The sequence below is a fragment of the Pelobates fuscus genome, chromosome 2 (genome assembly GCF_036172605.1).
Source record: "Pelobates fuscus isolate aPelFus1 chromosome 2, aPelFus1.pri, whole genome shotgun sequence".
Taxonomy (NCBI): Eukaryota; Metazoa; Chordata; class Amphibia; order Anura; family Pelobatidae; genus Pelobates; species Pelobates fuscus.
The window spans coordinates 405,013,852-405,085,940 of NC_086318.1; the positions used below are offsets into that span (position 1 = coordinate 405,013,852).

Consider the following 72,089-nt stretch of genomic DNA (forward strand, 5'->3'; position numbering starts at 1 on the left):
TCCTCATTTCTGCACAGTACCTTGTTTAGTGAATACACCTCAATTATTTTAATAATAACATAATTTGTGGGTATCCTTGGGACCACAGGACATTTTGAATTATGACCTCGTTTTAATATATGTGGATAAGCTTTTTAAAATTATTTAACATTTTGTTAAAATGCTTTATCGTTTTGATATTTTATGATATATTTTGTATTATTTTTTTTTTTTTAGCTCAGCGTCTATATTTGTTGAAGCGCTATCTGAGATGGCCGGGCTCAAAGGTGGTGAGGAGTGCTCAGACTGGGATTCCGCCGGCATCTTGGGGCCTGTCTCCTCGTAATGTTGCGCTGCATTGTCTTTGAAAAATTTGTTTAATGCGCCCGTATTTGCTCCAGATTGTTTGTTGGAGAGTTGGGCAGGTGCAGTACCTTTTTTGGGGTGTCCCATGTTGTGATATGTGCCCGATGATCGCGGATTGCCCGAGTTTCCCTCCGGAGCTCTGCTAGCACACGTCCAGCTTGTCTCGCGGTTGGCTCCGCCCCCTATTTTTTATTTATTTTTTTATATTTTGAAAAATTATTTTTAAAGTTTATCCAAAAATATTAAATCACTTTAAATGCTTACCCAAAAATATTAAATCAAAGCCTTTGTTTCCCATTCTGTTAAACCACTTTATGTACAGTAAGTAGTTTTGTAACGTATTTGTGAAAAGGTTGCCCATTATTGTATGCTATCAATTATTGTATGCTATTATATGCTACCTACATATTACTTTTTTTATTTTAATTTTTTTAATAGCCATCTAAGATCCATAAGTGGGTGCAACACATTTCATTGAGATGGTTTAACTAGGGATATTTTTTTTTAATATTGTGGAATATTTATTAAACATTTAACCATCTTCAGGGTCATTCCTATTTATAAAACAAGTAATGTAAATGTTATATTTATATTAAATTATGAACTATACACTAGTAAAAAAAAAAAAAAAAAAAAAGGCAAAGTGTGTTTTCATAATCTTTATCTTCAGCCGGACAATCAGTAATTTTCAATCGACCCAAGAGAAGGCACAAAGTTAAATGGAGACAGTGTCTTAGCACACCTGCGATACCTGTGTTAAAACCCTTAAAACTCCATTCAGAACTCTCCTACAGCAAATATAATTGCAAATTTATTATATCTGACACACGTGTGTGTTTGTTTTATTAAACTTCTGAATAGAATCCCAATAGTAAAATGTCCGTAACAGCTACAACTTTGTAGCAAAATATTTAGCAATAGATTAAAGCAGAATTTTATTGGTACAATTCAAAAACATTTTACTGTAACAGCTTCAGCCAGAGTTCTTCTCAACGGTTGTCAATTACAAGGCTGGGAATTAGGATGGCTATTGCAAACAGGATGCAGTCTCCGCTTGGATTAATCCACCCAAATCACTGCTAGACGTTTTCCTTTTCTCATGCTAAAAAATGTAAGAAAACATTATTAAATTATATTAAAAAGAAAGACATCCTCTCAGCGTGCAAAAAATATTGTTTTCTTTTAAAATGATTGTTGTCAGCCCAACCATGTTTTTTTTTTTTTTTGAATGGCACCTTTTACTTAAATAGCATCATTTCTTGGTTCTGATAGTCAAAGCATTTTCCAAAAATATGACAATATATTTTATTTCTCACACAATACATGTATATATGTAAAAAAAAAAAAAAAACCATTAATGAACATATTGAAAAATATATGGTCACATATTTAAATGTCATTATATTTGTTAAAAGGACATTCTAATTAAAAAAAAATATATGCACTTTGTTTATTGCCCCTTTTTTTAAAAAAATATTTATTTATTTTTTAAATATTGTCAATAAACTTTTTATTACACATCTGGGGCAGACTCCTCAATGCGGCCCGATAGTCCTCCTGCAAGATCGTCAAGCTGGATAATTTGTGCCCAATCAGATGTGCATGTGATAGGGGCATGTTCGGAAATCATCACAATCTTCCAATCCAATGCTTCTCTCAGAGAAGCACTGATTCCAGAAGCCAGAACATCATTTATGCCCCCAAATAACTTTAATTTAATTGAACTAATTAATTTAATTTACCTTTTAATTTTACCATTAAAATTTCAATATGTTTGGTGCTTACATTGTCCCCTTAAAGGGTGGAATTCCACTTCTAACTGAACAACTTCTAGCATGACATTTCATTATCGTTGTTCGGACGTAGGATACACTGGTGTATGATCTGGTTGGTTTAAAGATACTTTTCTCTATTTTGTTGTTTTGGGGGGGTTGTTTGTTTTTTAATGTGTGTATTACTATTCTAAGAGAAATAAAAAATCTTAAATGAAGTAACAGAGCGAAGCATCGCTAGGTATTTACCAGAATATCACCATTCTTCTAGTGATGTGTAGGTCTATGTTTGTGCTGATCACCTGAGAACTATCCACTACACTGGCAACAAATATACACTGCTCTGAGAACGGCACAATAGTAATGTAGATTGTTATAGTTGTTGTGGGGAGAAAAAGAAGCATTTTGGACTAGCTAGCACAAACTTAATCTGTTCAGTGCTGCAGCCAGGAATAGCAAGTCTCCACTTGGCTGCAACACATTGAAACACATGCAAATATATATATTTACAGTATATGATCATGCAATGCATAAGCCTGTCACAACATCAATGGCAGGTCCTATCCCAGCAACCTAATGCCTGTTCTTATGCGATTAACCCACTTACTTGGGAAATCGTTCCACTTGGGGCTCTCTGCAGTGCAAGGTAATACAGGGTCCTAGACTGAGGCACCTGTGAGAGGGAGGGATGCAAAACCATGGTGTTGGCTTGGGCTCCAAAATATATATATATATATGTGATGGATCCCTATATAAAGAAAATATATAGTGGTAGCCAAGAACTCCCTGACATATGGTCCCCTGGCTGGGAAAAAGTAACAAATATTTTAGGTTAGCTAGTTCCAAGTCCCCTAGCCAAACGATTCACAAATAGGAGGATGCCCAATTCACGAGCTCTAATATAGCTTGGTCCAGAGAGTCTTCATGCCTTCATGTAATAATAAAAATATTTTGGTAATTTTTTGGAGCAAAATTAGAAAATGCATCTATTCAGAGAATTGCTGTTTTTTTGGATCATCGACAAAAATGTAGATGTTAAAAAGGTTGATCTTAAACGTGTGTCTTTTATTTAATTTACATTACTAATTTATTCTATTTTTGATAGAAAATCCATGTCTGTATTTAGTGCTTGTAAGGCCACATTCTGTGTCTGTAAACATGTTCATGTTTTATTCAATCTGCACATTTCACACCCGCCATTGGTTGATGAACAATGGGGCAAAAATTTCTCAAGGTCCTCTATAGATGAAGTTCCATGTTTCCTGTAGGACACAAAACCATTGTCTGCCATTTGACTATGTATGTTAGAAAGCAGCTAATTAAGACACATCCCAAGGTGCCCACAATGTATAAATAAGAATAAATCTGTGATTAATATATAATTATGAGAAATCCTATTGAAGTGTGTAATCATTCATAATATTGTTAATTAATAATAATGATTATTATTATTATAATGAGTGGAATCATTATGTCCCATTGCAATTAAAGCGTATCCCTCATCATGAAATTCCACTCCTATACTGGCAAATTACATTTTGGTGACATTAATAAACACTTAATGCTGAATACCTCATTTTGGAAATGGTCCCCTGTCTGCAATAGAGTATACTAGGTAGAAACAGAAAAGAAAATGCATCTTTATTAATATACAGATTGAATTCAAACTGAAATTCAAATTTTAGGCCAAATTAGCTGGACTGCTTAGCTCCCAAGTGTTCCTCTTTAGGAGGAACAATATTTACTTTGGGCCCTCTTTTCTATCTTAATGTTCCTCTTTGCTAGGAGCTCCATATTGTTGGTGTGTCTGAGTGTATAACAGTTCCACAATAATATGTATTTGAAGGACAATAAATGTGTTTAGAAATCAGTCTGTGTAAATACTACATCATTTTTGTTCTAAATTACATTTTAGTTGCATAAATTATTAGTAAGTCACCGAAAATTTCACAGAACACCCCCACCCAAGCAGGGCCGTATTTGCCATAAGGCCTCGGGGTGGCAGGCAGAAGGGGGTGGCACAGCTGCTAGGGAGATCAAAGATCTCTATTGCCTCTATAACCCCACTATTGCCAGCATCCCCCATTCAATGAAACCACTATCTATCACCCACTGCAGCCATTATTTGCATAAAACAGCCACTATCACCCCATTACAGCCTCTACATCACCCCCCCCCCCCCCCCCCCAGCCCCTCCCCCGTCACTATATAACCTATCGGCCTCTATAACCCCTATCCCTAATACAGGGCTTATTCCCTTCACTCTACGTCCTCTATCCCTCCTTCTATATTATCTAAATCTCCACTATGGCCCTTTCTCTCTGAACACACACGGCAGCCTCTACCAGACCGAAAACGCACACTACTGTCCCTATTCCCTGCATATATACACTACAGCCTTTTTTCCTCCTTAAACATAAACTACAGCCTCAAATGTCCCACATACACTCTGCAGGTCCCAGTTTTCTTCCCAAACATTGTAGCCTATATCCTCCCAAATGCACCCTACTGCCCCTTTGCTCAACAGCACACACACTGCAGCCACTATCTACATACAGCCCCTACTTATAAGCATATACTACACAGCAAACAAATGTACTGACACACACAAACCTACAACAGCCTTGTTCCCACACATGCAACCCTACAAACATCATTCCATCAACACCTGCAAACACACAAGCAGTCTCCCCTCTCAAATACAACCCAATAAGCAGGATCCCCACACATGTACACAACCCCACAACAGCTTCCTCACACATGTACACAACCCCACAATCAGCATCTCCAAAAACAAGCAACACAAGTAGCTTACCCTCACAAATGCAACACATTAAGCAGTCACGCCCACACACGCAAGCCCACAAGCAGCATCCCCACAAACATACAACTTCACATGCAACTTTCCCCCACAAACACACCACATGCAGCCTCCACGCACTTATACACACACACACTCCCAGCATTTATCATCCAACCACTGACCTAGTTACATTCACCATTCAATCATACCCTAAACTATTCGCCTTTTTGCATATATATAGAGTGGGTGGGGATGCATTTAGGAAACTGGCCTCGGGGCACCCTAGAGGATAAATCCAACCCTGCGCCCAAAGCCATAACCTCACACCCCTAAAATCAAAGTCCATTACGAATCTCAGGAGGTACAAAAGTGAAGAAGAGCTGATTTGGAGATTTTATTTTAACATAATTCTGTTTTGATTCACTGGGAATTTGCAGGAATCCCCACTTTAATGAATTTCCATGATAATGTAACAAATATAAAGTTGGGTACTTTTTTATATGGTAGTAATAAAAATATAACGGGGGCGTACAATCACTCTATCTAAGTCTTAACAGAGAGAGCCAAAGATATAGAACGCACATAGAATGAGGTCTATTGACTCACTAATTATGAGCTTGTTGTGATTTGAGAACTGACTGTTACTGACTATACTCGTCCCTGTATCATAGGGGTTTTCACTTCACTGCTAAAAGCAAGGTTGCTACACTAAACAACTTCTTGAATGCATTGTCTGTTCCTGCCGCCAGGACACACGTAAGTGACATGGGGACCAATTTTTGTGTCACAAACCAAGGATTAAAAAACACTGACTTAAACGTACTTTTAAATGTAGAAAATGCATGCATGTACTTGTCTTCGGCACTATCTGTCTGGGTGACTACTCATGGATGTAATTCTGAGGATGGTGTAAATTGCAGCTATGTATAATCTGTTATGGTCTTTGTATAAAAAGTTTTTCTATTTTAGTATTTCACGATTAAAGAGTTGTATCTAGCTTTTTATGAATCAAAGGAACTCTCTTTGGTATTTTTTTTATTTTATTTTTTTTTCGTTTCTTTCTATATACTGAATAATAAATATACTGGTAAATCGTTTAATTACGAATTGATAAATATGATACCATTTCTTGAGAAGGTAACATCTTTATCTTTCACAAATCTTGGCCTATCATTAAATATATCAGGACAGCAATGCTGGGTCACCCAGGTACCAAATGTTTGAATTTTAATAATATTGAAACAAAGATATTTAGATTTCACAACCTTTTAGACCAGGCATTAATTGGCATCATTTAGTGCAGTGGGGATTGGCCTTTGTGCTTGTGCATCTTCCTGTCTTGTTTATGCATTTTAATTGTTAATTAATTGACCTGAATCAGCCTTCAAAGTCCAATATTTATCGCAGAATGGCCAAATTGAAAAACCTTTCCATGTTACCTGTTTTTCCGTACTGTCAGAGTTTTCTTTTCTTAGTCTTTTACCAGATGTAATTCAAAAAAATAAACAAATACAAAAATGTTAAAGAAATTTTTTTTTTAACTAAATTACACATATATATGTACATACATACACACACATGCACACTCCATAAAGGCGGCATGCAACATTATAAACATTATATGCGTATTGGTCTAGGATTATTTTCCTTGCAATAGAGAAAGGTGGACAATATGTTACCTTTGCATTCCAATAATTATTGCGTGCTTTGTCATTGAGGAATGTATTTTACTTTTGAAACCACGTGAAATTATTTTGTGTATTTTGTTTCATTAACGAGACTGTCTGAAACCAAATTTAGAACGCAGGCCCTCCCATGGACAGTTCCACTCACCCCTGGCTGTATCCAATGACGCAGAGATGCTGTTTGTTTTCCATAGACTGGACCATTTCATAAAATAAGAAAAACAAACATTCCGTCAGCTGATGACACCCATAAAAAAAGCTACTAAAGTAAAGAAAATGGGCACATCCTTTCTAGGAAGGAAAAGGGTTGTTTGAAGAAAGAAAACAAAGGAGTCAATAGTCTTGTAACCCTAACATGAACCAAGAATCGTGTGGACACATTCTTTGGTTTAACCTCCCAGTAACTTCCCATCACCTTTCCCTGACACTCTACTAATTCTTACACAATGGAGAACAGGGCTTTGCATGTATACAAGTTGAGCTGTGGCTTTGCCCAAGAGAGTAGGATTCAAAGCAGCTTCTTATGTCATCGAACGCTAACCAAGTATCACACTATGTGGGCTATTTATGGACTGGTTCCGGTCTGAGCCCTGGGGGTCATGGTAATTCTAAAAAATCCACAGAGAAATAATGGACACTTCACCAAAAAAAACAAGTGGACATTCAATGCAACTTAAAAGGATTGGATTTATCAACCAAGCATAACTGGTTTTAAGGTAACATTCCAATTACAAAACTGGAATATCTGCAGTCTTAAGCAACAAAAAATTAGTAGATGTGCTCGTTATTAATTATAATATAATAATATGTTTAACTGTTAAATTATTTGCTAGAATGTAATGCATTCTGCATCTATACGCTAAAATGTGAGCTGTCAAACAGCTGGCAACACACAGGGTATCTGTTCACTAAACAGTAGTATTGATTAATAATTGCAGTGACTCTTAGTAAAATGATAACTAGATTTAAAAATTATACCAAAATAGCTGATTGGGACAATACCTAACTCCGCTACGGTGGCAGAATGCCATTTGTAAGATAATTTTTTTTTTAGTACACCACAAATCACTGTTTGGGGAATAAATCCCAGGAAACAGTGGGGAGTTGGTGAAGTCGATTGTACTATGGAATCACATCATTATAAACTTGTTATTTAGTTTACGTAAGGCCTCGGATTTTAGAGAGGCCTCGAATTTTAACATGCTTCCACCTCCGCTTGTCCTCCATGGCTGCTAGTTGGTGGGTGAGTGTAGTGTGAGCCGAGGTAAGGTCTTTGACCTGCTTCTGGAGCTTTGTCACCTGTGCTATTTGCATTTGAGTGATCTCCTCCACAGTCGTGAGGCGAGCGGTGAACCCCTTAACATCCCCCCGTACTTGGGAGATCTCCGCAGAAAGCGTCTAGCGCAGACCTGAGAGGGGAGTGGTGAGTATATCTGTGGTGACTGGGAGACCCGCTGTCGGCTGTGTGGGCTTATGAGGCCCCCGATATCCCAGATTCTCAGGGCTGTTCAGGGGAAGGTCATCCGAGCTGTCTGAGTATTCCTCGATGTCGGCCGCCATGTTAGGCCCCATCATGCGGTCTCCTCAATAGATCGCCAATATCCACGGATTGCCTAGGCTGGTCTGGGTGCGGTTTTTCGGTTTTCCTCTCCATCAGCAGATGTTTCCTGGCTGTCAGTGTGGTAAGTTGTCTTGGGGGGTTGATTTTAGGCTGTTTGTGGCTTCGATCGTCGGAGAGCAGCAAGTATGCGACTGATCAGCAAGATCATGAATGCTGACCAACAAGGGTGGATGATTCACCAAAAGCACCAAAACTGTCTTTGATGCCCCAAGACCAGTTTCCTTAATGTGCCCCAGTTCGTCATATATGTGAAGCTTGGTTTATGTGTTTGGAAGGATGAATGCGACTAGTTTGGTGTATGTGATTGGAAGGATGAATGTGACTAGTTTGGTGTATGTGTTGTATGTGATTGGATGGATGAATGTGACCAGTTTTCCCTCCTTCAGGCAGCTGGAAGTTCAGGAGGTCATGCAGGGTTTTGATGCTGACTTCATTTCCGGGCACTCTCCTGCAGTTCCTTTGGCTGCTGGCTGGGTGTCAGGACCTGCCGCCACGGCCTGCTGAGCACTCCTGCTGTACCACCACTGATACAGGGTTTCAGCAGGACCTCCCCAAATTTCGTGTGGTGCCCCAAGACCATGGCCTTGGCAGCCTTATGGGAAATCCAACCCTGACCATAACCACTACAGCCCACTGTAGTGGTTATGGTGCTAGGAGTACACTGGCCTTGTATCTCAGTAATGGGGCAAACCTTTTAGCATCAGTTTACCCTCTTACCTGGGTTACAAACCAGATGCTGATTCGTCTCCATTCATTGGCTGAGAGCATCAGTTGAACGCCCTAAACCAATGAATGGTATTCTGTGTATAGAAATATGCAATGGACTGACATTAGTCAGCTCAGACCTCTTATTCCAGGCTGGCTAATGACCCCCCTCCCCCTCCCTAACCCCCCCATGACGCTGACAGAGGTGGAGGTAGACGTCTGGCAGCAAGTTGGTTAAGATAAGTTTTTGCAGTATTTCATAGCAAAACTCTGTACATACAGACTCCAGGTACCATGACCACTTTGAATCAATGCAGTGGTCATGGTGCTTGAAGTAACCCTTTAAATATTTATACAAGACTTTTATTTTTTTGCACAGAGCAAAGCTTAGCACATAAAGGGTCACCCATGCCACCAACAGCTTGACATGTACTGCAGTGCTTTGCAAGGAGAAAAATGTTTTAACAGTCAATAAGATTACTCATAGCCTTACTCAGGGGCAAAGAGACTGCCAACAAGTTCTAGCCTATTTCTGATGCACTGCGAATTCTATTAATTATTCATGAACAATATTGGTATAAGTGAATCACCAACTTCATTAAAGTACTTGTTTAAATCGGGCCACTTCTAACGAAACAGGGAGATGACTATTTCAAACAGCTGTCCCTCGTACATATTTCATTACACAATCAGATAATGCGCTCTACCACCTTCTCAATTATTCACAGATAAACATTTTCAAGACGTTTTGACATCTGTTTTAGTGCCTGCTATTAATTTAGTAATCACTCTATTTAAATATGTATGGCATTTTCCTTACCCAATATCTGGTGAGAATTGAGTGTACAGAAAAGTTCGATATTTTTTTGTTCAGACGAATTGTTCCAACATTATTGTAAATAAAAAAGACGAATAGAGGCTCTTTTTGCTGTTTATTTTTGTTTTTTTTAGTTTTTATACAAAATCTAATTATGAAAAAAATGAATAATTGTCACATAACTGCGTGTCACATAAAATAAGACTCTAAATTAAATTCCACTGGTGACAGAAAGGGTTAACCCTTCACTGCCAAAAGTGTATTTGCTCTACATTTTTTTTGTTTAGTTATTTTTTTTTCATGAATTAAAAAATGACACATCACAATAAACACCACATACCTTCACTTCTGATCCAGTAATGGTCCTCACCAAACTGAGACAAAAAATGGTTAGACAATAAATATCATCTTCTAGAGCAGGGGTAGGCAACCTTTGGCATTCCATAATATTGTGGACTACATCCACCACAATGCTCTTACACCTATAATGCTGGCAAAGCATCATGGGAGGTTTAGTCCAAAACATCTGGAGCGCCGAAGGTTGCCTATGCCTGTTCTAGAGCAACAGAGGACACGGCAGTGATCAATGTATGAAAGCTCACATGGGGCATCCAAGAGGGTTTTAGGGAGGGTTCTGGCTACTCAATAGAGCATACATGATAGTTGCTCCTCCCTGCTTGAAAAGCATACTGAAATATCCTTTAAAATACAGATGCCTGGATTTAGCCAGTCAGCTGTATTTACTGTATGTTAATGAAAACATTCTGCCCACAACAGTCCATAATGTTTGCATTATTCTGGAATTGTAGGAATGTTGCAAGAATATTTTTGTTCTATTTTGCTCATATGTATTGCAGTATAATAGATGCATTATAATCTCTATTTTTTTTTTTAAATCCCAATTCCTTAAATTTACATAATTGTGTTTTTCTAGGTATCCTTAAGTATTTAAAAAAAAAACACAAAATATACACAATACTGCAGTGTTATCGTTACTATATTTATAAGCTATGTGTTTAAAATAAATATTACTTATTTTTAAAATTATACACAGTGGTGAAGTAGTTATTTTTCTCTTAACCCTCTTGTTAAGAATGTATCATTCTAACACTGTGATAGTTTTGCTTCTTGAACGAGAATAACATCAAGCCAATATTCTGTTTATACAGCTTTTTATTAGCTATAAGCAGCCTTACTGTGACAACATGCAGATGATGCCAGTAATAGATTAACACAATTTACCCTTCAAAGCCTCATAAACATAATGGAAAAAGACGTAGTCGTGATATAGTGCAAATTATCATTTTATTTTAAGTACAACATGGCTGCAAGGGACACTCCAGGCTGAGGTTATTCTTATGATTGTATTCTATAAAATAACATATTTACAAAAACATAAAATGTTTACAAAAATATTTTCAAATTAAAAGAAATTGTAATTGCTTGAAAAACTCTGGGATTTGCAGTTTCAACAGTAAACTCTGCCAAGACAAGGAAATGATTCGGCCAATCATGATGTTCCGTTAATTTAAGACAAGGTATTTAATGAAACATTTTTGTATGAAAACAAAGAGACAGAAATAGTTTTTGCACGTTTCTGCTCATTGCATCACATTTACCATTTTGACAAAGAATTGCTCAACAATTATTTATTTATAATATATTTTACCAGAAAAGATACATTGAGATTTCTCTCGTTTTCAAGTATGTCCTGGGTATTGGTTTGATGTATATTTTATCTCCTGAGATAATCAGGAGATAATATTTTTGGGGGAGTTTGGAAGGGGGCAGGCCATCATAGAATGGCTACTCCAATAACCGTGTTTTTTTAAAATACACTTTTTTGGTTGGAGTAACTCTTTAAATTAGCTAAATAATTATTATGGTATATAATGCTGCACAGATGGGTCATATGAGGTTGGTTGTTAAAATAACTGTACTTGTCAGAAGATATTTTCATTTTTAAGTTTTCAAACATACGTCAGGCCCCAGTTATAGAAACTTACACATTTCCTTTGGACAGAAAAACTGGACCGCTGCATAGTCACGGCCTTTGAAAGACCAAACAATGATAAGGAAGGCCAAAATAGTTTTACATTAAAAAAATAAATAAATAAAAAAAACAATAAAAACGTACACGCCACAATGCAAATATTAGACAAGGGGGAGCAAACTAAAGTTTAAATAATTACATTTTGACCTCTTAGCATTTTGTCAACTGTTTGAAACAGTATAAATAACCAGATAACCAGTACCAGAATTGATTAACATTGGTAATAAAAAATGGTAAGATTATTTAATGTGTTAAATGCTGCTCTTTAAAAATAATGGCAGCGAATGCCACACATTGACAAACTGCATAAACTACAATAAACATTGTCCCCACAAATCCTAGACAGAGATTCATGATAACACTTCACAGGATAGCTGTTCAATGCCACAAATATATCATCTCGAAAATGACCATAGAATTTGACTGGAACCTCTGTGATCGCTTCTCCAGAACTCAATAATTACTTCCTCCACCCTCATGGTGGGAAAAACACATGCTGAGACCACATGGACGAGCGTCCAACTGGTCACCGAGGCAGCGACCTAGCACAAGCATTGTTACCAAAACACTAATTTTCTGATGTTAGACAGTAATTGCAATTTTCCACTAACTATTAATCAACTTGTCTGTAACTAACCCAATAACAATTGAGACCTGCATGTCTAACATGTTGCTTAAATGTGCACGGAACCTGCGAGTTCCATGATTCCACACTTAATTGATACAGACCTGCGTGTCGTGTCCTATGCTGTTCTATGTTATATTTGACACATACAAAAAAAAAAAAAAAATGACGTGAGGACCTATTGGCAAAATAAACAGATATTTACAAAAAAAAAATTAGAATAATAATTACTTCCTATTCTCAACCTCTGTAACAAATACAGAAAATATGAATACAGAAAATATGAATGCATTTGAATATTTTTACTTTAATTTTATATTTAGATTTTTGTACTACAAACACACCTATGGGACAGAATTTCAAAACAGCCCTAGATTGGCATATACGAGCTAGTCAGTGTGCCTTATTTTAAATCTCCTGTTTGCATTTTATTTTTGCATAAATTGTACAGTGCTCTGGATAATACAGCTGCATAGGGACTGTTCAATAAATAAAATGAATTCACCAAAAGAAATATCCTAAATTCCTGGCTGGTATGGTTGGTCTTCAGAACAAATCGGAAGAATACTGACCTACGGTGCTGTGTAGTTCCTGGTTCTAATAAAATTGCTGTGTAGTTCCTGGTTCTAATAAAATTGCCTAATAAAATTGCCTATATTTTGGAATTCGTTGGAGGGCCTGGATTACTTTCTACATTTAATATTTCATATTTGGTCCATCTGGTACTGGGACTTTTCCATTGGAGCACCCTGGATTCCAAGACAGATGGGTTGAGTGCACTTCCACCTTCTATTGTATATGAATACTGACCTACAGGCTTATTAATTAAAGTAGGAATTCACAGTCAGTTCAAAGTGAATTTCAAATTTAATATAAAAATAACCAGAAATGAAAAGATCTCTGAGTCAGTTATGCTTTCAGTTCGGCTACCCCGGACCTAAATTTGAAATTCAATTAGAATCCACCATGAACTCTCAATTTATTAAACAGCCCTGTAAGACTGTAATTCTTCTTGTGAATATGCACATAGTGTTCTAGTGTGTCTATACTTGCAATGTCCTCAGGTGCTAGTTTCATCTGTCAAACCTTTAGATAGCTCTGTGTATATGCTGAAAAGAATAAGCAAACTATAGAGAGTGAAAAATATATATTTTTTTTTAAACTGTATTGTAATGTCAAGTCCTTTTTTAATTTATTTCTCATGTCGAGCATGTTTTTTAAAGGTAAAATTTACAAAAGTTACAAAATATCTTAATTCAAATGTGATTGCGCTAAAGGAAATCTGTCAGAATTTGTATTATTATTTAAAATAAAGAATAAATGTTTTGTAGCCTGGGTAAGTATAAATGTGTAATACACTCATAAAAGTTAGTACCCTCTCAACACCCCATGAGTTATTCAATATTGTTTTTTTATTCTTTCTGCCTTTCCTCTTATTTTCTATTTCCCACAGATTGATATATTGTTCTAAATTGAGTACACCCGGTAGAGTTTGATGTAAGTTATAAAATGTGTTGCTTGGAGTTCCTCGATAATTCCTTGTAAAAACTGAACTCAGATTTTTATGTTACTCCTATAAGTATTGCATGTTATAGTAAGACTTTTCCCCATATCTTTAGGTGTGGATTATACCACCCATCCGATTTGGATACTAAGAAAAATCGGCTTGTCCTATTAGATTTGTCTGGGAAAAAAAAAATTGGGGTCAATTTGGGTTTCTCCCACATGACTTTTTGGGTTGCACAAATTTCTTTCATGCAGTTATTTCAGGGGAAAAAATTCAGATGAATAAAACTGGCATGAAGATTGACCAATAAGTGTCCTGAAAGATAGACTTATTATGTATATATTGTGCAGGACAATGATAGGCATGTTTTCATGCCATCTGGTTCTTGGAACAAATAAGAAGAATTAACCAACAGAAGGAAAAAGAGAAGGAACAGTAAAAAAATCTATATCTATTTTATATTTTATATTTTGCAAATATTTAATATTTAAATATATAAACAGAGCTCCAAATTTCCACTCGCTCTAGCTATTGGTGAGTGAACATTTACCCTGGCAGGTAGAAATTTGACCCTGGTGAGATATGGACCGTTCAGGTTTGTAATGATGAGTAACTTCTAAGGCCTGGCTAGTAGCGGAGCACTTGAAATTATCAGCTCTAAAATTGTGTAAATATAGATTTTTTTATTTTTTCCTGTCCTCATTTTTTCCCTCTATTGGGCACTTCTCACTTGATCTACAAAATAAAATTAGCATTTAGTGCTGTCCCCTAACCATCAATTATCTTTTTTTCCCATGAATTATCTTTTTCTTTTTTTTTGCTCCATGGATTCAACTTCAAACCATAAAACAAGCAAAGTTGTTCGTCCATTGTCCTCTCCGTTTGTTTTGTGATTCATCCAAATGCCATTTCAGAGTTAAGAATTTTGGACAAGTTGCTGATCACTCAAAATTCAGACAAAATGTGATTTGGGAGAAAATGAACTAGCAAGTCTTCCACCTAATATATTTGAGCTTCTCGTAGCTCTTTTAAGTGTGAGTGCTTATTTGGCTTTTTTTTTTTATTTTATTTGTATATATTTATTAATACAGTTGTGCTATTATTTTCTTTTTGTTTTAGTATTCTTCAAAGCATTTACACACTAATTCAAGAAGACTTTATAAGTATGTATACTGCAAGATTTTCACTTTGTTTAATTTGAGTGATTTTTTTTTGCACGCGTTTACTTTTCTGATATCTTTTTTTATTATTCCTAAGTTTGCAGAGTGACTGGGATCCCTGTGTTCTGCCTTACTGAGTTATTCATGGAGGCGTTGTGTTCTTACATTTAATTTCTGTGTTTTGCTATTGTACAAAATTGTATGCAATTGTAAAATGTCAAGCTAATTTATTATGGTTTATCCAGTTAAAAATCCTATTTTACATAAAGATTGTTCCGAAAAGTGAATAAATGCTTTCAGGGCACATCCTGGCATACTATTGCTCCATGAGACAGCTATGTTTAAGTTCTCTTTGGTTAAAAGCACCACTTGTCCGTATGGCACACCATATGTTGAAGAGCATGGCATCTCAAAAATATACTCTGGACTGGTTTCAGCTGTTCAAATTATGTATTGTTTTGGCAGATAAATGGCAATTTTGCCCAAAGAGGTTTTTGAGAACCTCTGCATGAAGCAAGAGTAAGTCCAGAGATGCTCAGAAAAGGAATACTAAGGTTTATATCAGCAATAAAATAATACAAAAAGAGGATAAAATACATGCATTTTTTTTTCAATAAGTAAGAATGTAGACCTTGAAAAACGATATAATAGATAAAAGGTTGCATGTGACAATATGTGCAAAAAAATATCAAGTAAGTGAAGGCGCTTGTGAATAATTTGCAAGTGAAAATAGCTCTAGAGAACACTATGTATACAAATAGAAAAGAAAAAAGTGCGCTGTGCCTTTAACCCCTTAAGGACACATGACATGTGTGACATGTCATGATTCCCTTTTATTCCAGAAGTTTGGTCCTTAAGGGGTTAAGCGATATGTGCATACATTTATTAAATGTATGCACATATCGCTTAAAGGCACAGCGCACTTTTTTTTTCTTTTCTATGTGACAATATGTGTGTTAAAGGAAAAATGCAGTTTTAACCTCTCCAGACTTTTCTAGAGGTTTATTCATTACACAGTGGGTGGAGGTACATTGACACCTTAAACGCACTAATTCAGCCAAATTGTATAATAACTTGAGGGAACTTTTCCAACATGACTACATTGGTCTAGAATGTGTCAGTGATTTGACATTTCACACTAGGTCAATTCCTAGTAAAGAAAACATGCTCTTTCAGCATCTATTACATTGCTATTAATATTATTGGTTATAAATCACCATCATATTCTGTAACAGAGTGTAAATTGGATAGAGGAAAATAGATTCAAATTATTAAAAACAAATGTAGGAAATGGGAAGAATAGATACTCTGGTCTATGAAATCTAGGTTCAAATATTGCAAACATTTCAAGTGCAAAGGTCAGATGTATGAGCTATTTGTAGTGTTTATATATAAATGACTTCACATATAAAAAGTTGTAGAATTAAAGGGCTTTTCTTGGAATAAGTATTGTGACATGAGAAAGACTAAACTGTAAGGAGAGGAGTTATACTCTTATAACACACAGGAAGCCAGAATTATTATATAAATAACTTTTACAATATCCAAGTCTACCATGCTAAACCATGGCCCTGCAGATATTTCTATGCATTATACAGCAACCTTTGAAGGTCAAACTTCAATGCTTCATTCTAGCATCCAGGTAAGGTAAAGAGGGAGGTAAATCTCTGAGGACAATAGGGGTTAAACTTGCTATAGCAGCATGTATGCAGCTATTTGGTGTAAATAAATTAATTATATTTGAATATTATGCTCACATACAGATGTTATATTAAGATTTTGGTGATTTTTTTTTTAAATCTCCTATCCTAGAAACTCCCATATCCCTTTTAAAATACCAATAAGGAAGGATATAATGCTTTTTTTTATTTATCTATTACTGTATGTTACTTCTTCTGTGCCTGAAAAAAAATTATATTGCTGCTTCTACACTACTATTTCAGACTCTTGTCTGAAATGTTTCAAAATAAGGCAATGATAAATAAATAAATGTATACTAAAATTGTCTAAATTAACTGAATTATACATGTGTTACAAAACTGCAAATGGAGCACAATATTAAATGTTTAGCCAATATTCAATGTTAAAATTATCCCAGGTGCCAATATTTTTTGAAAGAAATAACTTGATAGTGGATTGGGTTAAATATATACATTTACTAGAACTTGCTGTTTTAATGAAAAATTGCTATTTTTCGCCAGCCTACAAAGTGAATAAATAGGAACAATAGCTGTCTAAATAGCTAAAAGTAAAAAAAATTAAATCAAATTTTAAATATATTTTATAAAATTCATCCGGATGTTGATGTTGCTTTTGCTTGTTTCTTTGTTTGTGTTTGTATTTTTGTTTGTAGTTTTTTTTTTTTTTTTTTTTACTTAAAAATGATTGTGCTTATGCAGTAAACACTGAGTTGGCTATTTTAAAAATTAAGATCAAACTCTTTGAGTTTTAAAAGTTTTGCTATTCAGCTCTAAACTGGCCTTAAATTTTAAATAGTTTATCATCAATTGGCCACAGCTTACTGCTTAGGGAACAGACCCCTTAATAAATAGGTCCCATAGTGTCTGTTCAGATTAGTCTTAGCTGAGCTCAGGGCTAATATATGTGCCTGTGACTGAATGGTTTCATTAGCAAGGCAAATATTTACACCTCACTTATTTCTATCTCACTTTCTTTTCATTTATAAATCAAAATACTATTCCAGATGCTAATGTAGTCCTGATAAAGTCCACAAACCTACACAATTAAATGGAAACTCTCTTTCTATCACAAAAGAATACATTTTTCTCTAGATCCCCCTCCTTAAAAACAAACAACCAAAATGCTAAATTTGAATTATATATGATTACATTTATTTCATTTTATTAATTTGTTTATTTGTGGCTGATTTAGTTCTGTTTTGTTTCATATTTTTAAGTCACTAGAAGTGAAATACTGTTGAATAGAACACATATTTCATTGTAGAATTGTAGAATACATTAGAACATACAGTATATTTATCACAGATCAGGCAATATGTATGTAACATTTACAAGGTGCTGTTTTGGAAATATGGGCTGTGAAGGACACAAATCTCTAACTTTAAAAGTTGGCTATTAAAATTACAATTCTAACTATCCTGAGTCAGCCAAAATATCCAAAGTAGCTAAACTGGCTGCCTTTAGTTATTTAATGATTCTCTCCATAAAACCCCTACAATTTCACTATGGCGCCCCATGTGACACTTTCTGTGTAAATCTCTATATAAGGGATTATATTCACTAAACAGCGAGTTGTGCAGTTGTGAATCAGCTTCAAAAATGGAAGGTAAAAATAAAAATTGGCGTGGGGGGGGGGGGTCTCCATTTCATTTCAGCAGTTAAACATTTTTTTTTAAATATTAATGATTTGGCCTTAATTTTAAATTCATGACAACTGATTCGCATTCCTTGTGAGCTGTGAACTATTTTCACATGTGGTTAAATAGTTTGCCAAACATACTCCTTGTTAAAACTGGCAGGGAAAAAAAAACTATTACCCAAAAAAATTCTATTAAATACAGAATCTCATCTTGTTACTGAAAAAAAAAAGTCTGATTCATTAATTGTTATTTAATAATTATTATAACCCTGTTCCATTTCTTGCAGAACATTCATAGCAGGTTGAGAATAAAAAAAAAAAATATATATATATATATAATGTTCTAATCGGTTACTGGATCCTAGTAGTGGGTCAATGATTTTGGTTTGTGTTTTGTTCTGCCACTCTTCCTGGCACACTAAGGGTTAAAAGGCCCAGGTCATATATAATGTATATATAAGAGATCCAGGGGCAGAGACCAGGAGACTGTAAAACGATTCACTCGACAGTCAATATTCCACGTGTGCTAGTATGATACTGTATCTCGGCAAAGAAGTGAAACGTGTGGAAAAAGTCCCAAGAGTGGCCGAAACGTTAAGCAATCATTTTCTACAATATCAGAAGGTTTGGAAAAATATATAAATATTTTTAAAGATATACAGTATTCAGGTGGAAATATACATGCATGCATACTTGCAGTGGTGCAACAATGCGTACAGATATGTATATATCTTTTTATTTTTTTTAAATAGCTATGAATGTATCTGTTTTGGGATAAAGAGCAATCAAGCCATGTGATATTGTCAATGAATACACAGACACATACATTATCTATTTATGAGTGTGTGTTTGTGTGTGTGTGTGTGTGTGTGTGTGTGTGTTTGTGTGTGTCTGTGAGTCTGTGTGTGTGTTTGTTTATGTAGCTGTGTATTTATTTATAACAATTATTTTCCTTCACTTACAGCTTTTGGCAAAATATTTGTTTAAAAATATATGCCTCCTCCCCATCCCCCCCAAAAAACACCTTAGGGCAGCTGTAAGATATGAAAATTGCCCCTTATCTGTCTTTTTTCACTCACATCCACACACATGCACACATACATAGCGTTGTGTGTATTGAATGCTAGCTTCCCTGATGAGTAGTGATTGCCCAGCCTTTACCTGCCCCTTGTTCTGTCTGTTTATCACTGCCTGAAGACATCCTTCAATTTATTGATTGCTCAATCCAAACAGAGCAAAAGAGGAAAATAGTATTGGACAGCTGCTGCTCATTCGTGAGTAACAGGTTCAGTGCAGGCAGAGCTCGACCATTATCCTGTAACTTAATATTGAGTAGCAATAGCTGTCTAAATATCAGCTCTTTTTCGTTCTAGATTCGACCCCTGACTTTTCAGTCTGACCTTCAAATAATGCAGCCTGTCAAACTGGTCCAATATTTTTAATTGCACTAATGTCTTATGGAATCATTGACATATTATATATGAATCATCTCTGCTTTATTTAACATCATGGTTATTTCCGAAATGTTTTATCAAAATATGTTTGTGTGTGTGTGTGTGTGTGTGTGTGTGTGTGTGTGTGTGTGTGTGTGTGTGTGTGTGTGTGTGTGTGTTTTAAATCTAGTTTATCTTTAGCCTCAAATAATTTTCAACATGTAAGTATATACTTAATGTATATATATTTATTTATTTATTTATTTATTTATTTATAACATGACTTGATAACTTGTCTTACATTAAAACAAATCTATATTCCTGCAAGTTACATATGAAATTGTATTTATATAGTCCCAGTACCATCTGATATTTTTCTTTTTATTAAAATGTTCTATTTTTATTTTAAAAAATATATATATGTGTGTGTGTTTTTTAGATTTGTGTGTAAAATCTAGATATGTGTCCCTAGCCATACAAAGCAAACCAGAGGTTTCTAAAGAGTGCATACTATGGGCAGTAGTGTAGATCTGATCTCTATTTAGGGGATATATATGTCCTGTGGCAAATATCAATGTTAAAACGCCACTTGCTGAAATCACAAACAAAATAGCAATTTCACTGAACTCCTGACTTGTCTTTAGCCAGTAATAAGCATGGTTTAGTGCAGTGAAATGTTTCTTTTTTTCTGCATTTGTCTATAATAGATATATGTATATAAATATATTATCCATTCTCAGTAATATCTCCTAACTCAAACCTCTTACATTATAAATAAATATCAACATTTTCCGACCAGCTGCTAGAATTAATATTACATCTGCAATCCAGGGTAATAGTGCCCTGTAAATGAACAATGTTGAGAAGAGAGTATGCAAAAGGTCAGAAAAACAATTTGTCTCTTTCCTGTTAGCCATCTGTACATATCAATGTACAGTGTATGAAGGGCAGTTCTGCTCTCACGTTAGTGGGGTGGAGAGCTCAGTGGAGGAAATTTATTAAACAAACAACCTTACTCTATATTGATAATATCACAATAAGACAAACCCCATTGCACGCAATGCTGAGATTCGGACACTCCACTCAGAGAATTCTAAGCAACATTGTATCAATCCCAACGTTCTATTCCCTGTGGAACTTTAATAATATTATTACAAATGTGCTTTATTTTTTGTATTTATTTTTTTATTTGTTGTTTTCTTTTAGATAATTGTTAGATTGTTACGGATCAAAGTAAAGGACATCACGGTAGTCCATCTTTTCATTAAAAAAAATACATCTAAAATACTGCAAATTCATATATTCAAAAGGTGTTCTCTTTGTAATGAGAACATATTTATTTAACCTGAATTCTTTATCAATAGACAGTATTATATTAAGATATCAGGAGCTAACTGCATGGTTCCGGCTGCTTTTGCAGAGTACAGAGCCAGAAAAAAATATCATTATGATAATGCCATAGATTTAAATATTTGCTGGTTTGGTGAAATTCCCTTTATAGATTGGGAGTCACATACATTTAAACAGGCAGGATATATTTTAAATAAATATGGTTAGAAAATAAATAATTCGATAAATCCAATAATTACAGACAATATATATAATTTTAATTTCAATTGTATAAAATGAATAATTAAAATACATGCATAAACATACAAGCATATGTATATATTATTACACACTGCTATAATAGCTGTACTGTCTTTATGTCATTATTTTGCAAATGCATTCTATCTAATAGTCTATTCATTACTTTATATGCTCTGCTGTATGTTGGGTAACCAATAGGTGTATATATGTTTTGATTACTGAGAATGTGATTCTGGTCGGAAGTAATAATTTAATAAGGTATATCGAATTATTTCCCCAGTGTTTCGTATAATTCAATAAACAGATATCATATTATCGTGGTCTCATATAATGGGCTTATATAACAGAAAACATAAATATTAAAAAATTAGTTCCTAATACTATATGAGATATAATAAAATATATTTATATATAGATATCAGATTCACACATAATATCAATGTCAGTCGAAAAGATACTAAACGAATAAGATTTAAAAAAATATATAAAATATGTTGTTGTTTTTTTTATGTTCTACAGAGAATAGGAAGTTTTCAGTGTTTCCATTATTTGTTATATTAATCGTAACAAAAAAGTATAGAAAATAAATAAATAAAAATAGTTCCAAAAAAGAGCTGTGTTTACCCTCCCTTCTCCCTCCTCTGACCATCCCTTACACACATGCACAAATAAACACCCACAGACACAGACATACAAACACACACACTCCCAGACAGCTTCACACCTACACACAGATCTGTCACTCACAGGGTTAATAAAATAACTTACCCTAGTTAAACTCACCTGTCACTGGCTGTCAGCTCTGGAATATAGGTTCAGGTATGAAACGTAGCACAGGCAGTCAGCAAGACTTGCAGTTGTGAAGCCCTTTGGCTAATGTGATGCTCAGTGAAGGTGAAGACTATTGCCCAAACTGCAGGTGCTTCAGATAACTTTGTTTCCTCTAAAGTGTCTTTATTTTCCCCTGGTTTTCTCCAGCGATCTCTACTCAAACAGACAGATTAAACCCTAGCGCTAAACTCCAGATCCTTTGTAAAAAAAAATAAAAAAAAAATAAAAAATAAAAAATAACTGCTAACAACTCAAGTCTATCTCTGATTTTCCTCTGCGGCGTTTCTTGGCCTGAATTCGCCCCACTTCGCTGGGGCCTGATACTTTAAACTTTCCTGCAGATTATCTGGAACACCAGTTTGACATAACACCTTCCCAAACCTGCCCAGTCAGGGGGGTGTTATTTAAGGGGGGGATTGGGGGATTTTTATTTTTTTTGGAGGGGGGGGAGCGTTTGCTGCTGTAATAATTTCTGGTTGTCTTCATTAATATGGATATATATATATATATATATTTCTAAAACCTGTAACCCAAGAAAAAGCTTTCAATTTGGCATCATTTACATAATGTAACAATATAATGTGTTTCACATTCTAAAATAAACATTGTTAGAACACATTGTTTGAGGGTGAGAAGAGCAGGTGATTAAAGATGGAGAATGGGGTACCAACCAATAATACATTCTTCAAATGTTTAATATGTGTCTGTAGAAATATATGATGGATGTGTGATACACACATACATGTGTGTGTGTTATATCTATGGCAAATACAATAAAAAAACAAGCAGAACACAGACATATACAAACAAACAGAAAGATTGTCTAACCTTTGACATTTCTTCTTTGTGTTCTTTTTAATATATATATATATCATCCCTATACACACAAATATATATATATATATAATCTCTATACACACACATATATATATATAATCTCTATACACACACACATATATATATATATATATATATATATATAATCTCTATACACACACACACATATATATATATATATATATATTCATCAGATGGTGAAGTGAAAAGATTCAGGACTTCTCTAGAACAGAATGTTAAGGGAATGTTACTGCAATCGACCCAGTTAGTGTCAGGAATCTAGATAATAGTAATAGAATGCCTGTATTCTTATGAATCAACTTCCAAGTTTATACATTATTATTATTATTATTATTATTATTATTATTATTGTTATTATTATTATTTCTTAATAACAAAAATCACATTAATAATTTGTTTTTCATGAGATATACAAATATTTTTTTAAAAACTCATTAACAACTCAACCCATATATTGCATGCCCCAACCCTAGTATTTACACACACACACACACACACACACACACATACATACACACACACACATACACATACACACACACACACACACACACACACACACATACATAAACACACTCCTTGTTGAGGATGATGATGGGTACAGTCATTTAATTAGAGATGAACTGATTAGCAGATATCTCTCCCGGGTCTACTTTTTAATGGAGAAGGGATATAGGAAATAAGCCTCATCAAATTCTTTTGTCATGGCCCAAGTATCCCTTGGGATCTTTTAAACATTGAAAATACTAATTGATTTTAAAACACAGACTGGAAGAGGGAAGAGCTGGAGGCTGCAAATTATAGTCATAGGAGCATCTGAGGTTTTAAAGGATCCTTATCACTCGATGAGGTGTTCTGCATAAGTCTGTGAACTGCAATTCCCATGATCCTCAGTGAGACATCACACTGAAATGTAATTTAAAGACATTTGCAGTGCTAGTATCATGTACTGTGTTATTCAGGAGGAGACAGCTTTATTGGGTATAAAATAATATTTTATGTGTTCAGTTTGTCACTCTCTCGTTCTAACTTCCTATTGTCCATTTGTGAAATATTTCATTTAATACACATTTTTATTAGGAAAAAAAAAAGCTGTTTAATTAAAATATTGGAAATTTTGAATATATTATAAACTAGTTTATTTACTAACTAGCTATTTGTGATGACTTGAAAATCTATTGGTACACAATTAGGCCTACACAGAGAAATTAATAGACTTGACTAATTGCCCCAAACCTTTCTGTTTTAACATTACTTTTAAAATAAATCTGTTTTAATCCTGGTTTTATTTTAAGGAATTCCCTAAGTGTTGTTCATGAATTAAAATAAAATAACACTTTTAATTTGTTTGTACATTTTAAATCCATGTGTGTTATTGTGATATTAAGATACAGTGCATTGTGGCATTTTAAATCCAAGTCAATAATGGAAAATCAGCAATCGCTCTCCCTGCAAGTTAGTCCCATTCAGTCTCCGATTGTGACTCAGTTCATTAGTAGTAACCAGTTGACATAAGGTAAATGTATATTGAGAGGGCCTTTCATTCTGTGTAAGAGGGGGCCCTCATTAAACATCTCTAACAAGGCGTGCAAAAGCTCTGATTGGGCAGTTCTCATATAATGCCAAGGCCCTAGCAGGATGTCTACTTAATGAGGGTCCCCAAAAAGAGGCTGATACAATATTCAAATTTCCTATCACACTAGAAACTATATTTCCTAAATAAAAAAAAAAGACAAACTTAAATAAACTTTGTGTTTGCTGTTGATACATTCAACAATTCTATCGAGTGTCTCAAAAGACACATTTGAATTTCTAAAGTTTCCAAACAGTTGATGGTTTAACCCCTTTGCTGCCTTGAATATGGAAGGTGGGTGTTCAGCATTATCAGCATTCACCATTTGTTTGCCAGAGGTGAAATCTGGCACTCAAATGGTTAAACCCACCTCTCTCTCTCCCCAAACCATGAAAGAGTTAAGGGTTTCCCTTACCTTGAAAGTAATTGTGTTTTCGAGGGATTCGTGGGTTAAAAATGTACAATATGATGGGGCATTTTCCTAGTTTGTGTCAGAATTATTTGAATCAGCAGGGTGTCATAATGACATGTCACTTTACAGAGTGATGCCAGGCGATGTTAAACACCCCTTTGTCTATCTCACTGTTAGCGTTATTACCTTCATCAGTCTTCATGCTAATGGCTGGTTCGATTTATTTTCGTTTCGGTGCTAATATTTTATGTCACACTGTAGACTCTCATTAAATGGCTCGTCGTCCTCTTCATTCCCCGAGCTATGACTGGAGTGGGAATCATTGGGAGTTTATTTGTATGCATTCTTTTTAATAATATTTGCTCTTTCTGCCTTGGTACTTCAAATAAACCCACAGGGAACAATATTTCTGGTAACTGCAGCGATTACTGGTCCCTGACCCATATTAGTCATTGCTTGTCAGCTGTTTGTTACAAGAATGTGTGTGTGCGTGTGTGTGTGTGTGTGTGTGGTTACATTGGTTAAATAGCAAAATACATGTAAGTAAAGAATCATGTATAAATATTTGTAATCTGTATATTTATGCACAATTATATGGGTGTGTATTCTATAAGCACAAATTCTGCGTATAATTAAAATATGCACATACACACACATACCCATATGTATAAAATGCACTAGATCATTAAGTACATAAGTACACGTGTGTGTGTGTGTTGTTACATTGCACAAATGATGTGTATAATTAAAATATGCACACACACACACACATATAATATATAGATATATAGACATTCTGCATCATGCAATTGCAGCAAACACAATACAAATATCATGTACATTAGGTTTAGGGAAATGCATGTATTTATGTGTAAATGTGTGTGTGTCACCACATGCACAATTCAGACGTATGTTAACATTATCTAATAACAATATAAACAGACTGAAATTAAATGTTAAGAGAAGACCTAAAATTACAAATAATAAAAATCAGAAATTGTTATCCCTGGTATTAAATAATAAATATCTATATATACATACACACCCACACACACATACATACATACATAAATGTGTATGTATTATATCTATGGCAAGTACAATAAAAACCAAGCACAACACAGACATATACAAACAAACAGAAAGATTGTCTAACCTTTGACATTTCTTCTTTGTGTTGTTTTTGGACAAAGTCTTGTTACTTTTTGCTCACACTTTACATTATCCCTTCTAGTTATGTGCCCACAGAGAGGGTCCAACTGCTTGCTCCATCCCATGATCTGAGCGCTTTACCAGGAGCTGGCTTGCAGTCGAGGCAGTTTCTGGACCTTAAAAAGAGGACAATTCATCTGCAGGAGAAAATGTTCTCCAGCCAGGCAGAGGAACAGGCATGCAGAGCACAAAAGCAGACTTCAGTAATAAGAAATACAGGCAAGTGCACAGCACCTGCAGCCTGCCTAACCATTCACCCCCCCGACCCCCCCTTTTTTTTGCCTATTATTTTTATACAGGTTTTCCAAAGTGTCGTTTTAGACCGACTAATAACCCCTTGAGTGCCAGATTGGTGTAATGCATTGGCTAAAAACCCTCTTGTGATCGAGGGGTTAACCTAGCTAAATTAATTTTAAAAAAAACTTAAAATAAATATATTTATCCACACCCCCCCCCCCTCCCCCACCCCATCGCTCTCACCCAGTGCAGAAAATAAGAATCTACACACACACACACACACACACAAAAACCCACATTTGAAATTCTCAACAGAAGTCAGCTTTAGTTAAAAAAAAAACCACACACACAGACACAGACACACACTCACAAACACACACAAAACGCAAATCGCTTGCTCTGTATAAAGGACCTGCTGTGTGTTTTGTGTCGAAAACGACTTACAGGATCCGGAAAGGATTTGCTGGGCTAGTGATTCCTCTGTGAAGCCCTCTTGCTTGTTTCCCTATGTATGAGACTTGCAGACCAGACCTCCCTCTCTCTCTCATTCTATCGCCCTGTCGCTTTTTATTTCTGTCTCTTCCAACAGAATTTATAGAAAATCTAAAAATAAATCCCAGATATGTCTTATTATTATGTTTTTGTTTGTTTAACTCGGGCAACGAGCATATTTGAGGGATGCCATTGACAGGTCCCAATCAGCAGCTGCAATCATTACAGGACATTTACACCCAGGCCTCCTCATACAAAGATAGAACGCCAACAATTATCAGCTTGTGCATTTAAAGGACAGAAAAATGTGTCCCTAACAGGCTTAAAGGGGAAGCCCAATCGCACGAAATGCATCTTCAGTTTCCCTCTTCACACAGACAACACAAGACATATAGAATTTCAAGGATAAGGTTTTGTTTTTTTCAGCAAGTAACAAGAACCTGTATTACAACATGTTGTTGGGTTTAATGCTTTTTGCATAATTATGCTCTTATGTCTTTTGTGTTGTAGGTAAATAAATGCCATTTATAATCCACATAACCACTTCATGCATTCACATCCTTCAATATAAACAGAGATATGATGGCAATACAAACTCACATTTATTTTATATCTTATGTATCCCCTCATATGTATTAGCAGCAAATATTAAGACTATATAATAAGCTATCTTGCTACCTAGCTATAGAATATGTATATATATGATTGGGATATTTGATACCTTAGAGAGAGTTCAAAGAAGGGCTACTAAACTGGTTCATGGATTGCAGGATAAAACTTACCAGGAAAGGTTAAAGGATCTTAACATGTATAGCATGGAGGAAAGACGAGACAGGGGGGATATGATAGAAACATTTAAATACATAAAGGGAATCAACACAGTAAAGGAGGAGACTATATTTAAAAGAAGAAAAACTACCACAACAAGAGGACATAGTCTTAAATTAGAGGGACAAAGGTTTAAAAATAATATCAGGAAGTATTACTTTACTGAGAGGGTAGTGGATGCATGGAATAGCCTTCCAGCTGAAGTGATAGAGGTTAACACAGTAAAGGAGTTTAAGCATGCGTGGGATAGGCATAAGGCTATCCTAACTATAAGATAATGCCAGGGACTAATGAAAGTATTTAGAAAACTGGGCAGACTAGATGGGCCGAATGGTTCTTATCTGCCGTCACATTCTATGTTTGTTATTATATAAACACACCCAAAGACAAACACGGCAGAATACACATACACATACAATCAAGCACTGCTACGTACACATACCAAATCCATGCTGCAAATGCAATTACACACATGCACACACAGAGGAATCCGCATAGACAACACAGAGCTATACAAACAACATAAATACATACGTAGCCCCACAGAATAACACTCAGTAGAAAAAAATACATCAACACACAGCAGTATGCATGCACACATTGTGGACACAAACATAGATCAGAATGCACACATACACATGCAGCTTACACGTACAAACAGCATACACACTGACAACAAACAATCACATATAATGATTCACGCTAACACAACTTAGATAGATTGACAGACTGACAGATAGATGATATATAGATAGACAGACAGACAGACAGATAAATAGATAGATAGATAGATAGATAGATAGATAGATAGACAGAAAGATAGATAGAGGGATAGATGGATAGATAGATAGATAGATAGATAGACAGATAGATAGATAGATAATAGGTAGATAGATAGATAGATAGATAGAGGGATAGATGGATAGATAGATAGATAGATAGATAGATAGATAGATAGATAGATAGATAGACAGAAAGATAGATAGAGGGATAGATGGATAGATAGATAGATAGATAGATAGATAGATAGATAGATAGACAGAAAGATAGATAGAGGGATAGATGGATAGATAGATAGATAGATAGATAGATAGATAGATAGATAGACAGATAGATAGATAGATAATAGGTAGATAGATAGATAGATAGATAATAGGTAGATAGATAGATAGATAGACAGATAGATAGATAGAGTGAGAGATAGATAGATAGATAGATTGATTGATTGATTGATTGATTGATAGATGTATCTATAGATATGTAATTTTATATAAGAGAATGTACAGTTAATGTTTGATTATATTCCAGTGTTTAATCACAGAAGCACATTGCTGCATGTAATGGGCCTGTTATATATCATTAAATATTCTGTAATAACCTGATTAACACTAATCTTGTATTTTACCTTCTAATGGTGTTTGGAGATGATGGCAGAGACCGAGGCAGAGGTAAATAGTTTGAACTCCCACACCCTTTGAGTTCCAGCTCTCCTGGGGTTAAGTGCCCCCTATATCAATGTCCTGGGGAGCTGGTGCTGTATATGATCCCCTGCACCTATAGCTGTATTATTGTGCTCACACAGGCCGTGTCACGCCATGCTACCTCTCTTAATTGTAATATCTGCTTTCCATTGATGCTGGAGGTGGTTCGGGCTCTATATGCCTGTAGATCTCCATCGGAATGCAGAAAAGATCCTTTAAAAAAAGTTTGAATTCCTGAATGATTTTTTTTTTCTTGTAGAAAGGCGGCTTAGGATAATTATTGCAGCTTTATTGAGAGCAGATTAGAAGAAGTCTGGATGGAGGGCTGTACATGCCTTTACAATGTAGGCATTGTTTGCTACTGTGTGTGAACCTATTCAAAATATACACTTTTTAACACCAGGCAAAGTCCTGTCTAAATATACACAGTTAGGCTGGAAAGACTTCCATGACCCGTACAAATCTCTGTAAATCACACTTCCATAGCTACACAAACTAAACAAAGCGCCTACCAGCTCAAGATGAGGATTAAACCGTCTTAAAAGCGACATAGCTAATAATAAAACCAGTTGCATGGTAGCACAGACCGGTGGGCAGACACCAACCCTGGGACATGGCAATTACTGCTTCTAAAGGCATGCACATACATGTACTAACAGCTAACACCCAGGTACATACATGTACTAACTTCTAATACACAAGCACATACATGTATTAACTTCTAATACACAAGCACATACATGTACTCACTTCTAATACACATGCACATACATGTACTAACTTAGAACTCCCAGGCACATACATGTACTAACAGCTAACACCCAGGCACATACATGTACTAACTTCTAATACACAAGCACATACATGTACTCACTTCTGATACACATGCACATACGTGTACTAACTTATAACTCCCAGGCACATACATGTACTAACTTCTAATACATATCCACATACATGTACTAACTTAGAACTCTCAGGCACATACATGTACTAACTTCTAATACATATGCACATACATGTACTAACTTCTAATACACAAGCACATACATGTACCAACATTTAACTCACAGGCACATACATGTACTAACTCCCAGGCACATACATGTACTAACTTCTAACTCACAAGTACATATATAAATTAATTTCTAATACACAAGCACATACATGTATTAACTTCTAATACACAAGCACATACATGTACTAATTTCTAACTCCCAGACACACACATGTACTAACTTCTAATACACATGCACATACATGTACTAACTTCTAATACACAAGCACATACATGTGCTAACTTCTAAAACACAAGCACATACATGTACTAACTTCTAACTCCCAGGCACATACATGTACTAACGTCTAACTCACAGGTACATATATAAATAAATTTCTAATACACAAGCACATACATGTTTTAACTTCTAATACACAAGCACATACATGTACTAACTTCTAACTCCCAGGCACATACATGTACTAACGTCTAACTCACAGGTACATATATAAATAAATTTCTAATACACAAGCACATACATGTTTTAACTTCTAATACACAAGCACATACATGTACTAACTTCTAACTCCCAGGCACACACATGTACTAACTACTAATATACATGCACATAAAAACATGCATGTACTAACATTTAGCACCCAGAAACATATATGAACTAATAGAGGTACATGCATGTACTAGCATTTAGTACCCAGGCACATACATGTGCTTACACTAAGGCACATACATGTACTGACATCCGACATCCAGGTGCATGCATGTATTAACATCTGGCATACAGACACATGCATGTAGTGACTTACAGTATCCAGGCACAGATGAGTCGTTAGTGTATTTGTATATTTTGGACTATTCAACACTATAAGGAAAATACATGAAAATAGTGAACTACATATCCCATGTTGCAGCTGGATAAGCATGATGATGGGACTTGTAGTTTGCATGCGCCTGCTGTGTCAAACTTAGCCATCACTTAATAGATTAATTTGGCAAATAATGGTTGTATTTATTTTTTTGTTTGTTTTAATTTAAATGCAGAATGCATGTAAATACAAATACAGAGCAGAAATAATAACATTCCTACATAAAGAAGAAGTAAACAACACGTTAGAGCAATCAATGTAGATGGACATATAAGACACATTTACAACTTACTGTAGACGTTTCTAGTAATACAGTAAGTGCCCCCTTATCTACATGTGTCTAGGCTGATCAAGACATCACAGCATAATTCAATCACTGGATGAAGTCACATGATTCCACAGGCAATGAGAATAGGTGTCTAGGTTTCTTCCCTATTAGCTGTGATAACAAAGTAGCAGATAATGATACATTCAAGGAAATGGCAAGTTCTGAAAAGCACGTGAAAATCAGTCAGTGTGTGTGTGTGTGTGTGTGTGTGTCTGTGTGTCTGTGTGTGTGTCTGTGTGTGTGTGGCTAAACAACACGTTAAAAAGGCAAGACGCGCAAACAAAACGAAACAACAACAAAACATAACAAGGGAGGCAGGCTCCTGCAAACTTTAAACCCCTTCAGCGCCAAGATTAAGGAGCAGCAAGCACGCCTGGCACCCAAGGGGTTAAGAGGGCCATGTCTAAGGGAAGCCTTGCCCAGCCAGCAGGACTCAGTGCCAGGGCTCTCCTTTTCACCCCCAGCCTGGAAGCATGGGCTGCTGACAGGGTCACCCACATGAGGATGGCTCTAATGATCTCATCTCTCCTTTCTTCCCGGCACTATTAGTGTTCAGATGGGCAGAATGAAGGGAAACTACGTGCAAATCATGTGTAAATTGTCTCAGTCAGAAGCCCTTTATTCCAACGTGTATCCCAGCCTGGCCCATTTACTCTGCCCCCCTCCTAACCCCTCCCATCCCCCCATATCTCCTTTAGCCTCGTTAAGATCACAATAATATTCCACCCACTAATTGCTCATCCCATTCAAGAATCACATTATTTGATCCCTTATTTAGGGGAAGGGGAGTAACAGATTAGATAAACCTCCTCCACCAACACCACAACCTCCTCCCCCCCCCCCTTCCCTACCCAAGCCTAGCCCCCCTCTCCACCCCCCCTCCCCTTTCCCTCCTTTTTAGGGGAAGTGGTAACAGTCATGACGTAGTAGGAGGTGATTGGAACACTTGACAGTGATTGGCAGCGTCGCCATGGAGACCACACAACGACACCTGGCAGACCAATAGAAAAGGGTAACAATGTTTCAATGCTGCACTCAGTGTGGATGTAGGGGAGATATTATGAGGCCGGTGTCATTAGGCGATTGCTGTTCAATGATTGAATGTTGGATGTGAGTGAGTCTGTGTGGGTTTGGTTTTTTTTTTTTCCCTTCTTCTTTCTCTGTGATTACTCCTGGTCTGCGGTCAGTCCATGGTGTTCAGATCTCCTCTAGAGCTCTATCCCACCCACTTCTTCCTGCCCAACTTCACTGAGCGCTCCCTGCTCCTGGCCAGTGGCTCCAGGGCCCCAGAAGATTTGTCCATGTTCCAGCTTCCCACCCTCAACTTCTCCCCGGAGCAAGTGGCCAGCGTGTGCGAGACGCTGGAGGAGACTGGGGACATTGAGAGGCTGGGGAGGTTCCTGTGGTCCCTTCCTGTGGCCCCTGGGGCATGTGAAGCCATCAACAAGCATGAGTCCATCCTGAGAGCCAGGGCTGTGGTGGCCTTCCACACAGGCAACTTCAGAGATCTCTACCACATCCTGGAGAACCACAAGTTTACCAAGGAGTCCCATGGAAAGCTACAGGCCATGTGGCTGGAAGCTCACTACCAGGAGGCTGAGAAGCTCAGGGGTCGACCCTTAGGACCAGTGGACAAGTACAGGGTCAGGAAGAAGTTCCCCCTACCTAGGACCATCTGGGATGGAGAGCAGAAAACCCATTGCTTCAAGGAGAGGACTCGCAGTCTCCTAAGGGAGTGGTACCTACAGGACCCTTACCCAAATCCCAGCAAGAAAAGGGAACTAGCCCAGGCCACTGGCCTAACACCCACACAAGTGGGGAACTGGTTCAAAAATCGGAGGCAAAGAGACAGGGCAGCAGCTGCTAAAAACAGGTCAGTACCTGCAACTTCCTGGGGAGTGCACTTATTGTATATCAGCATGTATACTTCACTGAGAATACCTATAGATGCATGGACAGGGTTCTGGGCTTTGACATACAGACATGGAATGCTTTATAATAAATTAAACTTGTATCTTCAATGTGTAGATTGCATTAAAAAAATAATTATAACATTAAAATATTATATGTCATATTACAAATAATATTATAGTTCTAGAATAAGTATCGCCACACTTCAAATATGCTTAATTATGCATAAATTAAACTAAGTAGAAGGATCCCTTGATACAGGAAATTAATAAACACATCAGTGAGTAAATATTTATTATATAAACATTGTACAAATAATTATCTCCTTTTAACACGAGAATGAATCCCACTTAGTACATACAGTGAGCTTCTGTAAGTGGCTGACAAATTAAAACTTACCTACATTTTAAAATACTAAAACCTCTTTACTACCTCCCCTCTAGCTGTTTTGTTTTTGTTTTGTTTTCTTTAATTAACACAGCAAGTTTAGCACAATCTTCTTTACTTGTACAGCAAGAATCACATTGACACAAACTGTTTATATCCCTTTTATTTTTGTCAGGGCAAATTAGGGAATTAAGGTGAATGTGCCTAAATTGTGTACAACCCTATCAATAGGGGATATTTAGCCCCAAACAAAACAAATCTATTGACAGTCACTTCATTGTGTAATAAGCCTAGGGATGGATGTACAATATCCTTGTGATTACTATCTTAATTTCTTTCCTTATTTACTGAGCCCCTTTTTAAAATGTGCATTTTATTTTATGATTTGTGAGAGATTTTTGAGAGGCTAGAATATGATTTGTTTGTTTTTTTTAATCACGATAAATACAGCAGTGGGGAAAGAATTAAGAAAAAAAAATGCATGTTTTGCATAATAAAAACACAATATAACACATACCTTAAAATGTTAACACGATGTGATCTTTCATTTTTATGCATTTTGGAGTTGTTATTACCATCGCTCGTGGGTTGTACACCCTCCTAGGATTTAAAGGGTTAATACATTAAATAGAATGTTTTAGCACTGCTGTTAACCCATCGCGTTAAAATAAATTGTGATGTGAAAAAAGTCTATTAGATCACCTCGGTTTTAATAACAGGAGATCTGATGGGTCACCAACAATCATGTAACACAAACATTAACTTTATTTATGTCCAAACATGCTTTGTGTGATATGAGTTTAATAGTGTCTAGTAATATCTAATCATTTTCTCAGAACACTTATTTAAGCAGATAAGTATTTCTAAAATAGATATAAATATGCATAGTATTACTTACACATGATACATATTTTAGTTTCAAAGTATATGATATTTTAGGCCCAGAACCCTGCACAATTAAATAATGCATTCGCCAAAACACATCTCATTATTGCTATTTGGCAATCAAAACTGTCCAAATGTGTTTTAAATATATCTGACTTGTGTATAACCTAAACTAGTACTGTACAAGGCTAGATTAACTGCACTTTATAATAGCAAGTCATGAATGGTCAGGTATTTGTCAATATTGTTTTTTTTTTTTTAATCAAAACAAATAAACTAATAGAATCTAATATGTTTATAATTAACCAATCACACTATAATAAATTCATGTTTACTGCTAAATATAATAAATCAATATGGGCTTAAAACCAAAGTTGTTGCTATTATTATTATTATTATTATTATTATTATTATTATTATTATTATTGATTGGAGGATTGAAGGATTTTATAACATACGATTTATACACAATTATTACAGTTAAAACATTTTTGTGATAGATGTTGACATTCACTGATCCTGCGAGAGGAGAACATATATTTCTTTTCTCAGATCTAAGTATGTGACAATAAAAGCATGTAAAACGCAGCGATGACATGCATTAATGTATATTGTGCTCAGCTCCCCACAGTCCTATAATGGGGCCATTAATGTGGGATTAGAACAGAAAGAATTGGGCCATCAGCACTCCACGGATTTCATTTTCAATGCGGGCTTTTCTTAAGGATTCCTCCAAAAATCTTGATCCCGCTCAAAAGTGCATCTAAATCCTTTCCAGTTCACCCACTTAAATGAATTATTGACTGATATATGTAGACTGCCTGGATACATATACTAATAGTAATAATAATAATAATAATAATAATAATAATAATAATAGTAATAATAATAATAATAATAATAACAATAACAATCATAATTTAAGGAGGTTACAAAAATCATGGATTAAATGTAAATGTAATTATTGATCTGTATTCAGTTTGGCCTAAATATGTAGATTACAGTTTGGTGTTTATTTGCATTAGGTTATTATGTGACAGGGAAATGTCATTTTTCTTGCACCGATTCCACAATCGATTTATAGACACATGGGGGTCACATTTATGAAACCTCAACTGGAGCAATGCTGCGGCCAAGCGCTAATCAGTGGCAACATTCCAGTGGCAACATTCCGGTTACTATAGCGACTGCTCTACCATTAGCACATTGCCCCAGCATTGTCCAGCTTTGTGTTTTGCTACATATACTGTATATATATATATAACCCAGTGGTGCATCATTGGAAAATAATAACATGGGCTAATAGATATTGGGTCAAAATAACAGAAGATGAACCACACTACTTTCCTAACTTGGGCACCTGCCACCCACTGTCTCATTCACACACCTTGCATCCTGTAGGATCACTTGACATTGATGGGTACTACAGAACCCCTGTTGTTACACCACAAACATAATGTGTACCCCTTTTATTGTGTTAGAGATAAAATAAATATAGCTAAACAGAATCTGTCCATAATTTCATATTTATTTACAATCCTGTTTGTGGTGTTCACCCTTCCCCCTACTAGGCTTCAGCACCAGTCTATTGGACAGAGCGGAATGAGGTCCTTGGCAGACCCTGGTTGCCCCACTCACAGCTCAGCAGAATCCCCGTCCACAGCTGCAGCCAGTCCCACCACCAGCGTGTCCAGCTTAGCAGAGAGAGCAGAGACTGGGACCTCTATCTTGTCTGTCACCTCCAGCGACTCAGAATGTGATGTATGATAGCTAGGCAGACACACTTACCCAGTGGACTAAACTTCCAGGGGACTGTCACACAAACTAAAAGGACAGGTGGAAAAAAGGTGACATTTAGACTCTTGAAGGACAAATACGACCTATCTCTGCGCTTTTTTATGGACGCACAACCACTTGCATGATTCATTTCTATCTGGGGATATATTCTAGAAAAAAAAAAATTCAACAACAAAAAAACTCCTATACCCTACATGGATCTGCTTGAAGAAGAAATCACAGATCTCCCCTTCGTTTTTTATTTTTTACATTTTTATTTTTATTTTTTTAGATTTTTTTCCCCCTTTTCTTTCTCTGTTAAAAAAATTCCATCTAATGGTTACCCGAGATGCAATCTTGTCATTTAATTATTATAACTATTATTTTTAGTTATTATTATTTTTTATTTTATGTTTTATTTTTTTTATTTTTTTGTTCAACAGACAATCATTTTATTCGTAAGCACCTTTTTTTACACCTCTGTCACTGCCTGTGTGGGTTACTGGTTAATTGTGAAAAAAAAAGAAATAGTTTATGACTGTAACAGATTTTTATTTTTATTTCAAAATTTTATATGAATTATGTATATCTCAATAATGAGTTGATTTCCTGGTTGTAATATATGTGTAGAAAGCATTGTATATAATATTGATACTGTTGCCCTATTTTGCGTATACCATAACTGCTTTATGATGTCTCCTTTCTCTTCTCTTCTTTAATTTTTTCATCACCCCCAACTAGTTCTCCCCTCTCTATTCCCCCCCATATTTAATTGCCCCCAACATATCTCCCCCATCTTGCTGTCCCAAGACATTTCTATCCCCCTCTCCTTTCTCCCATTGATATTTAACCCCTCTATCTACCCCAAGTTATATCTCCCCAGCAGTCTCTCATCTCCACCTCTCTGTCCCCATCTTTCTCCCCCCCCCTCCCCCCCCCCCCCCAATTTGCTAACCATTAGTCTTTTATTTGTCTCCTTTTTTTCCTGCCTCTCTCTTGAACTTTGAGCTCCTAAATAAACTCACTGGTCCCATGTGTGGCCCTTGCAGAGTTTTAAACCTTTGTGTGCCGGGGAGAGGAAAGGGTCCCCCCCCTTCTCTCTGATACACCAAGGGTTAATGGAAACTACGGCTATAGAAAAGAAAAAAAAAATATGATGCAACTGTAGTCGTTTATGCAAAAGCTATTTTGCAAACATTCCTAGCAGTTTGGGAACATTCTAAAGATCCTCATTGAGCGCTTAACCCTTGTCTCCCGAACGTCGTGTTATATTCTATGTACAAACTTTCTAAATCAAATACAGTATTCATTTTTCTTATCTATTCAGCGATGTTGGCGTTTTTGTCAAGTGACTTCCTAATGCATATATAAATAATATTCAGTTTTTTTCTCAAAAATTGCATTTTCTGACTTGTGTGTGTGAGCCAGGGTGATATATTTCTCAATATACAATGGCTGGTCAATATAACTGTCTTATTAACTTGATATAGCAATATATTAGTATTTCAGCTCCCAACCCCCTCACACCCCAAAAAAAGTGTTTGTTTTTTGTTTGTTTTGTTTTTTTTTTTTTCCTTTGATCAAAGCAACTACATGACATTTTGGAAATGTTAAAAATAATAAAATGTACTTCACAAGAAGGTTAACCCATTAAGTCCCAGGGGCACGAGTAATACTTAGCAATGTTTTGCTATACTCTCTGGTACCCAAATAGTTAACTTTTCTTCCTGTTAGTGAAATATCTCTGTGAGTATATTGTGCTTACCATGGGAATCTGTAGAACATATCCAGAATTATCCTACTACATAAAAAAAAATCTCTTTTTTTTCTGTGAAAAAAAAAACGATCTCCCATAACACATTAACTTAGTGAATGCACTAAGCTATTATTTATATTTACACATTTTCACTGGGAAGCTTAAGACTTGTTTTGTGTGTGTTTGTTGGTAGCATTTAATGAAAGGGAAAAAAAAAATAAACTCCCCTTACTAATCATTTTGCAACTCCTCCCCTGCAGGCCTTAGTATATTGTCACTTGGAAATAAAGACTGTATTTTGCATGACTAACAGCAACTACTGCAACACCTTTTACATTAAACTTTTTGCCTTGCCCCAGGCTAGCAACCCAACCGTGAATTAACTAGAGGTGAATTCTCGGCTTGTTTTTACTTGAAAATACAATTTCAAATTTATTTATTTATTTATTTTATTTTTTATTTTTTTTGGATTAGGAACAAACAAAAATATAAAATAAAGAAATAAAAAAAATAAAGAAATGCCTGATTTTGTCATGATCCAAAATAAATAAAATAAAATAATAATAATTGGAAAAAAAAAAACTTACACCTAATTCACTTTTTTTGCATTATTTTTCCTCTGAATTAAGATATGGGTCCAAAATAATCAGTTAAGCTGGAGTAATAGAAAATAATGTACTGGCTTATTCCTAAACATCGATATGTGGTGATTTTGAGAAACGTACTTGTAAAAAAAAGAACATGGAATAATTGCCCAATTCTTCAATTATTGAGACTTTTTTTTCTGGCTCGGGTATTTTGACCTTAATGTTATCCCAACACACTGTTTAGAGAATAAACCTCAAAAGTGTTTTTTTTTTTTCCAATTTTTTTTCCAAATTAACTAAACTCTTCTAAATTTCGCAAGATCGGTTATTAACTCGCCAGAACCCGCTACGTAGGGAATAAAAACGATAACAGCGAGTTGTAAAATTTACGGAGGTCAGGAATTATTTTTAATTTTTTTTATAATTCGGGTATTTTAGATTAAATGTGACTAGTCGCTTGTCAACTGACATCTTAGTGAATAGAATCCAAAGCGATTTTGTAAAATACTTGTCTTTTATTAATTTGTATAATTTACATGTATTGAAGTATAAAGTATATATATATATATAAAACCGTGCAGTGTACAATAATACTAAGCAGTATATTTAATTTTTTTAAAATTTAACTTAAACTCATTTTTTATGTTAAATTGTGTTTTTTTTTTTTTTTAAAGATGCCATGTATTAATCAGTGAAAGAAAGTGAAAGTTAAAGGGAATATTTAATACAACGTTTACCTCTTTATGACTGCCATATAAACGAGGAGAAAGACTAAACCAAAAGGGAAAACGAAAAAAAAAATAATAAACATATATATATATCATCAATACATCATCTTATCAGTAATATGAATAATATATATGATCCTATCTCTGCATATCAATTGAATTAACCCTTTGGATGCCCCATGGGTTGAACAGGTCACTCAGTGCTTCCCTGCTGGTTTCGCACACATTTTGTACTGTATACATGAATTATTGTTCCCATGCTCACAAAGCAAAATATACTCTACAAATAATTGTAATAAAATACATATTCTTGTTAATATAGTTTTATTAAATAAGGCTCACAGGCTATAAAACTATATGTCATTACTATCTCTTTAATAGTGTTACCCTGTGTGAGAGTCTATCATTTGTTAGAATGTATACAAACCCTGCCATGACTGATGGCAATTATTATTAACATATTCTGCCTTGTATATTGACATTGTATACCAGGTTTCCCAGTTACTTGCTGATAGACTCCTGTGATCTGTAATGTTAAATATATCACAGTCTGGCCCCCACCTTCCTCTCTAATAAGGTAACTGACCCAATCGTCCTTCTACAACTTCATATTCCAAAACAGAATACACTCTATTATGGAAACAAAAACAAACAAACACTGTTTGCATTTTTATTTTGTAAAATACAATTAAATTCTTGTACATTCGTGATACAGTACTTGTTGTCGATTATTTTTCCCACAGCAAATGATCATAAGTTACCTTTTTCATTAATCGTGGTTAGTTTTTATTTGTATTCATTGTGTGCTGTTTTTCACAATAATTACAAAAATGCAATGACTGGTGTAAGGCAGAAAGCAATTCTAATTTCACGCTTCTTTACAATCTTGTGTAATAGTTCGGTGTGCTTGAAGAACCTGTATTTGTAAATGATTAAGTTCACGCAATGCTAGGTGTATAGAGAGCACATGCACATACATACTGTCATACACACAAACACGATTGCACACACAAATATATACAAACACAGAAATTCACACACCACAAACACACACACTTAAATGGACCCAAACACACACGGATATACATAGACATATATACACTCAAGAACATATACACACACACAAAACAGACGCAAATCTATGTACTCACAAAGACAAAAAAGTATTCAGATATACTCACAGCTATACACGAAAACACAGACACAGAATACACACAGGAAAACCAAAGGAAAACATGCATGAACAAACAAATACACACAGAGCCATACCCACAAAGGTACACACATATACTCATAACCAAATAAACATACTCCCACATAGAAAAAAATATAAATATACACATAGACATAACCTCACACATGTGCAAATAATAAATATTTGCACATATACAAATAAATATACATGCAGAAAAACGGTATATAAATACATAAAACTATACACCTAGGCACAGAGTTACAGACATATACACAGACGCAAACTTATACATATATAACTAGAAAGACAAACACACGCACACACACACACACACACACACACACACAAACATGTTTCCTATGTATTTTCTCTCTACAGAAGGCAATATCCCATTTTCTCTCATTTTTCTCAGGCTCTGTCCATCATATATAAACAATGATGATTAGGATTTACTTTTAAACTTCTGTGGCTGATTGAGGTGTAAATCTATGAAAATCTGTGTTTAAGCCTCCTCACCAAATCCATCTGCCTGGGGAGATAGGGCCTATCAAACGCACCAAACCGGGCAGCTTACCCCTTGCCCGGCTAGGAGTGATCATTATCTGCATCTCCCCAGCCCAGCTATTAGTACATTATACCGGACAAGCTGGGACGCTGATTAAGATGAAATTACTGCTTGGATGGAGTATATTTGATCAATATATGGGCTTAGGACTGCAGGCAGATGGCACATATCCCCTTTTATGTTATATAAAGTTTATTTCACATAGAGATGCCCTATTGAGCACTTATTAACAGGAGCACTAGATGGGTCAGGGTACTGCATTTTAGGAATCTAGCAGATGGAGGTCTGTCTGGCTGCAAGATTGCTTTATTTATTTTTATTTTTCTATGTTGATTTTCAGTGGGGTGTATTAACCACTTAACGACCAGGACCAGGTTAGGAAAATCTCTTTATAGCATGACCTGCCTGGATTGCACATACTCCTCGAGGAGTTAATCTGCAACATTCTGAAGTGTGATACATTTAGTCCCAAACAAACAATGGTTTAATGCCTTTCTTCCCCTTTTTGTATAAGATTAGTCTGTTACCTAGAAAGCAGACACTTAGCACTGAGCCATCTCCTGCAGGCTGTGTGCAGCTGGATACACTGGTATTGCAGTGCACAAGGAATGTGTGTCTGTGTGTGTGTGTCTGTGTGTGTGTGTCTGTGTGTGTTTGATTGTGTGTCTGGCTGGGGTAAGGTTATAGACCAGGCCAGGGTGAGCGAGTGAGGGAGACAGGATAGAAAACGTTGCTGCCCCAGCATTGCTCTGATTTAACTCGGTTTGATGAACACAACTTTCTATTCGTGTTTATTCATGCAGTGTTTATTGGGCTGCACATTACACTGGCCTGGATTCAGAGAGATTCAAACCATCACTGTGTACACACACCCACAGCTGCACACACCAACACACACACACACACACACACACACACACACACACACACATAATTACACATGCAGATGGAGTTTAATCAGCAGAATAAACTGTGTCAGTGACATACATAAATCTCCTTACTTGCTATATATACAAGAATATTGTGTGCACATGCACGTGTGTGTCTTTGTGTGTGTATATTTATGTACACATTTATGTGTGTGTGTGTATATTTATTTACATATGTGTCTGCGTGTGTGTACATTGATTCACATATATTGCTGTGCAACAACTAAATAACAAACAAAACTCCAAATAAACACATTCACTTTATAAGAATCTAAATAGAATACAAAACATAATACATTAATTAAATGGGCTATTCACAAAAGAAGAACCTTGTGGGACGAATTCTACATTCTAAAGGCTAAACATGGACCGCTGTGTCTATTGGTGTGATAATATAATTATGATTAATACTATTAGAATTGTTATGAGAAGATAGGCCTTCAAATTTACCATCCATGGGATTTAATATTATTGTCCTCACGATTATTCCCCACGCTCCCATACAGACAGTGAGAGAGCTGATATGGTACAGTGAGCTATTGCTCTTATCTGATGTTTACACAGTGTTAACCCCTTGCTAGACAGAGATGTCACAAGCACAGGGTTCACATGTCTGTCTGCGATTCTTTGTATCAAACTAACTGACTAACACGGATCACAAGTACTGATAGACACTACATAACAGACAATGATCCTCCTCTAAAAAATGAGTTCATTATTACACTATGGATCACAATCTCAACGTGTCCACATTCACTCAGTAGTGGATGTCCTCTTGTTAATTTTTAAATATGTATTTAAAAAAAAAAAACAAAAGTAAGAAAAAAAAAACACACATTAAGACTATTGGGATTTAAAACTGTAATTCTATTAAATAGTAATTGAAGGGTCGTGAAAGGCTATGATACAGGGATCAACAGAATATAAGCTGCCTCTCTGAACTTTAATTTGGAATGATAAGCAGATGGGATGATACAGTGCTCACTGTTCTTGCAGATTTAAACCTACACAGAGAGAGGACCGCAGCTCTCTATTAATTCATTAAACATCAAAGATTTCTACTAGAAAGGGGCGTTCAGATAAATTAAATAATATTCTGCATTTCTCAACCATATCCATGTCCAACAACTACTGTTTTCATAGATGTATTTTTCCCAAACCTCACAAGTGTATTATTTAACCCATCTAAAGTTGTAGTATCTGCCCAGCAGGGCATCAGGCATATGGAGTAGGACCATTTATTGTGTTTTATTGAATTCATACATATACAGCAGACAGTCTGTCTAATCTATCATTTAGTTTTGCAGGAGCTACATGCATTTTAGTGCAACTTAGGGAAGATGTATATCTACAATTTAAACTATAGAGATGCTTTGCCTTATTTTGACTTCATTAAAAGCAAAAAATAAATAAAAATGAAGATGTAGATAAAAGGTAGCCCTGTGGTTTCTTAAACACTAGGAAAGTTGCATATTCAACAATACAATTTTTTTTTAGGAATTTGTATTAAAAGAATATCTATTCATGCAGTCCATTAGATCTTAATGAAAGGGAATCTTTAATTTTAAAATTCAAGGTCATAATTAAAAGAAATATCTTGGTTCCCAAGGCCCCTCTGAAAACAACAACAACAATAATAATAATAATAATAATAATAATAATAATAATAATAATAATAATAATTATTATTATTATTATTATTATTATAAATCATAATAATCAAATGACTCAGTAATAAAAAAAACACATCATTTAGGGAATACTTTGCTCTGTGTATTTTCCAGGCCCTAGTGAAAATATATATTTATTAGTAAAAATTAGAGGAATCTATTAAGTGAACATATTGTTCTGTTCTTTAATATTCCCATGTAAAATTGTATATTTAATACCAAAAATAAGTAGAGGGAATCCGTATTAGGTGAACACCTTGCTCTGTAACTCCCTGGGTCCTAGTGGAAGTGCATATTTAACAATAAAATGAGTGTGTTTTGAGGCTTGTTGCTGAACACTGATTCTTAGTAAACTCCAGTCTTTGCAATGTGTAACATCCTAATTACTTGTTATGAATATGCCAAAAAAGCAAACAAATTAAGGGCTATTTTTTAATTAACACATCTCTGCAGCTCTTAAACAAAACTGCCTAGAAAACACCATGAGATGTTTGTGACTGATAGCAATTTCTGTATTATAGTAGATTACAGAAAGGCTGGACCCCATCCAGAATTGAGATGGTTTTAGATGCTAAATTTTCAGATGAGTATTTACCATCATAACTAATTTAAGACCATTATTTAACAGAAATTCTCAGCAGGGCCCTATAATGATGGAACTCCTTACTAATTACAGTTTGCCCTATCTTTTGGCTAAGCTGTCTAGAGGGATGGGGTTGCTGGCTGAATACAAAGCCAGTGTCACAAAACTAATGTCACTTTTCTTATTACTCTTTTATAAGGAATACTATGTGTTCTTACTTTTCTTTTGTGTGTTTTGGTAGTTGTGATATTGTCTGTTGGTCAGAGTAACATTTTATCAATTCAAGTGCTTGTCTATTGTGCCCCCTATCTTCGACTCTAGAATGTGACAGTGTTAAACTGTTATTTTATACAACATTGAAAAGCTGATGAGTTTGGGGAGAATTCAATAAAATAAAAAAATCTAAAATGGGTTTTATGGACAGATCAATCTATCTGCTGAGGATAAAGTAATATTACCTGGACCCAGTTGGTATTCCAAAAAGGTAATACACTTTTTTTTTTTATTCACTGCTGGGATTTTGAACTTTCTAAGAGACAGCTCTTATTTTGGATCAATAGTAATTTTGAGATACAAATCTAAGACTTCCCACAAGATCAGGGTATCAGTAGGTAGGTACCAATGTGTTGGAGCTGGTCTGAAATATAGTTCTATAATCAAGCAGACCACACAGACTCTCTCAGCAGAGTGCATCAATGGATACAGGCTAGTGTTCTAAGCAATTGCTTACTATCAAATCAGAGGAGAAAAAAAATGTCCAAAGGATGGATTCACTAAACAGCGAACTGCAGTGAAATGAAAATAGAATGGCATTTCTGAGCTTAGCAAAGTAACCGAACATGACTGCACACACAGTATGTAATGTACCTGTCTGGGTATTTTCACACCAGCAGTTAAGTAGTATGAAGGTTTTATTTATATGTATAACTTTTGTAATGATGTTTGTGAGTATTAAGTGTTGAAACAACCTTTTCATTGCTTGAATGTGATGGTATTCAGCCTTACCTGTTATCTATGGATGTATTCACATTAATCGCTAGAGGGGTTATTCGCTATTATTCGCGAATTTGTTTTCGAGCCAAGAGCCAAATATAGATCAACCTAGTCAATTTGGGAAAAAGATATATCTCTAACCTGTCTGAGGTGGAGAGTTTTACAAGCCGCCTGTTTTTCTCTATTTTTCTTTACTCAGCTCATCGACTCAGAACAGCTCACCGTTTAGTAAATATACCACTGTGCACTGCGCACGTTTAAGTATGTGATCATCTCAGCCAAGTTTCAATTCAAACTGCAATCATAACAAACAGAAACAAACAAAGACACACAGGCACACAAACAGACAGAAAAACCAACAGACAGATTAACACTCTCCCCCCCCCCCCCTCCCCACACACACACACGCGCGCGCATCTTTCTTAACAATGATTTTCCAGTATTCCTTGCTTTTATCCCCTATTGCATTGCAGTATATATAAATTTATACTCCATATAATATACATTATATATTTAGATCTGTGCCCTGTGTTTCTAAAGGGTGCATTTATGTGAAATACAACCTACCCTCCCGGGAAATATTTATTATCCTGACAAAATCATTTCATATTTATAATAAATATTTCCCGGGAGGGAAGGTTGTATTTCACATAAATGCACCCTTTAGAAACACAGGGCACAGATCTAAATATATAATGTGTCCATGACACTGTGAACCATTGCTAGGCTGGATAAGCATCATGTGAATGTAGTCCTCGCTCATCTGCAGTGCTAGGGTTAACCAAATGTCAGTCTTAAAGCTGGTGCAGTGGAAATAAAAATATAATGTGATAAACTGCACTGGTAGATAACACATCTAGAGATACAGAGTATGTGACTGGGGGGAATAAAGGACAACTCAAACATCATCATGGGTAATGTATCCCAGAATCCTTTAGGGCCCCAACTTTAGCCATGAAATCAAGGTACATGATGTTTGTATGTAATCTGAGGGCCTTACATTATATCCAATGAAGACAGACTTTGTATTCATTTCTTGTTAGCTTTTGACATTGCTGACAGTGTGATGGAGGTCAGTGCCCAAAATAAAAATGAACAAATACCCCCGATCTGTAATGAAATTCTCTCCATGAATTCATTCATATTATTATTGAAACAGGGCAACATTTGGATAGTTTTCTGTTTGTAGCTGTCAAGCTGTTTACAATAACATGCTGATAACATGGGAATAGTCTGATGTGTAAAGAGAGAGTATATTAAATGGCAATGAGCTGGCTAGAGGAAGGTGGATTCAAAGATAGATCACAAGGTAATAGACCACACACGCCATCATGCAAAAGGGGCACAAAATCAAACAGGATAGGCTTGATGAGTAGGCCATTTTGGAAGTACTATAGGAAAGATGGAAAGTTCTGATGTTAAGGACAAAGAAGAGAAGTAGAACACTACATAGTGCAATACAGGACAGATCTGGGGCCTAGGCCAATCGTTATAGGCCAATCTACCTGACCAGAGCAAAGGGAGTGCTCTTTAGGGGAAGGTAAGTTCTCAGAGTTCTGCAGTAACTATGGAAACCAGTGGAATGTTTGTGTTAACTTTTGGAACGTTATAATAATAAAAGAGAATGCACACCAAAAAAAGTCACAATAATAACTTAACCTGGTTTAATAAGTCAATATCAGATAATAGGCAAAAATAAACAATTATAGTTAAAGTGACAAAATAGGCACAAAACAAATAAAAAAAAATCAAGAATAGTTACTAAAAGTACTCACAAGCCTAATAGGGCAGAAACAGGACACAAAAAATAACCCCCCTTATGAACTTTTAGAATGTTGCCCTAGATCTTTGTAAATAATGTAAATCAGGTTTAAGTAACTTGTAAGTTTAAGGAGGTTTAAAATCACACCACTCAACACATAGTAAATATTTATTTTATGGAGCAGGGAGATGTATTTCAATCTGGAGTTAGGACATTAATAAAGCACAGATGGAGAAATACAGGGTTATGGGAAATATTAGCAAACAAACAATTTTCAAGGAAAATAAAAGAGATGGTTGTAAAGCTTGAAGGGACAGTTCTGGAAAACAATGAGTTATGGGAAATGAGTTTGAATTTATGAAAGGTTGGACCAAGTCACTGGGTTCAATTCAAACTGATACGGTTCGACTCTTGGTTTCTCATTCACCAGCAGAAGAACTGTGTAACCTTGAATTTCAGTTTTCTGTGGTTCTTGGGATTTTAGGCGTCAGCCCCCACTGGGAGGAAAGATCTCCCAATCCCATGCAATCTCTCAGCAATCCCAGTCACCACCACCTACAGAGACTCAATCCAGCGAGCAGCAACCTTTTAGAAATGGACTCATTCTGTAAATAATCTCTGACGTCCTCACAAAGACACCATTGGAGAGGAGTTTATTAGCAAGGTGCCATTAAAACAGATGTCACGTTAGTTTCCCTTTGACATTTCAGTGACACATTTCTCTCAATGAATTGCTAATTGTCTTGTGCACAGTCACTAAACACTCAGCTCCATTGTGTGCAATGAAGAGATTGCAGCCACAAAATAAGGTCCTTAGCAGGCATTTAACAATGAGACCTCACCAAGCATCTCACAGGGGCTGAACTGGAATAGCTGGGTGAGCAGACACATTGTAACCCTGTATTCTGACACCTCCCTGGGCTTTACTGGGGGCACAGAATTCAGAGACAAGTACCTAGCACAAGCAACTGCAAAGATGTACAAACAGCCAGACTTCACCATATTCTGCTTAACTGTTTAGATGCCACGGGTGTATTACAAAAATGAGAAATAGACTAACCCTATCCCAGCTCTCTTAAAGGAAATTGAGATTGAACATAAAGTATCATGGGGTAGTGCAGGCCAGGGCTGGCTAACTGTAATATGTGTTGTAGTCGTAGTGTTCTGAGAAGGACCAGAATCATGGATTAAACATTTGCAATTAGTTATGGAGACATTGATGGGGCAATTGGCTTTTTAAAAACAAGTTTGTTTTGGATAGCATTGTTTTTTGGGAGGCAAAGTAGAGGTTAATTCAGTGTAAATTTAAGCATTTTTTTTTATGATGATTAATGCAAACGCCAGTTGTAGTTTATTCATATCAATAAATCAATTAAAAATTAATCATTACATATTAACTAAGCAATGGTAACAAGATTGTCAGCGTATATGAGCAGTCCATCACGTGCTCACTCAATTTGCAAAAGAGACATTCTACAGCCAAAGTCTGTTTCTAAACTGAATTTTTTTTTTTTTTTTTTTTTTTAAACAAATGATTTACACATTGCTAGTGTGTTTATACAGGTCTGCCTGGTTAAAATGAATGATTCATATTGAAATGCTGTACATGTAAATGCAATATAGAAAGTGATGAAACAGTAGTATAAACTGCAGTTACAGTCTGCAATAATATTATATGAATATATTCACATTAACATGTGCACAGGCAGCCCTTGAAACAACCTTGTCTTAGAAAGGGTTACTTAGAAGAATTATACAGCTTTACCTTACAGCTGAATTTAATACGATTTATTGAGAATAAGTGTCAGAAAGACAATATTACCATTATTGGAAATGGAGCTGGTAAATGTGTTCACTGAAAAAAAAAAATATATATATATATATAGTACAAGGAAAAAAAGAATTACAACATGTATAAAACACAATTTAAAATGTATACCAATTATAATACTAATGCACAATAATGGTAATACAATAACAAACAGCACACTGGACAATTAAGGTCAAATGCAAACAAATGGACAAAAAGGACTTGGACAAATGACTGACACTTTAAGTGTAGCCTTTATGCTTATAGTCTGACATTATGCTCCAATAGCTGACCTCACAAGGACATTGCTGGACTGTCATTCACACCGTCCTGGAAGTTTCATGTGGCTACAGAGACAAAAAACAACAGATTTCAATAAAATAAATAAATAAATATTGCACTCCTGTGAACAACCATAACAGCAATGCACATTGCAAAAGGGTATTCGTATTTAGAATTACATGTCACTAAGGGAGGGAGGGAGTCAGTCTGTCTGTCTGTCTGTCTGTCTGTCATTCCCTTTTTCCAGTGTATTCCCTGGCTGGCTGTATTAATGGGAGCTGCTGTAGTGTTTGGAATATCAAGGTATCCGGTGAAGCAGGCTGTATTTGCTATATTAGCCTAATGGCTTATAGAACAGCCTGACAGTAAGATCCTATTTACTAACATTTAGGGGTTTGTAACACCCGGACAGTTCACACTATGTGGAAGTAAAAACACACTGTTACATGCTGTATATTTGACCAGAGCTCAACATACAGAGCTTTAATTAATGAGGAAGTCTGAGTAAATATTTTTTTTTCAACTGAGAGCAAATATTGTTTTTTTTAAAAAGAGTTTTTATTTTAATCACATTAATTTTTTTTTTTAAAGTTTGAAACACAGCAGAGATTTTTTTTTTTTGTAGAATTTCCCTAATCATACCTTTATCTGTAGGCTGTGTACGGTGCTGCTGGGAGTCTTTATACGAGGGGGTCATTTTCTGAAATTTAATGACATCATATTTATTTACTAAACTGCGAACTGCCGATGTCTAATAGAGAATTCGAAGTGCTAGGCCAAAATCCAGATTAAAACATCCTCCGAGTCAGGTAGGTGCCAGCTCAGATAGTTTGTCCTGACATTTGAAGTTCCCATTCCGTAAATAGCCATGCTTGTTGGCGAGTTAGTGACACCAGGATTGTGCAAAGCGAGGGGAATGCATAGACTGTATGACACCACCAGGGTAAGTTACACCACCGGTAAGTGGATCTTATTTGACCAATTCTGCGGAAGATTTTGCCAAATTCTGCAATTTTGTTCCAAATTTGAAAGTCAAGACCCAACTGCGATGTTAAGTGAATAGACCCCTTTCATTATAATTCCCAGTTACATAACATATTATACTTCTTATTAACTATACAAATACACTCACCCCTCCCCCCCAGGTATATACTGTATGCAAATACTGAGATAATAAATATACCTATGTATATCTGTCCACTTTCTTAGTTTGAAGTGGTATGCGCAGAGTGTGCATTAAAATGTATTACATATAATCACGGTGTGTGGGAATGTGTCAACCCTTTGTTTACCAGTTTAATTTTAACAGACAGTATACACACACAACCAAACACACACAATATTAACTTTGTATCAGTACATCCCAGTTATCGTAAGGCATGAATTGTGTTGGTTGCACGATTAATGCATCTATGTTAAACCCCCACCTCAAATAAACAGACATGCATGCAGTGCAAATAATCTGGGAAAGCATGATGGGACTTGTAGTTATAAACCACTGCAGCAGGACAGTTTGTCAGTACTAGTGGACTAAAACTACTGCAACTAATTATAATGTCAATTTAAACTTTATTTGACAAACAAAGCCCACCAGCCATTGAGGGCCACCTTCATCTTATACCATCTACAACGCTGCAGGAAGGATGGAAGACGTTAAAGGAAGGAGTCTTTGTACATACCGCCAAGTATTGACACCGTAACACTTCTTGTACATGTTCTGATATTCTGAGGTCAGTATGCATCTATCAAGAGCTAAGTTCTAAACGTGGAGCAGTCACCATGGAAACGAATAGAATGTTTATGCTGATTGCTCCAGAGTTTAGAATGTTGTGTAAACACAATCCCCAATGTGTGTCTCCATCAGTACAAAGCAGACAGCACAGCACACACAGGCGATTCCTTTCTCTAAATACCATGCCACTATCTGCAGATGTCCCTGCACGGCACACGAATAGTTAATTACTTACTAATTAACTAACAGCAGCTCAGGGAGATGTACTGAAATGGGTTATTCGATTTTGTTCACAGTGAGACGTAATAACAAAATATAGAAAATAAAATAGCTATGAGTTATATTTTTAGTTTCCAATTTAACTATTTGAGTGTCAGAGTCCATGTGACCGCCCAGAATTACACCCCAGGAGTTAATTATTTTGTCTCAATTATATATATTTTTTTCTGACGTTTTGTTAATATCTCTGCTGCCTGGCTCTGGTTGAGTTGAATTTTCTGAAGCAGAGCAAATATTTATATTTCACAGATTTAAAATGATCTTAAATTGTCAAATACCTGCTAATATAAAAAATAAAACCATAGAACGAAAATATGTGATCACAATTAAAGAAATCTCCCCACCTATTTCTATTCAGTCTCTCACAAATCCTCCCCATGGGTAATATATCCTATGACAAGCCATGCGACACCTGACAGTTCCTCAATTAGAATCATTAACTCCACACATGCAGAAAACAATTACCAAATTCCCTCTTATTACTCATTTCATTGGTTATATTTTCCCTGCTCATTATCTCGAAATCAGCTCCTTGATTTGTCAATCTCAACATACTTCTCAATATAACTTGGGTCATCCCTCAATTCACAAAATGCACACATCAGTTCTGTTTTACATCTACAGATGCACACTTACATTGATGTATTTGATACATATATATAGGTTTAATATATGGTAGTAACAACGCTCTAGAATTGTCTTATTTTTTTAATGACAACTGACAATAAAAATATTTATTAATTGGAATATCCCACAACACTGTGTACTGAAGAAACAAAAGCCAAGTCTGAAAAAAATATGCAAATCTTTAGAGTCCTCAGAAAATAACAACAACAATAACAGTAATAACAACAATCAATCATGTTTTTAAGATAATGCTAGGAGCATATTTTGCACTCATTGCATGGTTTGGATGCTGAATTTGTTCTCCCTTAACCCATAGTTGTATTATGGACAATACATGGTTAATTATACCAAAGGATAGACTAAGCAAAACAGATTTTTTAAAAAAATCTTCCTTAGTTTCTGCAACTCCGGACCAGAATGAAAACAAAATGTAAAACCAGGAAAGGAATAGAAATCTTTATTCTGGTGAATGTTTCCTGAGAAATCACAAGACAAACAAAGAGACTCAATGCTGAAACCAGACCTTCTCCCCATTATCCTAATGCAGGCTATTTCAATATAAAGTGGATCCAGCTGACCCCATACTATGTATTGCTTACCTTGCAGGGAAGGCATGGGACAGACTGGAATGTAAAATATGTATCCAAAACAGAAATGTTTTTTCCCCCCCCAAAATAAAATTACCTTCGTATTAATCTGATATATTCTTATTCTGCAGTTAATCGAAATCATTGTGCACAACTACAAGCAGTTTAATAGTGTCGAAGGCGCGTTGCAGTTTTGTTCCTGTCATTTATAACACTACTTTTGGCCGGGGGAGATTTAATCTACTTTTAAACACTAAGTACATAAGCTCTTTTTTATGTGCATAATGTAATATTTATTTATCCTGAGTAAATGGATGTTAATTTTTTGACTGAATGTCATTTTGGCGTGTTTAGATTGCCACCTAGTGGCAATTGTGCAAACTTCGTCTGTGTTTGAGAGGACAATGACAGCAGTACAATTTGAATAAGCACTGTTTGTGTGTGCATTCTCCCTTACAGTTGTGTCACAGTGAAGCATAAAAAGCATTAATTTACTGTAAAATCCCTATACTAGAGGGCATTGTATTACATAAGGAACAAAAGAATAAAGGCACATAGGCACCATTCACAATCCAAATCTTAAATGGTTAATTTAACATTCACTGCTGGGTCTCTAAATTCAGTGTGGTGCAGATCCATCTGTTTAGCATACTTAGTAACAGGCATCTAATGCTTCACACAGTAAAGTGCTGAGCTTTGAGGATGAATATTTTGCAAGAAAAAGCATAGAGGTGCAGCATCTAAAGTAATTTATCTTTTTTATTCATAAATGAATCCATATATAAAATACCTTAATGCAGATCCTCCTGACTCCTCAGACCCAACGCATTTTGTGCAGGAATGCGCACATAATCCTATGTTCACCTATGAAACGCGTCAGGTCTGAGAGATAAAAGCTCAGTATTTTATGGTCTGAAACTTTCAGGGAATTGTATTCCATGCCTGATTCTTTTCGAATTGTTGTTATTAAAGAATGTAAAAAAGTTTCACAATAAAAAGGGAACAGAAAAAAAAAAAGGGGGGCATAAACATCCACAAGTAAATATTCAAACAATGCTAATATTCTATAAAAGTAGATAAACATACAACTAACATTGTAAAAATACATCTAATAACTTGGCACAAAGTGTATCAACGTGTAATCAATACCAATATTAATAACATGTTTACGTTGTGCACCGGTTGCAGGTCATAGTTATAGATTATAACTAGTATGAGACTGGTTACAGTACTAGTAAATACGCCAGGGAGAAACTAATTTTCAACACAAACCTATCTCTGGATTTAGTAAAAGTGTGATACTCAACACATTCATAATCTTGGTTGAAAAAAAAAAAAAAAAAAAAAAAAAAAAAAAAGATTTAAGTAAATCGAGTTCAACTGTGACGACAAAAAAAAAAAAAAAAAAGCTTTGACTCCATAAATGACAGTGCATGCTAATTATTATATATTTTTGAATATTTAATTTTTCAAAAAATAAATAAATCATCCAGGTCTTTTAAAAAACAAAAACAGACTATGGAGATAAGACAACATCTTCAAGTAGAAAATTCCATTTATTTATTGTTCTTTTGTTGAAAGTACCTTTCTTCCAGCCTCAATGGATGAACTCTTGTCTGTTCTATATTGCTGCTGATGACCAGGTTAGTACTGACCATGTATACATTTAAATAATACAAACTTAGTGTGCAAAATAGGGGACATAGTGAATATCCCAAAGAAACCACAAGAAAAATGAACAAAAAACAAAACTAAAACTTGTTGTTGAGGTGACATACCCCACCTCCTAAACAACTAAGCGTGAGTGCAGTGCTTAAATGGTTGTATAATAACCTACTCCTTAAAGTTTCAGATTTTTCTCATTCACATAGAATGAAAACAAATGATACAAATTTGTGTTATATTGTCTACAAAGTCTCAGAAAGTAAAAATAAAATCCAATAAAGAAGATGTGCATCCAACTCACATTTGTTAGAGCCTTTTGATGGTATAGGCTCTAAACACAATGGCCTGTGTGCCTTTAAATGGGTGGCAACATCTACCTTCTTCTGAAACCAACTGGTTAGGATATTTTCTTCATAAAAAGGTGTGTATGAAATAAAAAAAACAGCAATCTGGGTGCAATCAATATATATATTTGCTGGATCTGTATCTCAACTAGTATATAGAATTGCTCACCTTTTTTGGAGCCTATTATATAATGGGCTCCAAACTTACAGCTTGGTGTCAAATTTCAGGGTGACACTCCCTTATGAGAACCAGAAAAAATGCATGTGGTTTGGTGGTAGGAAGAAGCTGTCGGACGGACAGGGGACCATTCACACTATGTAAATGAAAAAAAAAAAAAAATGAAACTTTGAGGGGTAAGTTATTATACAACCATTTAAGTGCTGCACTCACACTTAGTTGTTTAGGAGGTGGGGTATATCACCTAAACAACAAGTTTTAGTTTTGTTTCATGCATCTATTTGTATAAAGTTATAATTTCCCCTTAAAGAAAACAAATGCAGTTTTTCTAGCCTTTCTTCATAACCAATGTTTTCCATTCCCCTTATTAATTTTGCCTACCTTTGCACCTTTTCTAGTTGTCCAAAATCTGTCTTTGAAGCTTGTACTCAAAATTGAACCATATATTCAAGGTGAGGTCTTACCATCGATTTTATAAAGAGGCAAAATTATATGAATTAATATAATTTCAATATCATGTGAACCAATACCCCTATTTATACTTGACAGCACCTTACTAGTCACTGAAATGGCAGACCAGCTTTGATTTTTGTTGCCTATTTGTTATGTTATTCCCAAGTCCTTTTCATTTAAAGTTATCCCTTACTTAACTACATTTAATGTATAACTTGGTTATTGTTTCCTTATTCCAAAATGCATGCATTTATCTGTATTGAATCTCATCTAAAACTTGCCCAAAATTATCTTTTTTTAAAAATGATCTTGCATAGTTTTGTGTCATCTACAAACACAAACACATGACTTTCCATGCCTGCTTCAAGAGCATTTCTAAACTAATTGAAGAGAAGTAAGCTCCACTCCAATATATTTTAGATTTACAACTACTCTCTACACTCTGTTAAAGACAATGTTCTTTCCAAGGGCAAGACTTACTATCTAAACCAGGGGATTTCAGCTTTAATGATAACCTTTTGTATGGAACAAATCCAAATAGATCATATTCACTGGAACATCTTAATCTTATATATTTCTACTAACTTCTACATAGAACACAGTTTTTTTTTTTTGCAAATCAGTTTTTATTGAGGGGAGAGATAACAGAAAATAAGTCTCGCAGGCCTCAACGAAAAGCTGTGGTACATATTACATATGGCATTCGACAGGTTGTTACAGTGAAGAGTACATATATTTGCAAGGCTATTACATATGGAAAGCAAATTGGGATACATTTAGCGTACACGGTGTTTGGATATGCACATCAGAAGCCAATATACATAATAGGTTTTCGTAGCTCGTTATCAAGGGTGTCTACGTGATGTATATTCTACCATTAGTATTCGCCCTCTGAGAGATAGACAGGTAGAAATTGCTGTTGGTCATCAGGCAATTCAACTTATATCCCTGAGGTGCGGGTTAGAAAATGGCAGAGAGGATAGTGTATTGTAGAGATAAGGGAGTAGAGTTAAAGAATGACATGGGAATATAGAGAATGTCTTCCCTGGTGTCAGTGCTCACGCCCGGCCAAGTCGCGCATGCGTACCTGACGGTCGAGAGTGCCTCAGATGTCGTCTTGTTGGCCTATGTCAGCATGTAGGGGAAGATATTGCGGTCCTAGGCTGTGTCTTTGTCAGTCAGTAATGAGAACCCCTGGGGTCCGGCCCATTGCGGTAAGTCAGAACTGTCCCTTTGTGCGTCTGTCCCCCATTTGCACATCTGTATGATGTGTCCTGCAGTGTGTTGTGTAAGCGGTCGTGTGCGTTAATTGAGTATGTGTGTTTCGGGCATGGATTCATGATGTTATGTTGTCGGTCGTCCAGCGTGTGTGAATGTATGTTTGGATTGGCAGGGGGTCCTGCATGATCCTTAGTTATAATTCCGTCCGACATGGATTATCCCCTAGGGGTGAGGGTAAATGTGGCCTGTGGAGGCGACGGGTTCGGGCCTGTCTGTTGTACCCCCCGTTCCCGATGCTCCCCGTACGGGCCACCTATCTATTTGCCTGGTATGAAAACCAGGGCAGCCACGTCTCCGCGTGCCTCGTCAAACGACATAGAACACAGTTAAGTTAGTTTGGCATGACCTGTCTTTTATAAAACCATGTTGATTTCTACTAATGATATCAATTTTTAAAATGTATTCTTGATTATTATTCCTTAACAGCCCTTCAAATAATTTCCAAACTGCAGATATTAAACTCACATGTCTGTAGATTCCAGGTTGAGCTTCGGAAACATTTTTGATTATAGGTAACATATCTGCTTTTCTCCAATCCTCTGTTATGATTCCTGGAAGAAAATAATCATGAAAGTGGGGGAAAAAAGTGCAAATGTCATGATCTTGAGCAGGTCAGATAGGAGACTTATGTCAGGGTTGACTTCAGGTACTTTATTAGTGATTTTAGACATATTATGAAACTTGAGGGAAAACAGAATTTAGGTAATATGCCACAAAACAGGATACTTGCAAATTATAAAGAATGTCTGGAATTACCAGGTAGGGTTGTATTAAAGGCAGGCTGGTGTCTGGAGCAGGTTTGAAGGTAAGTCTGGAGCAGGTTCACAGGAGCCAGGATATGAAGTGTTTCTGGTAAATCACCAACTTCAATGTAAAGGCCATGCGGTTAGTTGGGTGTAGCCTTTTGTTGTTGAAGTAATCGAAGATAAGCAGGTGAGTATTCAGAACTAGAGGCAAGTGAGGCCACTAGTGGTAGAAATTAATCAGGGCAGGTACTTGTGTTAAAGGAACGGAAATAAAAGTAAGATAAAACATAGTTGTCACGATACGATCCTGACAATCTCAGATTAAAGGAACATACAGTCCAATGAAAAAAACAAACAAAAAAAAAAAACAGGAAAGTTATTTCTCTCTCTTGGGTCTTTTTCTGCGACTCCTCAAACCTGGTTAAGTCTTTTTGACATGCAATAGAACCAGCTGAGGCTTTAGTGCGGTATCTCTTTAGTTGCAGTATATTATTTTACCCTTAGTGTAGAGATGAGTTCGTTGTTTTAATTCATGAACCCAGAATTGAGAATATGAAGGTACAGAAGGTCTTTTCAGGGTAGGTATCAGTGTACCTAAGGTTACAGGTTGTGAGGAAGAGCAGGTTGACACTTGCTTGGAGTTGTCCTCAGGAGGGTTAGCTTTCACGTACCTCATAGCATCCAGCAAGCTTTCATGGAGGTAGAGTTCCTTAACAGGCATAATAGTACCATTGCTGACTTTTACAAGACCAGGGGCACCAAATGGAGGTTCTGCCGTATTCTTTTTTGTTGTGGATTGGATGATAAGAGTAGTAGCCATAGCATCCACCATAGGTTCTTCCAAGAATAGTTCTTCTCCAGTCTCTTCCTTGTCAGAGGGTAGTTCATCATGTACATAATTTTCATCCACTAGGTAAGATGACAGGGAGTCGTCTGAGGAGTTTTCTGAGGTAAAATACGCAGTCCTTATGGTCTTTGTAAAAAGGAGTCAGGTTGAGAGGTCTGCAAGTCTGGATCGAAGTCAGATGAGGATTTTGGAGGTTTTCTTGGACAGAATGAGATTCTGTGCCCTTTTTCACCACAATAAAAACATGAATCCTCTTGTCTCTTTTGTATTTCTTCCTTTGCCAACGGCTCTCGTTTCCTGCTTTTCCTGGAAGGTAAGATAGTCTAAGTCTTTTTCTCAGGTGATATGCAGGAGCTTGATTGCAGCAAGTAAGACATAGATTTGCATAGTTCCAAGAGACTTTCAGCAATGATTGATAAAATGTTGGTTAACCCTGTAGTCTCCGGTTTAAGTCCTTTACATTCTGTCATGATCTTGAGCAGGTCAGATAGGAGACTTATGCCAGGGTTGACTTCCGGTATTTTATTAGTGATTTTAGACATATTATGAAACTTGAGGGAAAACAGAATTTAGGTAATATGCCACAAAACAGGATACTTGCAAATAATAAAGAATGTCTGTAATTTCCAGGTAGGGTTGTATCAAAGGCAGGCTGGTTACAGAGGCAGGCTGGTTTGAAGTATACGTAAGGGTGTAGCAGGTTATTGTTAGGAGCAGGTTTGAAGGTAAGTCTGAAGCAGGTTCACAGGAGCCAGGATATGAAGTGATTCTGGTAAATCACCAATTTCAATGTAAAGGCCATGAGATAAGCTGGGTGTAGCCTTTTGTAGCTGAAGTAATCAAAGATAAGCAGGTGAGTATTCAGAACTAGAGGCAAGTGAGGCCACTAGTGGTAGAAATTAATCAGAGCAGGAGCTTGTTTTAAATGCACAGAAATAAAAGGAAGATAAAACATAGTTGTTAGGATACGATCCTGACAGCAAACCAGTGATATGGATATTTCCCTAAGTACTGGTGGGTGAATGACATCTAGCCCTGTCACCTTGTTTACATTAACTTTAATGTACAGCCATATATTCTATTTTCCCCATGTACTTAAGAAAACAAATATTAAGAATGATTAACACACCCATATCAGATGTACCAAGAGATTCTCTCCTTTTGGCATTAATGTACTTGAAAAAAACTTTTTTTTTGTTGATTCGGAGTTTACAGCAGCAGAGGAACCTGCTTAATGGCGCTGCAGATTTTTCTACCATTGCTAGTTCAGGCATTATACCTTCTTAGAGCCCTTCAAGAATCAAATAAGGGGGAGTGTACATTGTTAGAGTGATCAGTGGCAATCTTTACACACGTGGTAGAGCCAGGTACCAAAGTAATATGCAAAGTACCAAAGTAGTGTCAGAGTCAGAGTACATCTCTATCTGCTTTAGCATTGCGTCATCTAGTTGAGACAGTTGAGGCATCAGCTGCACTTGCTGCCATTGGCACCAGTAGCTCACCAAATGTCAATGTGCTCATCACCACCACCATGAACATCACCAGTACCACCACCATGAACATCACCAGTACACCAACCATCAACATTTCCTTCAGAATTAATCAACCAAGTGCTCGTGTAGAGGTGAGTGTTGCAACAACTTCCACTGCCCCCAATGGAAATCCATCCACATCTTCAGCAGACACAAGGTAAAGGGTTGAGGCTAGTACATTGAGGCAAAGCAAACTTCGTGATCACTTTGACTGCCCACCAAAAGGCTGACTTGCAACATACAAATAGTACAGGAAGACAATGGGCTGGTCGGAACAAACATATGCAAAGATACCACAAGTCTGCATCGCTGAGGGAAGAAGCAGAAAGATAAAGCAGTAGGGCAACAAGGAAGTCCACTGGTACTATATACGAAGCTGCGTAACCAACTCCCATCGCCATGACCTCAACCATTACTACTACCACCAACACTGTTAGGTAGAGCAGGGGCGATGCTAAAAATAGATGCAATAGATGACAAAGACACATTAGACAGGAATAGTTGGACCCCTCATCATCTGGTGAGTGAAAAAAAAATGAAAAAAAAAATTGGCCAAAAAAATCTAAAATCTTCTTGTCTAGCTGCTACTGCCAATGTCACACATACCAACTTTGATTCACTGATTAGCATTATTTTACTGATTTGTGATTTATTTATTTTTTTTTCTTAGAAAGAGACTAGATATTTAATTTGCAGAGCAGTATAACTGCAGAGCAGTATAATATCTATCTATCTATCTATCTATCTATCTATCTATCTATATATCTGTAACTATATTCTAGCTCTCTGTAGTTGTATGATCTAATTAAAATGTTTTTTTTCGCAGTTAAGTCTACTCACAAAGGGTACCTTCTAATCAGGCAAAACTATCAAGGCTTCCGCGAGCCAAACTTAAAGCAAACTCTTCACAAAAACATTGCAGGATGCAAGCTTTCCGGAGATCCAACCAGGCCGAGGGCTGATTCCTTCATTTGTTGTGATAAATATTACATACCACATACACTATATCACAAAACTGGGGTAACGGAAAGAGGACACATTAAACTCTCATGACCTTGTTTCATTTCAGTTGTTTGTTCACCTTTAGCCAAGATGGAGCCATTACTGAGGCTGTATTCATATCATACATTTTAGATACATGGTATGAAAATGTGATGTGTTATGGATAATCTATGCTTGTTAAATGTTTTACTTCATTTCACTTCACTAACTCTTATGCTCCAGTTCCGAATCGTTCCTCACACATCATTTGGGGATTATCTTTCTCAGAACTTATCAATATTTTAAAATGTTGAAGGCAAATGATGTTGAAGCATTGAACTATATTTCCATCTGTGCTGTCTAAAATAATTTAACGCATTCAGTGTAATGGAATCCCCAGTCCCTCGCTGCCCCTTTCCTAATGATACCTTGTGCACATCCCTAATATTCAGATCTCTTCTACATCCAACAGTAATCTTCCACAGATAGGTTTCGTTCGTCATAACACATTCCACAGAAATATAATGTTGTCTTATTAAAGCTGATATACTGTGTATCTTTCCCCTATTACGTATACTTCTTTTCAGCACATCGATATCCAATATTTTAAAAATGCATGGCTAGCAAATATCAAGAATATTTTGGGGAGTCTAGAAACTATTTTATTAATAAATTACAACCAATGTGCTTTTAAGAATGTATGGGGTGGCTGTACAATTTGAGGACCACACCAAACGGACAAACATTTTCGCAACAAAGATTTAGAAAAAAAATAATTAATAAAACAGGTTACATGAATAAAACTTTCCTGAAATGGCAGCATTTAACACTTTCAATGTGAGGAGAAAATTTAGTGTTTTTCTTTTTTAAACATACATATATTTTTTAATAATATGCGTTTTTCAAATATGTGTTCATTTAGTGTTTTAGATTGAGCCCCCTTTTTTTAGATTAAAAAACAAAACAAAAAAAAACTTACAACAATAAACTTATCTGTAATCCAGCTCAGAGACAGCCCCCTTACTGCTGCTCAATACTCCCCGTGTGAGATCATCATACCCAACACATTAGCTGCATCTGCTCTGATCTGCCAATCTAGTATTTCTCTATGAGGTGCAATGAACCCATTGTAGCAGAGCCCTAGTCCTTGCAGGGACTTCCTCTCCGCTGGATCACCCAAGAGTAAAATCAGGAACAGGAAAACACCAAGTAGATATTCCACCTCCTCCCCAGCAACTGGACGACACACACAGTTCTCGGAGTACAACTGGTTTTATTCCTGCCACATACGGCTTTTATACATTACCCCTAGCATGCGGTTTCTTAGTCACAATTATAGGGCTTTTCTTCCCAAGTTCCTCTGTGCCTGAGAGATAATTGCGTGAGAAAAAACTATAACTTAATTATCTCTCAGGTACAGAAAAATCTACAATATTTAAAAACATCCAAAAATAAATTTTAATAACTTCAGAACTCCACGGAAGTCACATCACCAAATAGCTTGGATCTGAGCACACACTTTGCCAAAATATCACTGAGATCCCTTCAGTGGTTCGGGAACGACGGTCGGCCACGAGATGATTCCCCAAAACAGTTCAAGAGAATACAGGGCAACGACCGGTCATAAATCGGAGGTTCTCACATGAACACTGATAAATCTATCCCCTGACTGTTAGTATATGAATGCTCCCCCTGTTGGGTAGTTTATGTCTCCTGAACGCAGTTCTCCTAACTGTTCGGGAAGTTTTATGGGCAGCGCTACCAGTTTCCCAGGTGTTCGTGGGGTAGTGTATCCGAAATTAGTTCCACGCCATCGATGACCATGTACTGCTGCCCTTGTTCGGGCGACAAAATGGCCGCCTATTGTTTCGGTTATACGAATGGCGGCCACACAGGGAAAGCACTTGAACTAATAACCAATTTGTGGTTAACAGCATTTTAGTATGTTGACCAATAATTGAATTATTTTTTTATTTTAGATCTGGGTAGCACTTTCACAATTATATTGCAAAATGTAAGTACAAATAAGAGTTAAAAATTGAGAATTCACACGTATCTCTGAGTGTGCAACAAACAGAGTTATTCACTAAAGGGAGAATTCAGAATTAATTTAAAGATAATTTCAAATTTAAGGCCAGAGTAGTCAAACTGATAGCCTAACTGACTTTTTCCATTTAAACTATTTTGACCTTACAGTTAAAATTCTCTCTGAATTCACCCTGAATTCTCACGTTAGTGAATAACCCTTGAGGTGTTATATGTAGTGAAACACTTGGTTACGAGACATTGAATATAAGCATATTTAATAAGAATTCAAACACCTAAACACAATAGGTGCAAACTGCAACATGGAATTAACCTACAAACTTGAAGCAAGTTTTTTTTTTTTTTTTTTTTACACATTTTTTACAAGTTAAATATATGTCAGGTTCGGCTGTGTCAGTCTCTGGCTTGATGGGAGCTTACTGCAGAATACGTAAAGAATGATTATTTGCAGTAAATGCAAGAACTTAAAAAGTAAGTATCTTTGTTTTTTAAATAATATTTTAAATTTGAAAGCATTTGGAAATGTGCATATCTTAGATTTGGTAAGTATGACCAAGAATTAGAAAGTATTGTTAAAGACTTCCAAATAATGTTTGCAATGCAAGCAATACATGCTATAAAACCATACACATGGACATCTACATGTGAGCACTAAAGTCTAGCTATGAGCACTGTGTATGTCATTTTCAGTTATTACCTGTGAAATTTGCAAGTCAGGTATATGGAAACACTTAGGACAACTTGCTCAGATGATCACAGACGAAATGTATATGAGACGAGTAAATCTTTTATAGTCCAGGTGGAGTTGCTATGGAAACTAATTGCATCCATTAATAATTATCCGAATCTCAAAACTGTATCATTGGTGGTCAGCATCATTGGAGGCAGATTTGAAATGCCAGATTGGATCAAGAAAACCTGCAACAAACATTGTGAAAGAAAGCACCTCTGACCCAAGGCTCAAGCTACAGATGACCAGATGTCCAGTCTGTTTAAAATTGGCTAACTTGGATCATGATACGCTACATATGTGAAGATGTACTTTACCCTAGTTTAGTTGTTTCCACGTACACACACACATTGGCACCATATCTCTGTGTATCTTTGTGTACCACAGCATCCTGGAGTTTATCCCATAATAGTCCTGAGTCGCCAAAGCCATATCCCTATGGGGACCAGTCACTGTCCAACCCTAAATATTCCTGCTCTGCCTGCCGTTGTAGAGCAATGGTACCAGTTGTCCAGCTCCACTTCCTCCTGGACCAGCATTTATGGATGTCTAATTAATGCCATGGGCATGCTTAGATTTGACAATACAATCAACTTGAATTTAGTGACCATGTGGCTGTCTACCTATCTGCTTTTTTTCATCCATTCTTTGCCAGTAGTGTGTATGGTATTATGTTTTGTGTATTTGTATAAAAAGAAGGCAATCTGGTTAATTTTGTTATGCTTGTTATTATATTGCATTGTTAATGCGAACAGACAGTAGTTGTTGTTGTGGATAAATAACCCAAAGAATGTTCAAGGGAAACCAGATTGTTGAAACGAGCGCTCGGAGAAGCAATAAGACACACACACACGGTTGTGAATCAAAACATTGCCTCTGCTTTAATTGGGAGAGCTTACCAATTATATAGAGAAATAGCTACATGCAAAAAGAAATGCAGAACTAGTCATATTTATGAAGGTCACAACACACACAATTACTGGAAACTTGTTACATAACAAAAAAAGGGATGGGGACAAGGGCAGGTGTGAAGTTTCTATGAAAGTTGCAGGGTGTCATAACAGATAAGGACAAATATGTGTGTGTACGTGCAAACAGCTAAACTAGGGTAAAGTACATCTTCACATATATAGTGTATCATGCCAATTTTAAACAGACTGGACATCTGGTCATCTGTAGCTTGAACCTTGGGTCAGAGATGCCTTCCTTCACAATGGTTAGTCTACCTGGTTAGTCTACCTTTGGAGGGGAAGATATGTGACGGTAGTGGGGGTCCTCTGGTTCCTCTTGTGTTTTGGTCACCCATTGACCATTATTGGTGCATGGTATGTTGAATGTATTGCTTGCCTGTGCCTCTACCCCTCCCCCATTTCCTGTCCTATTGTTTTCCCAGCAGGGCGTTGTCCCAGGGACACTGCCAGACCAGTTTGAACTAGCTGTCCTGTCCCTCCTCACTCTCCCATCAGCCCTTGCTATTGTCTGACCCCACTCTTCCTTGTACTATAGTGCTCATATCAACCTATTGTATATAAATGAGTTTGTTGGGGGCTTACAATATGTGTACTATGTCCATTAAAGTAAGTTGCTGTTTTAACCTTCACAAGTGTCATCTGGTGTTTGGGGAAATTTGCTGATGGAAAGTGTGTCCAGGGCTATACACACAGTAGCCTGGTCCAGGATTGAAAAGGCCCTCAGTGATCCCAGTCAGGCCTTGGTGACTGGGTCGCAAGTGCTCCAGGGTCCCTGGATAGCTACGAGGAAGTAGACTTGGTGGAGGTACTCGGTTGGAGTACTGGAGCTCCGTAACAGTGTCGTATAAATGCAAAAAATAATAATCATAATAATGAAAACCACTAAGTAAATAATCCCATACAGAGGGTGGAGCCAGCAGCCTCAAGAGTCGGAGGCACGAAGCAGGAACTTCAGAGAAACCAGCTACAAATTAATGTTTACCGACCTGAATAACCCACCTTAAGTGCCCTGATTGCGGACGTACCTACCCTGATGCTGATGGGGAAACACTCAAAAAACATTGGGCCAATCTGGGTCCTGGAACTTGAGATATCGAGACATTCCTGCCCCAGCCCGCTAGGCCTGAACCAGCAAAGATGGGCCGGCGGAGACCTCTACTTTGACTTCCTCTGATGAGGAAAGCCTGCTGGAACAGCTATCCACCCTTTTCAAGGGTAGCTACTGTTACCCAAAGGCCCCTGTGATCATTCCCCCTCAGCTAAGGCAGACATTAAGGCCCTACTTCATGAAATACAGGCAGGATTCCAAATGGATGTAACAGTAGTGAGGGAGAAGGTGGCCTCACTTACTGGCAGACTTGCTACCACTGAGGATTACATGGGCATCTCGAAGGTGGCAGAAAGAGCCACGGACACTGCCCTCTGCACACTATAAAAGAGAGACTCTGACATGCTCAAATATATGGCTATCCTGGAAGACAGGATTAAGGCAAGAAATATGAGAATCAGGGGGTCCCTGAGACCATAACCACCTAAGAGCTGCCACATTTTATTTGATGGCTCCTCTCCACATTGTTGACCCCAAAACAAGCAAAACAGGTCGTAATGGACCAATGTTTTCGATTGCATAAGGCCCCTAGAGCCCCCTCCATAGACATCCTTGTTAAATTTGTCAGGACTCTGACAGAGGTACCATTCTGGCGGCGACCAGAGGTACTCCTATACAGCATTTGAAGGCCACCAACTTACCTTCTACAGGGATGTATCCCGCCACACCATTGCCTGAAACCAATCTCTCTGACAACTTACCCAGCACTTGCAGGCACACAAGGTGCCCTACAAATGGGGAATACACAGGCTCCTAGTGGAAAAATGGGGCAAGACCACTCACTTACCTTTCCGAGGCGCATCATCTACTATTGTAGCTGGGATTATCTGGGGGCTCCATCTCAATAACATACCATCCTTCATGGTCTGTAGACCGGATAACTCCATTCATCCTAAGAGTAGCCGCACCAGGATTAAGTTATTCGCCACCGTGAAGAAAGCTACCACATGTTATGTTTTATTGTTTCTTAAATTAATCTGGCTCTGTAAACTATAGCTATATTTATGTTGCTGAGTTTGACACCCTCCCTGCCTACTCTGTTTACTACAAGCAGACATCTCTCTCATACAGTAGTTATCACATATTACTTGATGACAATACCCAAACTACTGTATGTTGCATTGCTGACATGTCCTGTTTTTCACACTATGCTGACATGTCTTGATGACATCTCTGCACCTTTTAAGGCACAACAAAAATAAAGAAGATATATATAAAAAAAACAATCCCATACAAAGCAGTGATCAGAAGTTGTTTGGACTAACAGAGAGGTTGACATACAGGTCAAAAATCCCCTCCCCCCCCCCTTATGATAGCACCATTTAGGGTAACTAGTTAAATAAAGAGAATAAGCATTTGGTTTTTTAAACCGGTATGTATATGGAACAGACTATAAGAGTTATTTACTAAAGTGAGAATGCTAAATGAATTCAAAGTGAATTCCAAATTTAAGGACTGGAAAAATCCTCCCAGTCAGCCATACTTCCAATTGGCTATGTGGTTATTCACTAAACACAGAAAATGACAGAATTTTGACCACAATGGCAATTATATTCTTTACTGAATCCAAACTTGGTAGATTCCTCACCACCACCAGCTTTCCCCGGCCGCTGAAAACACTGGCACGTAGGACTCTGTCATCGTAAAAAAGTGTTTTAAATACAAATAGGAATTCCTTTCTCACTTTTAGACCTTCAATACTGGCTGACTGCATTTTCAGTGACATGGCTAAAAAGCTGGCTAAGTGTCATGTGAAATATAGTACCAGTAGTACGCTATAAGGCACCTAAAATGTTTTTCTTTTTTACATTTAATAAATAAAATATACTTAACAAATTATGTTTTGGCCTCTAGGTGGCATTGTAAGCCCAATATTACACCCGCATTTAATAGGCTTTATAAATAATAGTATAAACTGTGTATTCTATAATATAGATAGAATGATGGTGTAAATATACCTGTCGTTAAATCGGCACAATCTAACAGGTTAGGTGAGGGTGGGGTTTACAGTAAAAGGCATTGTCAACATCAAGGGGTGGAGCCTAGCACCCCACTACCTAAAAACCTCACCAGTTATCACTGGAAGAAGAGCTATTCAAATCCCTGAATTGTGAATTAATTTACCCTGATACTCAATTCACGTTGCCATCGGTCTGTTTTAAAATATTATTGTTGTTTAATTAGTATTGTTATTTTCATTCATGTATACATACCCTATTTGTGTTTAGATAGCTGATATGTAGGATTGTTGGAGAGGGTTTCGACAAAAAATTTTTTTTTTCTTTATCTCACATGTAATACCACCCCTAGAGTAAATTGCACATGTTTTTTTTACTGTGGAAGAAAAAAATAGATCTAGACAACAAGACTTACTATCTGGCCAGAGTTACCCCTCCACCCCGCCCCCAAAAAACAGCCCCCATAACAATCAAAACTATTCCACTGAGATGAAATGATTTGGTAGTAGTGTTCCTTTAAGGTGCTATGTTATCAATTTCACTATGAGATATATTTCAGATACAGTACATATTTGTTCTTTAATTGATTAATTGACAAATTGTTAGTTAACCTTGCTGGCACAAATCACCATGTCGGCACAAGTGTTTGTATTGCTTGTTCTGCTCATGGGTCATGTACTAACACTAATATATATATATATTTTTTTACGGAAGTGTGTTCTTGTCTATTTCGTGTTTTGATGGTCCCGTGAAAGTGTTATTAAATCCTCTTCTGCAGGATGGTAATTGACAAAGTTTGAGTGTAAGGTAAGGTAAATCCATTTTCACAGATCTGCCAATGGTAAAAGTGGTGTCAAAAAGTATCAGAATGAAAAGATTGGGACAACATTTTTATTTGTTTATATATATATATATATACTTATTTTGAAACATAATTTGGCGCCAAATCAGCTGTTTTAAATCCACATTGAGCAATAAACCTATACAAGGGAATATTTTATTATCACACACCTTCAAAGTGCTCTGATTTGCTTTCCCTGAATTAAAAATATCTAGCATTTCATTATCTGGTCATCCAACACGTACCACAAGGGGTCACTGTTTTGCAACAATTCACACAGCACTCTGTATCTTGTGTGTATTACGTTTGTATGAATTAGACAAAGGTAGAGATTGAAGGCTCTGTTTATCAGACATGATTGAACAATTCTTGAACAAGCCCTAAATTTGAAACAAGCAAAAAAGAACAACACATTGCATTGGTTGTTATGGCAATCTAAGCCCCAGAATTGTTCCAGTATGTCCGTGACAAATATGGCCCTTGGACTTTAAAACATCATACATATATATCACTTTGCAATTACATACACAAACTAGATCTGCACTCTTATACCGATTATTTCTAAAAATAAAACACACAAGTTTCATTATGGACTGTTTTAAAGGGTTACTTTAAGCATCAAAACATTGTTAACATTACAGCCTAGTGATAACTTTACTGGCCACTCCTCGGATGGCTGTTAGAGATCCTTCCTGGGTCATGGCTGCCTAAAATGCATCCAAACATTCAGTGTCTCCTCCCTCTGCATGCAGACACTGAACTTTTCTCATAGAGATTCATTGATTCAATTCATCTCTATGAGGAGATGCTGATTGACCAGGGCTGTGTTTGAATTGTGCTGGCTCTGCCCCTCTATGTCAGTCTCAGCCAATCCTATGAGGAAGCATTGTGATTGGGTCAGGCTACCACTTCTGCTGCTAAAGGAAACAGCGACAAAGTATGGAGCTGCAGACTTGAATACAAGCAAGATTTTACTATTTTTAGGGAGGCAAGGGGGCACCAGGGTGTTTGAATTGTGCTGGCTCTGCGCCTGATCTGCCTCCTTGTCAGTCTTAGCCAATCCTATGGAGAAGCATTGTGATTGGATCAGGCTACCACTTCTGCTGATGTCAGTAGGCCATGGGCAGGTCTAAAGGAAACAGTGACAAAGTCAGCAGCTTCAGACTTGAATACAAGTAAGGTTTTACTATTTTTAGGGTGGCATGAGGGGCTCAGGGTGGCTAGATGGTGGTTTTAACCCTATAAGGTCAGGAATACATGTTTGTGTTCCTGACCCTATAGTGATCCTTTAACTTAATACATTGGTTTTAGCATACATAGTTCATGTTCCTGCAATCAAACTGCTCCATCCTCTGCAATGTATAAGTTAGATCCAAACCTCCCCTGGTTGACACAGCCTCAATGAAAAAAAAATAGCTTGATTTTCATCAGATCTTACATAGGTTGTTTGCTTTGGAAGTTATTATCTCCTGCCCTGTTAATTGAACTTTAATCACACACAGAAGGCTGCTGCAAGCATTAGCATCAATAAACAGAGCAGGAGATAAGGAATTCTACCATTATGCAATAAGGGAATCTAAAATATTTAGACTTTTTCAGAAACTGTGTAGGGGAGGCTGTGTGAGTCTCGGCCAGGGGAGGCAGCATAAACAAAGTGAATTAAACAGCAAAGAATTGAGCAGCAGAACTGCAGAGAGATGATCTACACACCCAAACCACGTCATCAAGCTAAAGTTGTTTTGGTGCTAAGAGTGTCCCTTTAAGCCCTTTTAGATTGCAGTAATGGCAATTACAAACATCACACCACAAACAAATTATAATTAAAAAAGAAGTACACAAATTCAATTATTAAAAAATAAATAAATAAGGGGGCAATACAAATAGTATTATAAGGCCGAAGTTAAATTTCAGAGCCATAACAACTATGTATAGAACAATATAGGTGTAAGAAAAATCTACACGCAATTAAAAGATCAGGCAAGATATTAAAGGGATAAATCTACATGTTCATTTAGAGTCTCGTGTTCAGCTTGGTAATGAGCAGCTACTTATGTAATGGAAAATATTCCCCCAATTAAAATATACATATATATATATATATATATATATATATATATATATATATATATATATTATAAAAAAAAAATGTTGAATCACTTAAACCTTGATGAGGTATTAATATAAAAAATTTAAAGGAAATTTTGGAAATTTATATGGGTTATTTCACAGAAAGAACCAGAGAGGTATCTTGGATCAGGGTCGATATTAATTATTAAGAGATCCCCTATTAAGCAAAACAGTGAAACCCAATATGATTCAGTCACTAAAACCAACATGATCTCTCCACGAATAACAGAAAAGTATTTAGAGATGGCGCTTAAGGATTTTAATAGTGGATGGTGCTGCTATACCCAAGTATATCGCCACTACATATACTTAGAAAAGATACAATAAAACACAAAAAGTTAAAAGCGCACCCAGAAGAAAGGAGGTAGTTACCTGACGTGTAATATAATATTTGGTAACTGATGATAAATATCCCCTCCTTTTATACAGCGAATATATTCAATATTGTATTGAAACAATATGCCTATACAAAAAATATAAACACAGAACAAAACATAGTGTAATCTGTATATAATACACAATAAAGTGGGAATTTTAAGCTGAAATCACTCACACGGCTCAGAAAAGTGTGAGTGATTTCAGCTCAAAATTCCCACTTGATTGTGTATTATATACAGATTACACTATGTTTTGTTCTGTGTTTATATTTTTTGTATAGGCATATTGTTTCAATACAATATTGAATATATTCGCTGTATAAAAGGAGGGGATATTTATCATCAGTTACCAAATATTATATTACACGTCAGGTAACTACCGCCTTTCTTCTGTGTGCGCTTTTACCTTTTTGTGTTTTATATGATCTCTCCACAGCCCATTGGACACAGTGATGAATGGTTTGTGAAAATTCTACTCAGTCAATGTGGGACAAGATATCAAGAAGCCCATCAAAGCATTCTCATGGACTGTTGTACAGATGGCAATTTTCCCAGCACAACAACATACTCTCCCACTTGTCCTTGGAAATGGACATCTCTAGAACTCTTCCTATGCAATTGCTAGTGAGTTTTACCTACACTCTGAGCTCCCAATAGTATAGATATCTTTGTCTACATTTATAGATATTCAAATGTTGCCAGATGTTCAGCAGGAAGACACGTAAAACATTCTATCACAAGCACAAAATTACAAATCTCTCTCACAGGCATATTATCCAAGCTTTGCACATTGGATATTTCACCTCTATGAACAATATGGACCAACAAAATAAATCCCTGTCCTTCCACCATTTATTTGACTTCCTCTCGCTCAATACCACAATGTCTGTGACATTTCAAGTTGTCTATAGTTGAAAACATAGCAAAGAGAACCAAGGACAATTCATCTCTCGTCATCCTAGTCTTCCATAATTTATCAATGTGAAGTGTTGTTGGATGCATCATAGTGCACAACATGTTTTTCTTGTATTCAGTGATTTTTAATCCTAAATGCTTTACTGGATAATAAATGTGACATTTAAAAAATTCTCAATTAACTTTAATTAAAGGAATTATCTATGCACCAGAAACCCTACAACTTGTAAAGACAAGGCAGTATATACATTGCCTTCTAAGGCCACCTCAGAAAGCTGCTAGAGGCCGTGACTGGTTTGGTCCTGCAATCTTTGCAAGACCAATGTCTCTGTCTTCATGCTCTGCATTTAGCTA

General features: G+C 36.3%; 1 protein-coding gene and 1 long non-coding RNA gene across 3 annotated transcripts; one reads left to right on the top strand and one right to left on the bottom strand.

Annotated features, from left to right (window-relative positions):
• Positions 1-1,267: 1,267 nt before the first annotated feature.
• LOC134585973 (uncharacterized) lies at positions 1,268-27,076 on the bottom strand. Of its 2 annotated transcripts, XR_010086562.1 has the most exons (3): positions 27,023-27,076; positions 26,286-26,457; positions 1,268-1,447 (listed from the first exon to the last, which is right to left on the bottom strand). It is a non-coding gene; the product is annotated as an uncharacterized LOC134585973 (long non-coding RNA). The 2 variants fall into 2 exon arrangements; XR_010086561.1 differs by lacking the exon at positions 27,023-27,076 and having other exon boundaries at positions 26,286-26,516.
• A 5,550-nt stretch (positions 27,077-32,626) lies between these two features.
• On the top strand, positions 32,627-36,914 carry SIX3 (SIX homeobox 3). Its single transcript, XM_063441467.1, has 2 exons — positions 32,627-33,464; positions 36,346-36,914. Exons 1-2 carry the CDS (start codon positions 32,782-32,784, stop codon positions 36,539-36,541), a joined length of 879 nt encoding a protein of 292 aa, XP_063297537.1. The 5' UTR covers positions 32,627-32,781; the 3' UTR covers positions 36,542-36,914.
• The last annotated feature ends 35,175 nt before the right edge of the window (positions 36,915-72,089 follow it).

Excerpts from the sequence above, each read along its gene's own strand:
- SIX3 (XM_063441467.1), top strand. The coding sequence starts at position 32,782 with ATGGTGTTCAGATCTCCTCTAGAGCTCTATCCCACCCACTTCTTCCTG. Across the intron at positions 33,465-36,345 it reads GCAGCAGCTGCTAAAAACAG|GCTTCAGCACCAGTCTATTG; the intron begins GTCAGTACCTGC and ends TCCCCCTACTAG.